The 70581-nt window shown below is 50.6% G+C and overlaps 1 protein-coding gene across 1 annotated transcript; it reads left to right on the forward strand.

Moving 5' to 3' along the window:
* Positions 1-17778: 17778 nt before the first annotated feature.
* Jdp2 (Jun dimerization protein 2) lies at positions 17779-60454 on the forward strand. Its single transcript, XM_036205976.1, has 4 exons — positions 17779-18471; positions 27646-27869; positions 52721-52825; positions 59112-60454. Exons 1-4 carry the CDS (start codon positions 18174-18176, stop codon positions 59295-59297), a joined length of 813 nt encoding a protein of 270 aa, XP_036061869.1. The 5' UTR covers positions 17779-18173; the 3' UTR covers positions 59298-60454.
* Positions 60455-70581: the final 10127 nt, after the last annotated feature.

Genomic DNA, 70581 nt, shown 5'->3' on the forward strand with positions numbered 1-70581 from the left:
TTCTTGGTAAAGAGTATTACTCATCTCATGCCCTGAAATCAGTTCTCTGGAGCTTTTGATGGCACCCCTGTTTCCTAGGATTTCAGAAGTTCCACTATTAGGGCATTTATTCCTGGCTGGGCATGATGGCATGAACATTTAATCCTAGCACTTGGGAGGCAGAGGCAGGTGGATCTTTGTGAGTTCTAGGCCAGCCTGGTCTACAGAGGGAGTTCCAGGAAAGCCAAGGCTACATACACAGAGAAACCCTGTCTCAGAGAGAGAGAGAGAGAGAGAGAGAGAGAGAGAGAGAGAGAGAGAGAGAGAGAGATTTTTTCTTGCCCAGGATCTCTAGGCTTCAGCCTTCCTTGTGAACCACCAATTCTGATTTTAGCATTTCAATTTAGGGAAAGGATACACTAGGATTTAAATTTTCTGGAAGGTTAAAGCCCATGTCTTTACCTGGAAACACCTACATGAAGTAAACAGAGGAGTCCTGAGAGAGGACACTCCAAGGTGGGTGAGAAAGAGACAGCATGAAGGTCCTTCATTCCGAAGGCCTTTCCCCTGGTGCTTTATAGAGCCCGGACTTAGCTTCCTGCCTGACTCTCAGAGGCCCTAAGGGGATCATTTCCAGCTAGCTATTTTGGGAGGGCAATTACCTCCTGCACTGCACAGAAGCCTTCTGGGGAGCCATAAGAGGGAATGGGCAAGCCGCATGCTCTCTCTCCTACCCAGGGGACCCCAAAGGCTGCCATTGCCAGAGACAGGCTCTTTACCAGATAAGTCCGAGTGTGTGGTGAGTGAGTGGGGGTAGAGGGGGCTTCACATCCTATCAGCCACTGGCTCCTGGTTGTTATGGTGACCTCTCCTGCACACACTCTCACATTGATTTGAGTGTTTCCAAAGACAAGTAACTTCCTGGCAGACTATTGATTTCAGTTGGGTGGAAAGAGCCCCATGAAGGGGCCACACTACCACCCAGCTTGGACACTGCAGCCTTTGGGATTCACTCTTGTTATTCCTGGCGTGGTGCAGAAGTCTCTCAGACTCACAGGAACAAACCTGCCCCTCCACATTCCGGGGCTTCTGTACTGCAAAGTTGTCCGGAATCACAGCTGGAAGGAACGTGCGTGGTGATGGTTCCCTGCCTGCAGGACCATTCCAGATCCCCCCACCTCGCCTCCCTCCCTCCCTGTCTTGGAAATGGATCTGAATTGACTGCTCTGTCTTTTCTGCCTATGTTCCAGGAGGGAGGAGGATGCTAGGTAGTTATGATAACCAAGGAACAGACCTTCAACACGGCAGGCATGGTAATAAGTGCTTGGCACGCCCCATTTCCCTCTGATATGATCACATCCCATAGAGTAGGACTCATTTTACACCTGAGGGCTCTGATGTGTAAGGAAATAAGTGGCTTGCCCAGGGTCACTGAGCGAGGCTGTGATGGAACTTGGATGGGAGCCCAGGTTGTCTGAGGGTTGAGCCTGCGCTAGAATTAGACACCGTCTCTCCAGCTGGTCCCCACGGTGGAGCTGCCTAGATCTCAAGAGGTGCATACACTGAACTGTAGGGAACAGAAAGGTGGCCAAGGACAGAGGGCCTGCCCCTTCACTGGCACTTTTGCACTAAATGCCCCAGGGAGAAAACCAGCCCGTCTAAATGTGAAGAGGAGCCCCTTCTGGGGTTTAATGAACTGGAATAAATAGTAGCCTGCCTCCTAGAAGGTTTGCATTGTATTTAAAATAGAAACGGGTGATTTCCAGAATGTGATGGACTGTCTTTCTTGTTTGTTTTTGCAATATCTCCTTTGTGAAAGGACATCTATCTGTGATGTAAAATTCAGTGCAAGAAATGTTAGTCTCCGGCGGGACTCTGGGGATGTTTAAATGTGCCCCCCATTCATTTTAATAACATTGGTACCCAGAAGAAATGTAGCACACCCCCAGAAGTTGTTGGTGATGTTTGTGTCCCCTCTCCTCACCATCCACACATCCAAATCCTCACGCTGTGTAGCGTTAGGAGATGGAAATTGTGGTGAGGTGTTCTCATGAACAATTTGGGCTCTCTGCTTTGGAAAAGGCAAGTGTATGGACTGCAGGGCCCTCACCAGACACCCAGTCTGCTGACTCCTTGGCCATGGGTTTCCTAGCCACCAGCTATTTCTCTGTGAGAAATAACCCTGTTGTTTATCAGCCTGCAATCTATGGTAATCTTTATTACAGCGGGAAGGAACTTACACACCAGGGGTTTTACTCTGTGAGGAGCTGTTGGGCAGTACAATGCATATTTGTGCACTTTTTTGTTACTATGTTATATCGATAAAAATGTCACCTGAAAGCCAGGCCAGTCAGGCCTGGTGGTGCACTCCTGTAATCCCAGTACTTGGGAGAAAGATCAGCATAAGTTCGAGACCAGCCTGGTCTATATACCAAGCCAGGAATCAATAGTAAAGTCTTGTCTCAGAAAGAAAAAAAGGCGGGGGAGGGAAATGGTGAGGAAGAGAGGGAGAGAGAGAAGAGAGAAAGAGGGAGAGGAGGAGAGGGAGAGAGAGAGACAGAGAGAGAGGAAGAGAGAGAAAGAGACAGAGAGAGGGAGAGAGAGAGGGAGAGAGAGAGGGAGAATAAAACAAAAGAGATCAAAATCCACCCCACGTTTCCTGTAGTTCCAGTCACTCAGAAGATGAGGCTGGGGCATTGCTCAAGCCTGGGTGCTGGAGGCCAGCTGAGCTATCTCTGCGTGGTGTTTACATTAGAACAAGGGGCAAGGGGGCCTGATTGCTTCTGTCTGCTTTTGGGTGGAACCGTTCTGACTCTGGCCTTCCAGCTGATCTGTCAGCACCCCTCAGGAACCACCACCTCCCACCCCTCCTCCCCCACCGTGGGCAAACCTCTCTGGTAAGCTTTACTTTCTTATGGTTGGCTTCTGGGGGTCTGGTGCTTCCTGCTGGCAGCTTCTAGGGGCTTACCAAATATGGTTTGCATAGGCTGGCAGAAGGACTTCACTGTGGGGCTGGGGGTGTGCTCAGGGGTAGAAAGCTGGCCTAGCACGCATGAGGCCCTGGGTGTAATCCTCTGCACTATGAAATGTAAAGCAAAATCAAATACATTGTGTGCACAGAAAAGAGGGAAAGGGAGCAAGAGATGCTCTTGGTGTATAGATGTGTGTGCTCACCCATGTACAGGCCTCAGGCCGGCCAACTGATCAGAAAGCCATCAAACTGTCTTCAACGGCATCTTGCCTCTGCCACACACTAGCTATGTGACCCTGAGGGCCTTCCTTAACCTTTCTGAGCTCTGCTTTGTCACTTGCAGAGTGAGGGTGGTAGCCAGGGTCAGGTACACAGCAAACACAAACACAAATTCAATGCCCGGGGATAGGCTCTGGCATCTGGTGGGTGATGTAGTATAGAGCCAAGGCCTAAGAATTATGGTCTGACTTGGCGTCTGCCCTGATGATTGCACCAGGGAGGAGATCTGGAATGTTAATTCCCTTCTTTTCCTCTGCTACAGAGAGGAGAAGAGGCCAGAGGGCAGCTCTCTGGAAAGGTACAGAAATGTCAGAGGAAGACCATTCCTTCTCCTGACCACAGACCTCCACGGATCCCATGCTGAACACTGTGTGGTACACGACAGGGGGTCAGGTGTGACTTCTATCCATGGGAGCCAATTGCCCCCAAAGGAAACGGGCTAATGGGACGCCCTCTGATGGAGAGCACAGGACTCTGCTCCATTTGGCTGTGTACTCTTTCACATGCACAAAATGGGGGGACTTGAAGCCTTCCCATTCCCGATGCTTTGAAGGCCCATGGTGTCTCTTCACAGTGATAGAAGCCCTGACTAAGACAGATGTGTACAGCTGTCACTCATAATCGCCCAATCTCACAAGCAACACAGAGATTAAAGAAATAAATTGTTGTGTGTTCAGATGCTGGACTTTAATTCCGTGATGAAAGGGAAGAGGCTACCAAGCCAAAAGACATGGGGACCCTTGAAGTCACGAGTCAGTGCCCAAAGTCATTCTGAATCATTCCAATCGCCATCTGAAGCCCCGCAGCAGGCAACGTCACATGATAGTAAAGGGACCAGTGTTTGCCAGATGATGGAGGGGGGAAGACAGAGCTGGCAAAGAGGGTGTTCAGGGCAGATAATTATTTGAGACGATGCTCTAATAGTGGCTATGTGCCATTAGATACAGCTCAAAGCTTGGAGCAACTTCGTGTGTCAATGCAGGCGCCCCCACCATGGGTCATTCATACCATCGTGCTTGGAGGTATTGATCAGGGGTGGAGTTTCAGCTGGCTTTACAAGTTAAGTCTGTTGAAAACAAAACCAAATAATAACAGCAACAAAGCTTCCTGTGCCAAGTGTGGTCAAGAGCGTGGGTTTGGGCTGTAGAATCTGAGTTGGAATCGTGGCTCTGTCCCCAAGGCAGCTGTGCCTGTCACAATCTAGCTACTCACTCCACACTCCCGAGTCCTCGTGGGTACAATGGGCATGGGAGGAGTGCCTACTTTGCAGGTTTCTGTGTGGATTGGGAGAATTAATGGATCTAAAATGTCTAGTGAAGTGCTTGGCACCTGTAGGAGCTCAATCAATATTAGCTACTCTCTAAAAACAAATGTTTTAAAGAGCTGATCCCCACCGATTGGCTGGCTCTACCTTTTAGCCCTGCCATCCCTTGCTGCCAAGATACGCAATAGCATGCATGAAAAGAGTGACTTTTCCCCGCCGTGACAGAGTGGACGATCTCAAGGCGGGGTCCTCAAGTCCACACATGCTCTGAGGCCCAGAGAAAATGCTCTTGACAGGACCGTTCCAACATTCCCAGCCACAAAAACGAGACACACTCTACACTTGAGCATCTTTTACCTGACTGACCTGGCAGATACCCAGCATCCTGCCCTTCATCGGCCAAGCATTGTTCTGTGTCTGCTGTGGCCCTGGGGAGAAAAGTTGGGTGATGGATTGAGTTAGGTTCATGGTCTATCACAAGGCCATTTAGTCTTCTCCTGACCAGAACAGCCACCTTGAACCCTGAGTCAGTCCAGAGCTCTGGGGGTGTAGACTCCTCAAGGATTTTTAGTCCTTATGAGGTGCACTTTAGACCCAACTGGCAGACTTCAAAGCCACCTTCAATTTATAACCTTTTTTGCTGTTGTTGTTGGTTTTTTGGGACAGGGTTTCTCTATGTAACAGCCCTAGCTGTCCTGGAACTCACTTTGTAGACCAGGCTGGCTTTGAACTCAGCTAGATTTGCCTGCCTTTGCCTCCTGTGTGCTGGGATTAAAGGTGTGTACTACTATTTCCTGGTTAGTCTGTGACTTTTTTTTTGTTTTTTTTTGTTTTGTTTTGTTTTTCAAGACAGAGTTTCTCTGTGTAGTTTTGGTGCCTGTCCTTGATCTTGCTCTGTAGACCAGGCTAGCCTTGAACTCACAGAGATCTGCCTGGCTCTGCCTCCCAAGTGCTAGGATTAAAGGTGTGCACCACCAGTCCCGGCTAGTCTGTGACTTTAATGTTCTCCCATTGCAAACAAAAATGAGTCCTTGGGGCCAAGGGTAGCCTGTTGCATTGCTAAGAGCCCACTCTCTCCTACCCCACTGCACACTCCTCAAGTGTCTAGGAGGTTAAGGGATTCAGCTTCCATTAGGTGACTAGGGTCTAAACCAATTAGTCCGGAAGTGTGCATACAACGCAGTGCTGGCAAATGAGAGGTGACGGCAGGTCCAAGGAAGATGATTTTCCAGACTGTAAACAGAGATAAAGAAGAAACTGTCTCCTTCTACTTAATGCTCCACTATCTCTTAAACGTCACCCTGCTCATTTCCTTGACTCTGGGTCTGGCATCTCAGGATGATGGCACAATTGAATCTGGGCTTAGATGCCCTTGGATGCATCTCCACCTTGGCTTGAGACAGGGAGAGGGTACCACTGTCCCTGTTACATGGCCTGAGGTCCAGACCAGCAGTGGCACTTGTGGATGCAACCACATTTGCTTTCAGAGAAGACAGAGCCAAGCTGTAGGCCCAGGCATGTGCCTCACCTTAACAATGCAACCTCACAGTAGAAGTATGTTGGCAGAGAGACTTCCCATGGGAAACTGTGCCCTGGAGACCATGCTGCTAGGCAGGGGCTTGGGAAAGGCTTTTCTTCTCTGAGAAGCCCTGTCCCAAGTGCCATCAAGAATCAGAAACTAAAAATTCATACCTGAGCATTAACTCTTTAGCTCCCGGTATCCTGACTAGCTTCCTAAATGGGTTTAGTGGATCTCAACTGGGCCGTTAATATTAATGGCACTGAAGGATCATTTGGTAGTTCTGCCTTTAGAGCCCTGTTGCTGCTTAAATTTCTTTTCTTTTTTATTTTATGTGTGTGGGTATTTTGCCTGCATGCATGTCTGTGCCCTGTGTGTGTGTGTGCAGTGCCCATACAGGCCAAAAGAGGGTGTTGTATCTCCTGGAACTGGAATTACAGAGGATTGTGAGCCACCAACTGGGTGCTAGGAACCAAACCCTGGTTCTCTGAAGATAGAAATTGCTCTAAACTCCTAAGCCATCTCTCTGGCCCTTTCCCTGCTTCTTTCTCACATTACCTAGTGAGGAAGGGCACCAGGAAATGTCCTCACTGGGCACTCATACAACTAGATGCAGGCCTTGGGTCAGGTGCATAACACATGTGGTCAGCCTGGTCCTCAAGATGACCTGGTGAGTATGGATTACTTAAAAAAAAAAAAAAACAAAAACAAAAGCAAAAACAAAAACTGGAGAAGTAGCCTAGTCTTGGAGCCAGGTTGGGTTGTGAGCCTAGGGTCTGACTCTGACCCTTTCCCATGTTCCCACCACCCCATCCTGCCTGTGGATACATGGCTTTCCTGAGTCTTAGTTCCCTTAGAGGGGAAATTAGGAAGAGTGCAACACAGAGTCCCTAAGGACAATATAGTCCAGTGCCACTATCCTGAGAATACTCTCCTCCATCATTGAAGAACAGAACGAAGCACAGAAAATGATTATCACCGAGAGTCACATAAGAAGTGATGGACAGCTGAGCCCTGCTCACAAGCCCCGTGCCTCTTTCTCACTGTCTGAGCAATGAATGGACAGTTGGAGTGACTGCTGGTCTCAGAGAACTACCTTCCTTCGGTGTCTCTTTACCTCTGGAGCATCCTCCATTTCTGTCAGTGACTGGTCCCTTTGATACATGTCCCAGCCCCTTCTCCAAGACTAGCAGCATCCTGAGACTTGGCTGATTCTGAGCGGTTATATACTACATTGCTGTGGAGGTCCAAACAGAACATCTAGCAGCTGCCTCCAGCCCTTACTACACAATGAGCATTGTCCTGAGTGGGTAGTAACTCCTCGCAGCTTTATAATACATCTGTGGGTTGGGCATTATTGAATAGGCCCTATTAATGGTGGTGGGAGCCGAACACAGGGTGCTTATGACTTGTCAAAGGCCACACAACTTGCATGCATCCAGGAGTCATGCAAATGGGCAGCCTGGCTTTCCACCATGCCCTACTGTTCTGCATTATGTACTAATCTTAAAAGACGAGGTTGTTCGTTAGTGGTCTGAGACACTAAGGTGGCCAGCACATCTGGAAGAATCATGACTGGGCCATAGCGTCTGTAGAGATGTTCTGTAGCATGGACACTTGAACTGTGGGAGGAAGGAAAAGGAGGAAGCTCCCAGAGAAGGCTTTTGTAAAGGTTCTTAGCTGTGCCCAGTGAGTGATAGTCCTGGGGCACCATACTGCTCTCAGTAAGAATTTCTGTTTTTTTTTTTTTTTTTTTTTTTTTTTTTAGCTAAGATCTCCTTACTTAGCCCAGGGTGTGGTGGAGCTTACTTTAGTGTCCAGGCTGGCCTCAAATTCATGATGCTCCTGTTTGGCTCCTCGAGTTCTAGGGTTTAAGGTGTGTGCTACCAAGCACGGCTGGCTAACAACGTCTGATAAATGGGAGAAGTTGGTCACCGTGGCTTTTCTGTCTTGTGACACTTCTTAACTCTCCCGTTCACTCTTGTAATTATTTAGTTAATTGGCTAATTATTCATTCATCTAACATCTGGGCTAGCCTTGTTCATGGGTTTCTGACAATAATGACCTTGCCCGTGCACCTAATCAAATATTTGCAGAATGAATGGCCACTCAGAGAAGGGATGGATAAAACTGGAGGCTGGCGTCTGAAGGCCGCCTTCAGCCAGAGCTCCCTGGGGAAAACCTAGAAGGGATAAGCACAAAAACAAGAAGCCCCGATTTGAGGAAGTATTTGAAAGGAAAGGCAGGCTTTTAAAAGGAGGAAGGGAGGATTAAGGAGGTGTGTTCAGGAGATAGAGAAGACTGGCAAGAGGCCAGGTAGACGGACAGAGGAATTGTGGGCGTGAAACCTGAAAAGGAGCCTGTGAACCAGCCTGGGGTACCAAAGAGCCCCTTGTGCCCAGGCCTCCCTAAGGGGGTCGGGGCCTCTCTTGTATGAGGTCCTGGAGGCCTGCCAGAGAGGTGCCGTCTTGCCGTCTTGCTGGAGGGGTCTTATAGGAGGTGTGCTCATTCCATTCCCACCGGTGGATGATGACCGCAGATACCCCAGATCACCCGTATAGGAAGTTTCTCTTGTCTCTGAGGGTGCATTTCCATCCCTGCCCCCAATGTGGGGACTCCCTCCGTTGAGCTGGAGGAGTGTTGGTCTGGCAAGCACACACTGGCTGACTTGGGGCAGGGTGCTTAGAAAACTCAGGTGTCACTCAAACCTGGCTCCCTTGCCTGGAGCGGAAGAGCCTTCCTCCAAGTGGCAGCCCCACCCCTCCCCCACCGGAGCCCACACACACTAGCCCAGTCACTGCCCCTGGAGCGCCTTCCCACACTTCTCTCCACCACACCAAGACTGATGAGTGTTGGAGGAAACGCCACCTCACACAGAAAACCTGGAGAACGTTCCCCCCCCCCTTCCATAAACATTTACTGAAATAACTTCTTATTGATGGTTGTTTTAAGACTTGCAGCAGAAAAAGAGGCCTGAGAATTATTCCCACCATAACGTTTGTGCAGCTAGATCTGTGTCATCGGTGTGGGTCTTAATTTCCTCCTCGATGAAATACAGCAATTTTCTCACAGGCTCAGTGTTGTGCTCTGTGAGGTCTGACTGATAATTCTGTTTCTGCTCCACACCTGCCCGGTGAAGATTCTTAAATGCCAGAACCCAGACTGCTTTCTGCCTCTGCAAGGATTCCAAATAAATTACTTCCTAGGCCCTGCCCACTGTTTATTTAAATGTCCATTAAGTGCCATTCACAAGCTCAGCATATGGTTGGTGTTATAGAGGTTTAAAAAATTTAGCTGGGTGGTGGCTAAGAGACAGAGGCAGGTGGATCTCTGAGTTCAAGGCTAGCCTGTTCTACAGAGTGAGTTCCAGGACAGCCAGGGCTGCACAGAGAAACCCTGTCTCAAAAACAAAAACAAACAACTAACAAAAAAAATTTAAGATATTGTCCCCACCTCTAGAAGAGGTCTAAACAGACGGGAGTGGTAATGTTTATTGTTAGGTTCAAACCCTGGTCAAACGGCTGAGGTGCCTATTTAACATATCAAAGTGGCCACTGGCTCCAGGTTTTCCCTGCATAGCTCAGTCCCTACTTGTTATAGGGACCTCCTGGCTGGCATGGCCCGTCCTTACCCTGAACCCTCCAGCCCAGGGGGCAGGGCTGCTCTTCTCTATATAATTCAGCCATTTTGGTTACCCACTTTCTTTGTGCCTTTGTGCCCCCTGGCTGCTGCACCTGGCTCTCCTCCCTCTCTTCCCGCCCCCTCCCCAAAAGGCCTGGCTGAGGGTCATGTCCACTCTGGGCTCTCCCAGATGCCTTGCCCTCTGGTTATGCTCTCCCACATGTCTACAACAAACCTCCTCTATTCTACCTAGGAGCAGTTCTGTTCTCTCCTCCTTTTTATTTATTTATTTTTCATTCACATATAGAATAAGGAGCAGAGTTTAAAATCAAAGATGATCTGATGCTGGAGGGAAGGAGCTGAGGCTACTCAGCTCAGGAGAGGGAGGAATCACCCTGAGCCTGACTGATCTGAGAAGGTCCCATTGCAACAAGGTCTGAATTGGATGAGACATCATGTTGATGGTTATAATCAGGATGATGATTGTGATGCTTCTCAACTGTCAACTTGAGATGTACAATAGACTGGGAGATGGACCTTTTAGACAGGCCTGTAGCAGAGTATCCGATTAGGTTGAGGTCAGAAGACTCACCCACAGTGGGCGGCACCATTCCCCGGGCTGTGTAAAAAGGAAAAGGTGAGCCGAGAATCAGCGTTCATTACTCTCTTCTTCCTGACTGTGGGTGTCATGTGACCAGACGCTGCAAGTTCCTGCTGCCTTGACTTCCCCGCCATGACGGACTGTACCCTTGATCTGTGATCAGAATTAATCTGTCTCTCTATAATTGCTCTTGTCAGGGTATATCATCATGTAACAAGAAAAGACAGCAATAGTGTTCAGGAAAACAGCAGGTTTTATTGAGCTCTTAGTATATGGTGTATATATTGATGTGGTTCTATATCCTCATTTGTAAATGTAACTCTTTCTTTCTTTTTCTTTCTCTCTCTCTCTCTTTCTTTCTTTCTTCCTTCCTTTCTTTCTTTTTTTTTAAAAGGGTCTCAGGTGGCCCAGGTTGGCCTCTAACTCAATAAGTATGTAGCTGAAGCTGACCTTGAACTTCTTATCCTCTTGACTCCGTTGCCTAGGAGCTGGGATTACAGGTATGAACCACCGTGTCCAGTACTAGGTCCAGACTGCTTATGTTAAAGTCTGCAGCAGCACTTCCTTGGAGTGGGAAGCAGGGATAAATAAGGAAGATATAGGAGAGTCTTTAGTGCCTCTAGAAGCAGCATTGTGTGGGGCTAAGACAAAACATCATTAAACCCCCTCTTGTAAAAATAACTGGTGTTTCTTTACTGTACATCTCTAAGATTATAATGTGGCTCCCAGATCTAGGCAAAGGCACCAAGACCATTTCAGATCTTATTTCTGTGTTAAACTCAGTTGTGGTGTTTCCTCCCTCCCTCCCTCCCTCCCTCCCTCCCTCCCTCCCTCCCTTCCTTCTTTTGTTTTGCTTGTTTGTTTTTGAGTCAAGGTCTTAGTCTGTAGCCTATGCTGGCTTTGAATTCAACACATTTTCCGGGCTGATTTCAAGCTCCTCCTGTCTCAGCCTCCTGAGAGCTAGGATTGCAGGGATGTGCCACTGTTCTCAACCTGAATGCCTTTTCTTATTTACCTCACGCTGAAAGATCATTGTGTCCTATCCAAACTCTGTTAATTCATTCACTTCTTTAGTCAGTATGTACTTGTTACTAACTTCTGGTTTGAAATTTAATGTGACCGAAACATCGTTTTGATCTAACAGAGTTCAGTGAGTCTGCATACAATCCTAGCATTGCCTTCAGGGACCACGTCCATTCTGGGAGCAGAATGGATCAGGTTTTCTCTGGGTCCCAGCCATTCATTGCCTCAATTCCATAAATATCACTCGTCTTCCTGGACCTTGAGGCTGCTTTTTGTTTGTTTTTATTTGTTTTGTTTGTTTTATTAATTCGAGACAGTGTCCCCTATAGGCCAGGTTGACCTCCAACTTGCTATGTGGCTGAGAATGACTTTGAATTCCTTATCCTCCTACCTCCAACTCTTGAGTGTTGGAATTACAGGTAGGCCAACGGATCTGGTTTCTGTGATGCTGGGGATCAAATCCAGGGTTTTGTGCGTGGTAGGTAAGAATTACACCACCTGTCCTATACTCCTAGTCTACAGGCTGCCATTCTTAGGGGAAGAAGTAATGATATTTTCTTTTTACTTTGCTTCCTTTATAAGGATGGTACCAGTGCTGAGCAGATATTCAAATGAGGCTGTCTGACTAAATCATTTAAATGACTAACTCAACTGTGAACCATGAGAAAGCAGTTTCTACAGTTCCGTATTTAGTATCTTAGAGGTTGAGTGGCATTTGATGGATGAGCAATAATAGAAACAGATAAAATTCCATGGAGCCAATTCAGCATTCCTTTGAAAGTTTGACTTTGGGTATCTTCTGCATGTATTCTTCAGCATTTTTTCAGTGGCAAGTGTCAGAAAACCTGACTCAAGGCATCTTATCAACAAGAAAGGAGGAGGGAGATGACTCCATCACTACAGTGTCCAAAGACTGACCAGCATGTTTATGTCACATGTTAGATTCAGTGATCCAAATGGTGAACTCATGGCTAGTTCTTTCTCTCTCTCTCTCTCTCTCTCTCTCTCTCTCTCTCTCTCTCTTTTGTTTTATTTTTTATTTTTGGGTTTTTTGGAGACAGGGTTTCTCTGTGTAACTTTGTGTCTTTCCTGGAACTCACTTGGTAGCCCAGGCTGGCCTCGAACTCACAGAGATCCGCCTGGCTCTGCCTCCCGAGTGCTGGGATTAAAGGCGTGTGCCACCACCTCCGGGCTAGTTCTCTTTTTATATGTCTGAACTTTCTTTTCCTCTACGCATCGGTTCCTGTCTAGGTCAGACTCCAGTCACATGATAGGAGAATGACCACCAACAGCTGCAATCTATATGCCCCCAATGACATTTTAATAATTTATTTATTTTATGTGTGTTGGTGTTTTACCTACATGTATGTCTGTGTAAAGGTGCTGAATCCCCTGGAACTGGAGTTATAGACAGCCGTGAGCTGCCATGTGGGTGCTAGGAATTGAACCTGAGTCCTCTGAAAGAGCAGCTCCCAAATAACCGACTTTAGAGACTTAATATTAATTGTAAATGCTCGGCTGATAGTTCAGGCTTGTTACTAGCTAACTCTTCCACTTAAATTAACCCATACTTCTTATCTATGTATTTGCCACATGGCCTGGTACCTTTTTTCCATCTTGCTTCTCCGAGTCTGCCCACGACTCTTTGACTCCACCTTTCTTCCTCCCAGCATCCTCAGTTTGATTGCCCCACCTATACTTTTTGCCTGGCTATCCGCCAGTCAGCATCTATTAAACAAACTGAAGTGACAAATCTGTACAGTGTACAAAAGGATGATTCCATAGCAATCCTCAATGACTTCCTGCAGCTAGGCCCCACCTCCCAAATTAACACTACCAGCGGAAGACCAAGACTTCAAACCACGAGCCTGTGGGAGGAAATGATGATAACTCCATGGCTCATTAGGGATAGATGATAGTCTGATACTGAGATTGGCTTTGCCTATACCAGGACTTGTAAAAACAAGCATCCTGGGAGTCCAGACAGGTGGTGTAAATGACTGAAGGGGATGGAACTGTGTCAAACTAGGGTGTTCACATGCCACATCGAAGGAACAGTTTCTAGTGGTGTGGTGATATTTTGCTTGTGCTCTAACAAATAAAGCTTGCCTAGAGATCAGAGTGTAGAGCTAGCCACTAGTTAACCATAGAGGCCAGGCAGTGGGGGCTCCCAACTTTAATCTCAGACTTGGCATCTCATGCCTTTGATCCCAGCACTAGGGAGGTGGAGACAGGAAGTGATATGGCTGGACAGAGAGAGGAATATAAGGCAGGAGGAGACAGGAGCTCAGCCCCCTTTTCAAGCTGAGGAGGTAAGAGGTGACTGTGGCTGCTTTACATCTCTGATATTTCGGCATTTACCCCAATATCTGACTCTGAGTTTTTATTATTAAGACGAAATAGAATTTGGGGCTGTAGAAATGGCTCAGAGGTTAAGAGCACAGACTGCTCTTCCAGAGGTCCTGAGTTCAATTCCCAGCAACCACATGGTGGCTCATCAACCATCTGTAATGAGATCTGGTGCCCTCTTCTGTGTACATAATAAATAAATAAATCTTAAAAAAAAAAAAAAAGACTAAATAGAATCCGAGCTACATAGTGGGTTTCAGTCTATCACTGTCATAAGAAAGTACATGCTGTGGTAGACATTGATTGTTCGCTAATTCCTGGTTCTCTTCTCTGTGGATCTTGACTCAAGAGCCACCTTATTCTGGCCAATGAACTGAAGCTAAAGTGACACACTCCAAGAGGGACAACTGGAATGCTGGTGCTTGGTTCTCTCGTCTCTCTTTGCCACGGTGGCCTTGCTGACAGGAAGGTACAATTCCAAGCCCTCACCTACAGGATGGCTGCCCTGGCCAATCACCAAGATTCGTAGTTGTCTTTTGTGAGGGTTGTGTAACAGGTTCTTCCAAGACAGAAACATTACACTTAGTAGGGAAGCTCCTTGAGCACAAAGGTAAACAACTCAAAGAAACTGCGGAAGTCCCTGAAACTGACCAGATTCACTAGGCCCCTCCCTGCCAGAGTAAACAATAAAAGCTGAGAGTCCCTCTAACATTAGCAGAAAAGAGCTGCAAAGAAGACCCAGTGCAGACCAGCTTCCCGGAAGGAACAGAAACCAGCGGAGCTGCCTGGAAGAGGTGGAGATCAACTGAGGCACCTGGAAAGGAGGCTCTCCAGCCTGCAGGCTGTGATATGTGCTCAGGTTCCCATGTGTTGAGTTGTCATCCATGTTGGGGTGGGCTTTGGTGAAAAGCTGTCTTTGAGTCATTTCTGATCCTGCAGGTAACCTCAATAAAACTCATGGTTCACCAAATTGGACTTTATTTTGGTATCCGTGTGGTGGGCTCCCTATCTGGGGTGAGTAGGTGTGTATTGCTTTTCCCAGGAAAGGTTTTGTCACACAACAGTGAGAAATAACCTTTCTTGTGTTAAGTCAATGGACTGGGGGATGTTTACTACTTCCGTAAAGCCTACCCTGCTTTCACTCCTGGATGTACACACAAAGTTGCCTGGCTTTGAGTTTTCTGGTTGTGAACTTCAGTCTTTAATGGCTGAGCCATCTCTCCAGCCCTGGGCTTTGCTTTTTTAAGAGAGGGTAGCAATATAGATTTTGAGTGAAATATTTGGTACATAGAGAAAAGAAGGCAGAGGAATAAAAGGAGGCACTGAAGGAGAGGTTTAACTCAAGGGAGGTTTAACCAAGGGAACAATACCTACCCGGATGTGGGTGGCACCATCCCATGCCTAGGGTTCTGGGCAAACTAAAAATGAGAACAGGAGAAAGCAGGTGCAGCATGGCTCCCATCTCTGCTCCTGATGTGCACAGGTCTGACCAAGATGTGGCTGCCACCGTGCCTTCCGCTAGGCATTTGATCACAGAAATAAAAAAGGTAATATGAAGGCTGGTGCAGAAGCCTATCAGCTTGCCGCATGATCCCTGACTTCCGGGTGATTGAAAATACCATCTTTCAACTTTACGGCGGTGTTAGCACGCCTTCATACAGCCATTCTGCTTTTCCTTTTCAGTCCGGCAGTCGGTAAATTGCATGAAACATGCACACATGGCATAAGCTGTGTGTTAGAAGACTTGGTCCAAGGGTAGGCTAACACATGTGTTTTGAGCAAAGCTGAAGGTAGGTTGGGCTAAGCCCTGGTATTTTGTAAGTTAGATGAATTAAATGCATCTTTTGGCTTACAGAATCTTCAGCGTATGGTGGGTTTGCCACAGCATAACCCCGTCATGTATGAAGAAGCATCAGCAGTTTATAATCGTGGTGGACTGGAGATGGAAGTGGGAATCCTGCCTGGATTCCTGCAGTGCCTAAGTCATTACCTCTCAACTGCACTTGACGTTGCTGCTTAGCTCTTTGTTGTTTGCTTGAACTCATTTTTCCTAACTAGATGGGAGGTGGGGAAAGGTGAGGAAGTACATCTTCATGTGCGTCACAGGGCACAGGCATCTAACAGATTTTCAGTAAATACTGAGTGTACCGGTGAGCCGATCGGTTGGTTCTTCAGAACTATCGCTTCCCCTTTTGATGTTGAGGGACAGTTTTAGGGGACTGTTTTACCTCATCAATTCATTTTTTTTCCCTCGGCAAAAAACTTGGGATGTTTCAATGTCCATTAACCTTTAAAACAGGATAGTCCAAATAAGAGATACGACAGCCAATGCATATTTATTTATTTAGCGTGGGTTTCACATATTCCAGGCTGGCCTGACACTCACTATGTGGCTGAGGATGAACTTGAACTCCAGATCTTCGTGCCCCTACCACCCAAACACTGAGTTTATGGGTATGCTTTGCTATGCCAAATGTATGCTGGTGCCAGGGACTATGTGTGCTAGGAGAACACTCTACTAGCCGGGTTTTATCCCCACCCTGACACACGCTCCATTGATGAGCAAATACTAGGAAATCTAAACGCAAGCTTCATCAGACAAGCTGCAGTTTGCAGATTCCTAAATGAAATCTCCAATGGTAGGGAGGAAAGCAGGCCTGGCTGGCTGTAGGGCCTGGGTGTTATCAGCATCCCCTGTCTCTCCTTGGTGGCTTGGCGTCCCTCTACGGTTCTTTGCATTCATAGTATTCCCAGGAAACTCCTTTGCTGAGGTGGCAACTACTAATTTCAGATCAGCTTCTCGAAACCTCTCTTCCCAGTGACTGGGGGGTGGGGGAGGAATACCTAGTCTCAACAATTTGGTCTGGGGTATGTGATTATCTTTGAATCAGCCCACCGGCCATGGCTGTATATCTTCATCAGGACTTGCAAGAGACAGGCCACCTAAATTCAGATTGCTTTAGGCTAGACCATTGTTTCTCTAAGTGCCTGAGGTAGATCAGTTACGTGAGGAGACAGCAAGTCTGCACATAGGAGCCAGCCTAGCCTTTCCCTAGCCTCTCCCAGAGGCAAAGTCTACACAAAGGGGTCTGGTAGGGAACAGTGTGGCTAGGAGACCGGTCTTGAGCTGTGTTTGTATAGAAAACTGGAGAACATCTATATCAAAAAGAGGAAACCTAATGGATATTATGGGAGATGAGAGGGAATAAAGGCTCCTTAGTGCCCCCCCCCCCCCAGTGCCTTCCCTATAGCGTATTTAGGGTAGGAAGCAAAGTCCCAGTAGGACTACCAGTCACCCCAGCCACGATCCAAAGTGCGCCCTGGAGAGGACCAGCTTTAACCACACATGTTAATTATTAGTCCCTGCACAGAGATCAGTTTAGCTTTTTCAAAGTCCCAACAGAGGATGCATAAAGCAATGCTTCCCGTGGTCAGTGTTTTCTTTCACATAAATGCCCAGACCCCTCATCCTGGGGGAGAAACATCATGTAAGGCAGTTTCTCAGTCTCCAGCTTTGATCCTCGTGCCGTGGTGAAGGTGTTGCTGGCTTTTCTGGGATGGGGAGTCGTGTTCTTGTACAGGACTATCATGTGACTACTGGGTTGGTAGAGTGTGTTCTTTTGGAGTTCTTAGTTTCTTTTTTTCTTGCATCAGTGTTGTGAGGGAAGCTGCTGAGGGTGACTGTGAAGACAGACAGGTGATGTCACTGGGATCTGGTCTGTCTCTTTCTAGTCCACCTGTTCTCCCCTGCAGAAAGATTTAAGAGGAACATGGAGAATGATGCCTCCCTGCAGGTAGGCACATGGAGATGGGATGTCTGGCTTGCCTCTGGACTTCCTTCCCTCCGTGTTGAAGGCATGAACCTTTTCTTTCACTTCCTTTCTTCTATGGGTGATGACCTGCCATCTCTCTGAGAAGGAGTCTGAAGGCCACTGAGTGTCAACATTGCCACCCCTCCCTGGCTTAAGCAGAAAGGAGGTGGGGAGGGAGCACGCTGGCTGGCCACCCAAGGGTTTGGAGATCTGGGATGACAACAACAGTTCTCAGGTGTCACATGTGTTTCTGCCTGAGTGCTCTGTGTACCAGCCTCCGAAGGACTGTCATTTTCTCTGGAGTGTCCTTTTATCTACCTCGGTGGGAGGTTGGGAGGAGGGTGTGGAAGCCAGCCCTGGGAGTCCTTGAGGAAGAAGGCTGTTGGAGGTCTTGCAGAAGTCAAGTCCGCTCACTGCTGCGTCCTGTCAAAGGGAGGCAAAAGCCTGCGGGAGTTGGGCCAAGAGCCCTGGGTCAAACTGGGCCAGCCACCGACAACGGTGGCCTCAAGCTGCAGCTCCAGTCTGGGTCTCGGTGCACTCACAGCGTGGCTTTAGGACCTCATGGCGCTTTGGTGGACAGCGGGTGGGGACAGAGGCTTCCAAACGCCTTAATCTCCCCGCCCATGCTCCGCCGCCACGGATAAAACAAAACAGGCTTGCGAGATCCCGCAGCGTCCGAAGACATCACTGCGCCGCCGAACGTCACCCTCGCTCTGGGTTTGGGGGCGGGGGGAGAGCGCACCGGACAGAGGAGGATGGTTCAGCGCGGGCTGAGCTGGAAGGGGTTCTCCGCTCGTCCGGCCGCCGCCTTCGCGTCCCTGCCTCCCTGGCTGCTCAGCGCCTCGGGGGTGGCGGCCGCGCGACCGAGCAGAGGATGCGCTTACATAACCGCTCGCCGGGTCCTGCTGCCTCGCGCTCTCGGGAGGCGCGGGCGGGGCGCGCCGCGGGACCGCGATGCTACCGGGACCAGCGCGACAGGGCCCCGGCCGGCCGGGCAGGCGGAGGAGCGCGAGCAGCCGCGGGAGGAGGGCGCCGGCGGCGGGGGAGGTGAAGGTCAGTGGGTGTGAAGCGCGCGATCCACACCCCCCCTCCTCCTCCCCGTCCCCTCCTTCTCTTCCTCTCCGTCCCCCTCTGACGTGTGGAGCTGGCAGCTGGGTCGGTTCCGCATTCCCGACCCCTCCCCGCCGCGACTCGGGGCCCGCTATATAGCCGGGGCTGATGCAACCCGTCCCGCCGCCCGCCACAGCCTGCGGGAGGGACGCTCGGCGGCCGCGACGGGGGGCGCTGGCGGCGGCAGAGGCTGCAGCGGCGGCGGCGGCGGGGCTGGCGCCGCGGCGGCTCCCGGGCCGGGCCGGGCCTGGGCAGCGGGCGGCAGCGGCGCGGAGTGGGCACGGCGCCTGCAGCCGGGTTCTGGGCCCGGGGGCGCCGCCTCCACCAGCGGCTTCTGCACGGTGGGTGCCCGGGAGTGGGGGAGTGTTGGGGGGGTGTAGGCGGGGCGCGCGGCCTCGGGCACCTGGGGCGGCCACCGTCGTAGTAGCTACCGCTGGGGGCTCCCACCCGAACCGGGGCCCCGAGCTCTGGACGGGAGAGCTGCAGCCGCTGCCCACCCGTGGCTTGCCCAGGCTGGGCCGGCCAGTCCTGTCTGCGGCCGGGACAGCGGGGCGCTCTCTTTTTGCTCTCCTCCCCTAGTGTGCGTGCTGGGAGGTGCTGTGCACGGACGGAGGAGAGGGCGGGGTGAGCGGGAGAAAACTGTCGCGGGGACTGCGGGGAACTCGAGGGGTATGCACGCCCCAGACCTGCTGACAGGTCGCGCCCCTGTCTCTTCCTCAGCTCCGCAGGACCGGGAGGAGGGTATTGGGAAAGGTATCTGACCAACAGGGCTTTCTTTGCTCAGGACCATTGCTACAGGCACTGGCTGGGTTAGGAGGGAACCACGGTGTAGTTCCCGGGTCCCCTTGGGATCCTATCTCGCACATCAGGTTACATAAGAAGGTAAGCAGGCTTCTTTAGGTCACCTGCCCAGTTTAGAAGGCACACTTCTGTCCCTCTTCTCCAAGAAGTCTAGGCCTTCCATCTGGACTCCTGGACCCTGGAGTGGCAGGGACAGGCTTTGCCTGGGTCTCTGGGGGAGCTGGCAAGCTTTGGAAACCTTGGCTCATTTGCAGAAATTGGATGGGCTGTTTGGGAATAGAAGTGGAAGGAGAGAATCAGTCGACTGTTGGAGACAGCTCCCAGCCCTCGCGTGATGGAGTGGCCGGTCACTCCTCCGTATCATTCAGGGTAGGGGGGCTGTGGCATAGCTCTGTGTCTGAGAAGGGCTTGCACTGTGGGTACTGTTAAATCTTGGTCCACGCTACCCAGGATCTTAGTTCAATGAGCATGAGAGAGCAGGATCTGTACCACAATAGGGTGGGTACCTGCTTGTCCTAAGGACTGTTAGCAACTGTCTTCATTGCCCGCCCTCATCCCCCAAGATCTCTTCCCCCTAGGGGTTTAAAAATCACCTCCCGCTGCGTTCACTGCTTTTCCACAAATCTGGCTGCAGCTTGGATGGCAGGCTTATCTTCCTGTGCAGGTTTCTAGGGGAGAGTTGAACCAGGGATCAGGTGTGAGCCGGACTCTGGGTTTTGCAGAAACCTGAGGTTCAGGGGAATAGAAACAAGCACTATTCTTATACCTCTGGGTGCTCAGGGTTTCGCTTTGCTTCAAGTAGGGAGGATGGATTTCTCAAAGGATCTTCTGTTTCCCCTTCATTGTTGGCTTGAGTTCAGAGGAGCAGGCAGCCCCAGAATCTTCCTGAAGAGCTGGGGGTGTGATGTGCAGTTTGAAGGACTGCTGGGGGTGGGGTGGGGAGGGGAGAACAAGGCCTCTTATTTTATTATTATTATTATTATTATTATTATTATTATTATTATTATTTGTCAATAAATTGGTTGCAGTCACCTCTAAGGAGGTATGTCTATCATGTGACGATGTTACTTAGGAAAAGCTTTGGTACGCGTCTCCCTCACTCATCCACTGCCTACTTTAGCAGCCGCCAAGGAACGCCTCCTCCCCCCACCCAAGCTCTGTTCTTTTCTCTCACCTGTTTGCAGGGACGTCCTCTCTCCCACCTTTTTCAACCTGCAGAGCTAGGCCCTCTGGGCCTCGCCTGTTAAGGAGTTACTACTGGTGTGGCATGCAGTCCTTATCCCCCCCCCCCCCTGCTCTCTCTCCCGTCCCGCCCTCTCTCTCCACTCTGGGAAGGAAGGAGTCAGCACAGACTCTAGGCTGGCCTGGCCTGTATTCATTCAGCGCTAACTCTCCCCGGCCCCTCTAGCCCTCCAGGGCGAGGACAACTTGTATTCTTTTCTGCGGCAGAATGCAGTGGATTTTTCTTTCCATGGGAATGAGTTGGGTTTGAAGCCCCAAACCGGAGGAAGCAATAAAGAGTGAGTGTGCAGGGCTCTGTGTGCGAAAACCTCTATAGGCACGGGGAGGGCAACATGCACGCTGTTTTTCCATTTTCCTTTAATTAAGGCTCTGTGGAGGTGTGTTTGGAAACAGAGGGTCTCCTATGCCTTTGAGGAGGGTGAGAACACTGTTTTGGCTTCGTCCCGGGCCATATGCAATGTATGGTGGCCAATGAAACTTGGTCTGGCTCATTCAAGTGCTTGTTTTGGCAGTCAGTTCCATGGCTTGTGTTACCAGCGCTTGGAGCTCCGGGGCTGCCAAGCTCAGTGTGCCTGTGTGTGTGTGTGTGTGTGTGTGTGTGTGTGTGTGTGTGTGTGTGGTTTGTTGAGACTCAGCAGAGACAAATGCCTTAATGACCCAGGCTTGGAATTTCCAGTCTTTCTCTGCACTCACAGGCGGTGGGAGGGCTGGCCAGAGCCCACCGTTAAGTCTTATTTCTGCATGCAGCCCATGGGGTTTGGTGTTTCTAAAACTTCAGCTGGCCAATGTCTTTTTTTCCCTTTTCTGTTCTTTTCTTTTTTAGGACCAAAGCCATCCTACACCATGGTCTATCCCCTGCATTGTGCTATTTAGTCTTGCCACTAAGGGACAGACCTGAGGGAAGGCTGAGGAGAGAGACTGTCTAGTGGTAGGACCTTCTCGGTTCCCTACAGTCCTCCCCAGTATGGGTTCTGGCAGAAATAATTTGGTGCCATTTATTGATCATCTACATTGAGCAGAGGACAGAGCTATGTTTTCAGGCAGAGCTTTGTGAACGATTTTTCTGGCCTCCAGGGAAGGGCAGGAGTCTGCTGGGGGACAGTTCCGGCTTCTTCCATGGCCGGGACAGCTCTGCAGAAGTCATTCCTGCCTGCATGCTGTGGCTTCTCCTGACCCCAGCTGCCCCACTTCATCTTCCCATGACAGCCCATGAATAATCCCTAGTGACCAGCCAAAGAGGTAAAAGATACCGGCACTCTGTTTTTCTGGAGCAGGGCCAGAGCCCTAGCCCATCTAGTGGTGGAGAATGCATGCCACTGGACTTTAGGCCTGTGAATTTCAGGACACTTTAGGAGAAACTGAGGCAAGCTGAAGGTGCCAGGCCTCATTTCTGTCCCTTGGTACCCAGCCCTGACTCAGCACCTTCTCTCTCTATGCTGTAGTTCGCTGTCAGGATGCACTATGGCCCTGCCTTCTTGGGACTTAGAGTTGGGAAGAAGGGGAGCAGAGCAGGGAGAGGAGTGAGGAGAATCCTCTTCATGACTATGGGAAGAGAGAACATTGATAGATGTTCTAGATGAACATGGGGCGATCTAGATGTGGTCTGGAGGGGAATACGGTGCTGGTGCCTCCACAGACAGGAATACGGTGCCACCCTGACCACACAGCTCATCAAGTGAAGGGCTGTCCCAGGTTCTTCGCAAATGCTAAGTAATCTAATTTTCTCTACTGCCTTACGAGGCAAATGATGTCATTACCACTTTATAGTGGGGAAAGCGGTGCCCAGAGAGGTCATAGAATTGCCTTAGGTCACATAGCAAGGTTTTACATTCAACCATCTGGCTCCATGGATTCCCTTTCACCCCTCTGTAGACTTCAGGCCAGCTTTTGCAAGAGGAGCACCTTGTTGTCACCCAGGTGCTTTGCCCATTCCTTCGCTCCTTGCCCTCTGGGTCTCTTTGGGTTTTGGAGGCTGCCAGGCAGTACCATTCAGAGTATTGGAAATAAATCATCGCCTGATTGTATAGCTCTGAGAAGACGCTGGGGCTTGCTTCCTTGCTGTGAAACTTTGACCAAATTCCCTAACCCTACCATGTCTCACTTCCCCTGGGATTCCTAACCATCGGTCCTGCACCCTGTGGTCACTGGCCTGCCACCTCTCTGCCCTCTTCCGTGGACATCTCCTACCCTCCTGGGAACCTCCCAGAGTCCAGCTCCCAAGTCTTCCTGCTTTTTTATCATGGCTCCCCGCCTCTGACTTGGGCTCCATTCTTGGGGTTACACCTGCAGTGTGGCCCCTTCCCTGCTCTCTTCTTCCTGTTCTGCTTTCTCTCAGCCCAGAGCCTCAAACCTGAGGCCATCTTGTACCTGTTTGCACACCAGTCCCTATGCCAGCCCAGGCTGGCTGCTCATGTGGCGAAGGACTTTTGGTGTTCATATCTGCTGCTGGCTATTTTTGGCCTGGAAAAACTTTGTGGCTTTTTATTCTGTGCATCCAACGCAGCACCCTACTGTGCCCTTCCAAGTCTCCAAGGAAGTCAGCACAGACGTGTAAGTACTAGATATTTCCTCCGGTTCTTTCCCGTTGAGCCCATCTGCCCCATTTTCTCTAAGCTGGCTTTCAGAGGGCCGCGCCAGTTCTTCCTTATCTTAGGGTCTCTGTGACCTTTGACCCTTTTCTAGAAGTCTTATTTGTACTGGGCTTGTCATCTTGGCTTTGGTCATTTCCCAGATTTTCTTTTCTTTTCTTTTTTTTTTTTTTTTTAAATTATTTTGTTTTTGCATGGGAAGTAGCAGGTGATACTTTGATACATACCTAGCTTGGGTTTCCTTCATTGGCTAGCTTCCAACTTATCCCTGGTCAGTGTCCCAAATCTCCATAGTCACTTTGGATTCTCTTCTGCATTTTTAGGCAAAACACCCAAATGGGGAATATTGGGAGCTTGGTCTGTACTCATCATCATCCTAGTTACTCTTGGAGACATGGAGGGTGTCTGTCTGTACTGCAGACCTCCGAGTCCCGGAAGGGAAGAAAAACCAGGTCTTCTTCTAGGGCATCCAGTGTGCACTTCTCATTTCCCACTAGATGGTTTCTGTCTGGAACAAGGACTGTGGCGGAAGACTTCGCCTCTTCTCATCTTTCCCGCGTCTTCCTTGAAGCTGGAAGCTCCTCTTGGCTGTTGAGAGTTCCTTCCGTCTCCTACCCTCCTGCTTTTACAGATTCTCTAAATTACATGGAACTGTTTTGTTTTCCGAAACACCAAAGCTGCCTTTTGGCCTTGGATAGTCAACCGGTGGCTTTGCAATCAACGGGCTTCCATTTTGCTGCAGCTCCTCCCTGGTGAGTGTCAGTGCTGTGGCTGTCTCCTAGGAATGGCATGTGTTAAGGACTCTGTGGTTTCCATCTGAGCAGTTAGGGCTCCCAAGCCGGCGAAGGAGAGGGTGACTCTTTGGCTTCTACAAAAGGAAGCCTATTGCCTGGTTCCCTGTTCAAGATTTGTCTTTGGGATGGATTCACAGGGGGACAGGGATGGCAAGAATTTGGGGAGCAACTATTCCCAGGGAAGGGGAGTTCCTCAGTAGCAGGAAATTCATTATTTGTTGGGAGTGTTTGTTAGTGTCTTGTGTATACCATCTGTACGAACGTAAACAGAAGCTGCAAACAGAGCCTGCCGTTCCGGGAACAGAGTGAGGTCTGGCTTCCATCTTGAAGGGATGCCTGAGATGAGAAACCGGCCAAAGCCCTTGGGGGATTTCTCTTGGGCTCTTCTATGGGAACAAATGGCCTGGAGGAAAAAGTGTGGCTTAGCAGAGAGCCTGTAAGATTCCAGAGAGATCTGTACCCTACATACTAAAGTTTGCGGCCATGAATTTGCTGCTGTTCCTTTCTTCACATGCTCACTCATTCAACGAGTCTTTCTTCATCATGCTGTTGTGCCGGAAATGATAGCAGGCAGTGGGATCACCCGAGTAACAACCAGCATGACCTGCTCTCGGGTGGTAGAACAGCTGGGCCCTGGCAAAGCTTTGCTACACAGGAGAAGGAATTGGCGGCTGCACCACAGACCCCACTCAGTCACTGACCCTGGGTACCAACCACCTTGGGGTTAAGGTATGTCCATGTGGGAAGGGCCTCGTGGCTGTTTTACATGGGATCTTCCTACTCAAGCTGTTCTGGAGCTATTAGGGGGAACTTCCTAGAACAGGGTCTCCATAGGAAATGGAGGGTCCTATTCTATGGCTCTTAGGTCAAAGTTTGTCAGTGGGAGACACTGCCTTCTACTGAAGGCATTAACACCTCTTAAACCTCCTGAAGGGAAATGAAAAGGGGGGGGCAGGGTCCCGAACTAGCGACCAGAGTCTAGTCTCGGATCTCTTCTTATCTAGCTGGGTGACCTTGGGCAAGTCATCTTATTTCTCTGAGCTCCAGTCTCTTCGTGCAAACTGAGGATGTGGTTCCGATGAGTCCAGAGCCTTCTCCAGCTGTGAGACTGTCACCCAATGTGAACGAGTCTCAGGTCCTTTTCTGAGGTGACGGGGGGTGGGGCTGGGACTGGGGGCACATTGGTGCTCAGGATGTTGGAAGAGGGTGTTAAGAGCAGGGAGAACCAGACGTTGAGGGTATAGTAGGTGGAGCTCTGATGGAAGATCCCTACAAGACAAGGACTCTGTGGGCCATGTGATGGACAGAGGCCATGTGGTACTGCGGCAGAAGCCAGCTCACCATCCAGGTGTGCCTTTCTTTAGACAAAATGACATCCAATGACGTTTTTCATTTGAGAGTGCAAATCACCCATGTGTTTTTAAGAGACAGGTCCAGGGACTTGTAAGGTGTCTCGGAAGTTAAGAGCACTGACTTCTCTTCCAAAGGCTCTGGGTTTGAGTCCTAGTATTCACATGGTAGCTCACCAACTGTTGTGGAATGTTAGCTGAAGATGTGTTACATTCGTTTATGCTGTGGAGTATTTGTTTAGTGATGCAAAGGTGTGTTGCGTTCTTTTATGTTGCATTTGTTTAGCTCTGTGAAGCTGTGTTACTTTGCCTGCCTAAAACACCTGATTGGTCTAATAAAGAGCTGAACGGTCAATAGAGAGGCAGGAGGAAGGATAGGTGGGACTGGCAGGCAGAGAAGATAGATAGGAGAGAAAAAAGAAGAGGGAAGAATGAGAAAAGGAGAAGGAGAGGAGGAAGCCAGGGGCCAGCCACCCAGCCACAGAACCAGCCACGGAGTAAAAAGTAAAGAAAGGTATATAGAATAGAGAAAGGCAAAAGCCCAGAGGCAAAAGATAGACAGGACAATTTAAGTTCAGAAAAACTGGCTAGAGACAAGCTAAGCTAAGGCTGGGCATTCATAAGTAAGAATAAGCCTCCATGTATTTATTTGGGAGCTGGGTGTTGGGCCTCCCAAAAGTAAAACAAAACAAAACAAAAAAAACCAACTACACAAAATTGTCTGTAACTCCAGTCCCAGGGGATCTGACACTTTCTTCTGGCCTTCAAGGACACTGCATCCACATGTCAGTGCACAGACATACATGCAGTCAAAGCATCTTTACACACCAAATTAAAAAAATAAATAAATAAGTAGGCTCAAGACTTAGATAGGGAAGCAGAGTTCACTCTCAGAGGTGAAATGGAGACTGTGTCTTGTATTCATGGATAAAGTGGGCTCCAGGTGCATCCTTCTCTTGATTCTAGATCCGAGAAATTGAATGAGGACAGGTGGTGAGGATCACTCTCCAGGGTCACTTATATATGAGGACAGATAGCCCCAAACATCACAGCCTTAGGAGTTACCTGAAGTGTGACAGCAGAGAAGCCTGGCCCAGCAGATGTCCATCTCCACTGCCCTGACCTGTGTGTCCTTCTTCACAAAGAGACGGATGAAGTAGAAGGATGGAACACATGTTCATTGCCTGCCATCTACCTGGGATTTCCAAGACTGTAAAGATTGGATTTTATGGACCTGGGCAGAGAAGAGGGGAAAGGGTGAACTTACTTCCCTTATAGCACTGGAATGTGTGGATGGTTTTTGTTGTAGATTGTTCTGTACAAGGCTGCTTCGAGGCTGTGAACCTCTGACCTCCATGTTGTGGTACCTGCTGGCTCATAATAGCTGGTGTTGTATAGCGATTGGATGGACGGATGGAGGATGAGTGGATGGATAGATAGATGGGTGGGCTGGAGGACTAGGTGTGTCTAGATGTTTAGATACATTTATTGGCAGACAGACTTTCTTCCCTTGTATCTGTGCCTGGAAATGACTGTCCTACCTGAGATTCCCTCAGTAGAGGGAAGGAAGATATAAGAATCCCCTGGCTGTTCATCTCCCTTTTATGTCCTTTGAAGTTGGCTTCTGTCTTTCCTTGTATGGGGCTCTGAGAGCAGAGAGCTGTTGGAGGAATTTTCTGGTGGAGCACAGAGAAAGTACATGCAGATTAATTCCATCTTCTTTCCCCCAGTCTCTTCCTTGGGCATTGGACACGTACACAGTCACCTTTAACTTTGCTTAAAGGTTCATCTTGTATTCATGGTGTCTTAACAAGTGTGCCGAGTAGGATGTGTGATTTGAGGGGAGGCACCATGCCAGGCCAAAAATAGCTGCCTCTTGAACAGGTGTGAAGGTGCCTGTAATTCCACTGCTGTCTGTGCTCAGTCTCTTCAGAAGCTGCTGCTGCTGTTCACCCCCAGGCCACAGCTTCAGTGCAGAGCCCCGAGGAGTTATCTTTCTGCCCTTTGCAAGGGACTCTGGCCGGGTCTGGTGTGGTGAGTGGGAAGAAGACTATGGGCAGCCTGGTGCCATCCAGTGCCAGATAAACGTTGCCCACAGTTGGGCTAAGCATCGCCTTTTAAAAAGGGCCAACTCTTCCCTGTGTGCCGGAGATGGATGGCCTTAGCGTGAGTCAGTTGGCTGAGTTTCCCTGTATCACCAGGACTTGGGGCTTACAGGCAGGAAGAACACCCGGGAGGAGAAAGGATTCAGGGGAACCCTCGTGAGGAAAGGATGGGCTCCTGCCGTCCACAGAGCCTCTTCTCAAGCTAACCTACCCACCCGGTTTTCTCCAACCCCTCCAGGCCAGCCTACCACTCCTCCTGCTATGATGCCTGGGCAGATCCCGGACCCTTCGGTGACCGCAGGCTCTCTGCCAGGGCTCGGCCCCCTCACCGGACTTCCCAGCTCTGCTCTGACCACAGAGGAGCTGAAATACGCTGACATCCGCAACATCGGGGCCATGATTGCGCCCTTACACTTCCTGGAGGTGAAACTGGGCAAGAGGCCCCAACCTGTGAAGAGTGAGGTGAGACCCTTGTTCTCCAGACAAAGCCCAGGCTTCCAGCTTTGGCTCTAAACACACCTTGGAACCTCAGCCACGTTCTTTGACGCATGGTCTGAGAACCGGTAGGGGGAATGGGGACTCTTCACCCCAGACCTGCTGAGTCAGAACCTGTATTTTTACCAAGCTCTGGGGGATTCTTGCATGCATTCAAGTTTGAAATGCACTGGGTTAGGGCAGGAGGCTTACCCTGCCTGTGGGTCTAGGAGGTGATGATGATAATACAGAGCTCCAATACTACCTTAGCAGTCTCTCTGGTGTGATGGGAGGATAGACAGAAGTCATGGAAGTGTGGGCTTGTTTTGAAAAGCATAGAGGGCATTGAATTCTTTTTAAAAGTCAGTGTTGATGGTCTCTGGCCTCTTTGGCTCCCATCTGGAGCTGAACAAGGGAAATTAGGAAAAAGGAGAAGGTAGCCTTCCTCTTTCCGCTCCTGCAATGATGGGCGTGGTTTCAGTCCCCAGCACCACCTGCCTGAGATGGGGTTTGCAGAGGGCTGACTCATGGAAGCACCCGCTTCTGAGGTCTCCTGCACCTGCTGCTCTCAGGACCTCACAGTGTCAGGACAGCTGTTCCCCAATGACTAGTGAGAGGCATCAGTCCCCAGCGTGGGTACCGGTGTACCATTGGAGTGCATGCCTCGTGCATTTGCCCAGAGCTGGTGATTTGGTTTGTCCAAAGGAATACTTGGTGAGGGTTCCTGCAGGGCTGTTTCTTCCAAAAATCCACCACCTGGAAGGAGCCAGGGCTAGGAGGTCCTGGTAGCTGGGGTGGGCTGGGAGCAGGCAGTGGCCAAGCATCGCGTGCGCGCGTGTGTGTGCGTGCGTGCATGCGTGCGTGTGCGTGTGCGTGTGCGTGTGCGTGTGCGTGTGTGTGTGTGTGTGTGTGTGTGTGTGTGTGTGTGTTCCTTCCTGCCTGAAGGAAGTGTTCACATGCAAAGGTGAGCCTCAATGGAGACTCAGAGTTTGGAAGCTGGAAGCTGTGGAGAGAAGGGCTTTGGGATGGAGAAAGGTGTCAGGATGCGCACTGTGGGCATTTACTGGGTTTTTGTTCTCATCCCTTCTCTCCATGTGAGTATCGTGAAAGCTGCAGAGAAGGGCTTCTGGGGGCTTGCCCTGAGTGGCAAGCTCGCTCTTTGCAGGCTGGAGTTGGCTTTCAGATGTGTTTGGTTTGGCCTGTTCAGGATTTTCAGAGCAACCCAGCCCAATATTTCACTTAAAATTTTCAGCAAAAAATTTGGAAAATCCAGTTGCACACTACTCCTCTGGTCAGGCCTCACAAAGGCTAAATGGATGGCGGGAGTTGTCTTACCATAGACCCTGATGCCTCCCTTGAACCTTGGCTCTGCCTTTTCTGTTGGCTTGACCTATCTTGCCACTTTTGCCCTCCTTTGCACGGTCCCTCCTGGAGTCTCCTGGCTTGAGACACCTGGATGAAGGATATCATTGGTGTCTACTAAAGACCACTGATTCCAAGATGGGAACTGACCGAGCTTACTGTCGAGGGACAATGGGCTATGGGTAGCAATTCTGTCACAGAAGACCTTTGTCTTTGGCCCTCTGCTTTTCCTCTTCCTGGGCCCATGACCTGAAAGTGGCCCTTTCTGGGTTTTTCTGTTATGAGAGACGCTAACTTTGAGGCTGCAAGTGGCTTGATGAAACCAGCAACTTCGGGTAAGCGTTGGCCCAGCTGTGACCTTCCTGGGGGTACAGCGCTTTCCACTTCTCACCTCCCCCAAAGACCTTGGAGGAGCTTCCTTTTTTTGGAGGAAAAAAAGACCATTTTGGGGTTGGGTATTTTTATATTTCACAGCCACCCCCAGACTGGTGGCATATGCCCTGTACTTTGTAGTGACGCTCTGTCCTCACAGGCACCCACAGACATGTACCATCCAGGCCGTGAAGATGACAGGCTGTTTTTAGGGTGTATTTGCATGTCCTTTCGCTCACTGTCAGGCTGCAGCACTGTGGGGGCAGAGGCAGTTGGAGCAGCTGACTTGCGCCTCCCAGGGGGAGGCCAGCCCTGCCCCTAGAACTGACTTCCCAGTGTTCCCTAGGTCAGACAGAGGGGTCAGAAGCTCTTTCTGGGAGCTGGTGGAGAACCTTGCAGCTGATGGAGCGATGGGGAAGGCCTATTTGTATATGGCCAGCCTTTGTGGCTTTTCCCGTTGGTATTTTAGGCTCGTACAACTTTGTGCAATGATGCTGAGGTGCCATTGAGGAACCATTCCAGGCTCTGTGCGGAGTCCTTAGCACACTTGATCTTTCACTCCTCGCCTGGTCCTGGTGACCACACCTTCCCTGTGGCAGAGAACAGGGATTTGAGGTCTAGGAAGCCGGGGAAGTGACCGAGTTCATGCTGCTGAGCAGTGGCTTGCCAGGTCCTGGAAAGCGGTAGCTAGTGGCTATCCTCACAACTCTATCTATCTCCCTTGCCAAAAGTCAGGCAGCAGGTGTAGTGCTAGTCACTCTGTGAGGCTCCTGGTTTGTCTCACAGGCCTCTGTGAGGTCCCTCTCTGTCTCCCTCTCCCCTCTCCTCTCTTTGTGTGTGAATATGGCCGATTCCATGTCACGCACGGCTTGCGTGCAGAGGTTAGAGGACAGACAACCCTGGGTGTCAGGCCCTCACACTGCATCTTGAAGCAGGGTCTCTGGTGTTCTTTCACTGTGTATGCCAGGCTAGCGGGCTCCAAAGCTTTGGAAGGTTCTCTGGGCTCCATTTCTCGTCTCCCCACAGGAGCAGTAGGATGATCAACACTCAGGCTACATGTCCAGATTTTACAAGAGTTCTGGGGATCCCAGGTCAGGTCCTCACACCTGCCTGTACAAAGCGCTTTTACCTGCTGAGCCATCTCACCATCCCTGAAGTCACGATTGCTATTATATAGTTGTTACAGGTGAGGTCTTCAAGGCCAAGTGAGGTCCAAGGTCACCCGCTAGGAGAACCACAAAGCAGTGTGACTTTGAGCCAATGGATTTAATCTTAGGCAGCGCTGTTCCCATGCCCCATGTTTCTGATTGGGCTCCTTTGGCCTGGGGATGCCAGATGCACTGAGCCCTAATACACTCATCCGTTCAAAGATATGACAGTTCAGCAGTGGGCAGCGTTTCAGGATCCCAAGGGAGCAAGGGCCAAGCTGCTGTGCAGACAGCTCTGTTGGAGTTGGCTCTTGGGCGGTCCATCTTGTAAAGACCAGTGGTCTCCTGGGCCACATCCAAACACACACAGCAGTTCAGCTGGAGAAAGTCAGAGGAATTGGGCAACAGCTTGTGAGTTACAAAGTGCTTTGTGCTGAGGTTGCTCCTATTAATGGCTGACATGATATTAAAATGGTTTAGGGCCAATTACTTGTCTGCGGTCCATCCACTAAGTACCTACTACTCGCCAAAGCCTTGTGCTGTGCCCTGAGGCTGGAACTATCAACAAAGGAGATAGGCACCTCCCCTCACTGGGAGCCAAAAAGGAAGGCAATTAATTTGTAGTTTTAAAGGCCAGGTAGTGGTTAAGTCAGTCCTGTCTGATGAGATGGCATGGTGTTCATTCTAGTGACTGGCCAGAGCCTCTGTGGACATTCCGTCCTGTGGAGGATTTAGGGTGTGTGTGTGTGTGTGTGTGTTAAAAGCCAATGCTTCTTTCTTGTCTCCCCCTTCTTTTCAAGGAGGCATTGCTTTCTAGAAGACTCCAGGCTTTTCCTCCCCTTCTTTTATGCCCTGCATCCCCTGATGATGGTACCCCTTGGCCAGCTAGTTCCTTCTGACCTGGAGATCTCAACCCTGCTACAGTGGGCGGCTATGGCCTGGTGGCCTGGAATTCATTTTTAGTTGGGAGGAGGGAAGGAGGCCAGAAGCTTCACCCTGGTGGACCCCCGCCCCTCCACTGCACTGCAATGTTTGGAGGAAGCTGAAGGGTTCCTAAGGGGACTGGTCTGGGTGACCCTCCAGTCAGAGGCTGTAAACTATCCAGCTGGGCTGGGTGTCACCGTGCATGCTGAGTCTTATAGGTACTCCCAAAACAGTCAATGGTCTCCCTCTCTCCTCTGCCCTTCCCTCCCCTCCTCTCCCTCCTTTTTTTTTGTTATTATTATTATTTTTCTAAGCTGGGGTCTCCCCTAAGTAGCCCAGGTTTGAACTCATGAACCTCCTGTCTCAGCCTCCTGAGCCTCTCCCTTCTCAGCCGTGTGTGTGTGTGTGTGTGTGTGTGTGTGTGTGTCTGTGTGTGTGTATGTGTGAGTGAGTGTGTGTGAGTGTGTGTGAGTGAGTGAGTGTGTGTGTGTGCGAGTGAGTGTGTGCAAGTGAGCGTGTGAGAGTATGTGTGATGAGTGTGTGTGTGTGTGAGTGAGTGTGTGTATGTGAGTGAGTGTGAGTGAGTGAGTGTGTGTGAGTGTGGTGAGTGTGTGTGAGTGTGTTTGTGAGTGTGTGTGTTTGTGGGTGTGTGTGATGTGTGTGAGTGTGTGATGAGTGTGTGTGTATGTGGTGAGTGTGTGAGTGTGTGTGTGTGTGTTTTCTCCCTGGCTGCCACAGGCCTACACCTTTCTATGTACTGGCGCTCTCCACATTGCTGGGTCACACTCACACTGCTCTCTTGGTTGTCTTGCACTGACCCACTTCTCACAAAGATGCTCACTAGTGGATTTTCCAGTCTGTGCTCTCCTGGGTTCAGGCACGGGGGAGTGGGGGTGGTGGGGGGGGGGTGGGGGTGGTGGTGTCGGGTCTTACATTCTTACATTCCATTTCACTCCTTCTGTCCGGTCCGATAGCTCCTTGTGTGGGTGGTGTGTTCCACACCTGCTTATTGGGCTGCTCATTATTGACTGTGTCAGCTTGGCAAGGTACTTAAATCTCTCCTCCCATCGTCTCTAGTTTTCCTATTTCTGAATTTAAATGAGGGGGGGGGGGGGGGGGAGGGAGGAAGGGGGAGAGGAGAGAGAGAAAGCGAAAATGAATCAAAACCACCTTGGTGGATCATCCACATAGCTTGGGAAGCTTTTTTAAGGTTCAGCTTTCTATTCCCCCTGCCCTGTCCCCCCTGCCCTGCCCGCCCCTGCTCCACCCCTGCAGCCCCCCCCCCCCCGCCCCCCCCCCCTGCCACCCGGAATGCCCTGGATGTAGTAGATTTAGGGACACTTCACACTAAGCAGGCTCTGTATGCACTCGGATCTCTTGGGGAGTGTGACTCTCAAGCATCTATACCTCCGACATGCATATCCTTCGCCACTTTCAGAGCAAGAGAGGAAATCTACTCCTGGCAGATCTCATCCTGGTGACTTCCTGCCTTCTCCAGGCCCCTATGGGACATTTCAAAGCTTTCACCCACTGGATGAAGGTGAATTGGAATCTGTGGGCCCAGGGTGACCTCAAAAGACAGTTTACTCCCCAGCACAAGTGGTGTGTCCAGGGTGTTTTCACAAAAGGGACCAAGACATACATCCTTGTTTTAGCCTGAGCATATGAAGTTGCATCAAACTAGCGCTGTGCTGGGTAAACATTGGCTCAAGCTTACTTGTGTTTTTAGAGACTTGAAACGTAAAGGCAGTCCGCTGACATTTTTAGCAAGCCTTGCATAATTGGTTTTTAATTTGTGGCTCTTTGGAATAGGCTTGGCCTCTTCCCCTGGCTCAGATGCTTTTTTTTTTTTTTTTTTTTTTTTTTTTTTTGGTCTCATACTTGGTTGGCAGAGAAATCCAGTCTGTCCTTTCTGGAACAGACTTTCCCAACTCATCTTTGAAATCTTGAATTTCTACTTAGGCTCTAATGCTTTGTGAGCATGTTTTGGAAAGTGGTTTACTATTTAAAATGTGAGTGTGTATGCTCATGTGTATACAGGTACACATGCACACGTGTGTTTGTGGAAGCCAGAGGATGACCTCAGATGTCATACTTTCTCAGTCATGATCTACTTTGATTTTTGAGAGTAAGTCTCTTATTGGGCTAACGCTCCTCAACTGTGGCTAGGCTGGCCGGCCAGTGAGCTCCACAGATTCTCCTTTGCCTCATGACACTGGAAATATGAGCATGTGCCACTGTGCCCAGATTTTTATGTAGGCTCTGGGGGTCGAACTCAGGTCCTCGTGTTTGCATGGCAAAGGCTTTATTGTCAGAGCTTTCCCCACAGCTCTGGGTTTTTGTTTTTAAGCAATTAAGTTGAAGGAGTGAGTGATAGTGACCGGCAGTGATGAGTATGTTTGGTGTTGGCCCCTGTGGTCCTGAGTCTAAGTTGATACCAAACTCTGAGCATGTCCAGGGCTTCAGGAATTTTTACTGAAAATGATGTTGGGGGGGGGGGGTCAAGATGTAGCTCAATGGCAGAGTGCATGCCTAGCATACTCAGGGTCCTAGGTTCAATCCTTAGCACAAACATACAGGTCATAGCTGTTGTCCTGACACAGGATCCCTTGGAGAGATGATGGTAGACATATGTGTCTTCATGGACACATCTATACTTTCTTGGTGGAAACTGAACACTTTTGAAAATTCTTGGGAGTCTTGGGGCTTCTTCATGCTCCAGCCAAAAGAAGGGCATGGTGCCAGTACCTCCTTCTTAGTGTCGATATGATACAGTGAGTTAATGTAGGTAACGATTTCCCAGGATGCCCAGACTATAATAGAACATGTACGGCCAGAGTGTTGCTTGTGCACATTCATTTCTGTGATTGATTAAGGAGCTAGATCCTTGGGCTCTCATTTCCTAGAAGGTCCTTTGTCCCTGAAAGTGCTGAATAGTCTGAGTGTTTAGAGGTGCCCAAGAGTAGGACCTGCTTCCGAACCATGGGAGCCACTTCTGGGATCTGGGAAGCGCACAGGGCTTGAGGTTATGCTTCTGGGTTTAAAACAGAATGCTACTCATTCCCAGTGTGACTTTGGGCAAGTCATTGGCCACGCTGAGCCACAGAACAGGGAAATTCAGACTCAGAAATTTTAATGGGAAGGTTAAGGGAGACGTTGTGGACAATGACGACCTTGACCAAACAGAGCACACCGTGCTGGGGAATCACCTCTCCTGGGAATGAATGTGTTTGCTGTGACTCAACTGTCCTGGCAGTGCTGGTCTCATGATGTGCAGAGCTTGTGACTTGGGCTCAGGGAAGCAGTGGACCTTCCTGTTTCTGGTTGTTCCTGCAGTAGGGAAGCGGTTGGAGTCTGCTGTTTTCAGAGCCTGTGGGTGGGGAGGTGTTCTAGCCATTTGCTGCCTTATGTGACCTCTCATCTTGTCTCCTGTGGTGTTCAGGATGCCCACTGGCCACCATTTGTTGTTGTTTTTCAGCAGCCCTGTAAAGTGGCCTCTTCAGGTAGTGCTGGCCATCCCCTTTGCTGTCCCCAGACCCCTGTCAACATGGACAGTAGGTCAGGAGATTGATATCTTTCCCAGGTAAATGTATCTGATTGAGCAATGGGGAGCCATTTAAGGCTCTCTCTTCCCTCTACTGTCCCAAAAGGCATAGAACAACTTGGCTTGAGGTTGAGCAGAAAGCTCTGGGAAGATATGTAGATGGATTGAGGCAGGATGTGTGGGTGGTGGGAGTGAGTTCCGAGTCTCCTCTGAGTTTAGCTACCCTGGATGGTTGCTATGCTCTGCAGCATTTGTGTTCCACTTTATTGAGGCGAGTGTGTGTGTGTGTGTGTGTGTGTGCGCGTGCGTGCACTATGGGCAACAGAACCTCTACAGCCTTCTTCTTCTATGCTACCCCCACCCAGCCTCAGTGAGCACCCCAGTTCTGTGGTAATGGTGCAGCGAGGCCCATGCTTCTGTTGCTCAAGGGGCTGGGCTCTAGCGAAGCCATGACACACCTTTGTAAAAGTTGGGGGGAAATGTAAAACACGGTGAAAAGCAAAGAGTCAGCAAGGGCTAAAGAAGCCACTGTTCTGCTTGGTGCCACCTGGGAAGAGGGAGGTGTCGGCAGCCTGAGTGCAGATTTGTCATGGTCACGGGGGTCTGCATCTGTAAGTCTGATGTCTTACTCACCAACCTGGTCTTGTTTGATACTCCAGTACCAACAAGATTATTTTTTTTTCAAAAAGGAAAAAAAAATTATATTGTTAGAAGAAACAAAATTTTGATGTCCTTGGATTAGGCAGTGGTTACCCAGATACACACACACACACACACACACACACACACACACACACACACACACCACTAGCAGTAAAATAAGAGAAAAATTAGACATCTCATTTACAGATGAGACCTTTGCAAATCATAGATCCGATAGTGCACTGGTGTCCAGTGAATGAAGAATGGCCATATAGCTGAGGAGATGGCCCAGTTAGTAAACTGCTTATTGTGCAAGCTTGGGGACCTGAGCTGGATCCTGAGCCAGGCACCATGACATGCACCTGTAATCCCAACACTGGGGGCTGAGAGATCATGTCTCAAAGAGAAAAAAAAAAGTGGAGAGTGATTAAGGAAGACACATGATGTCAACCTCTGCCCTCTGCATGTACACATACATGCATGTGCACTCCTACACAAGAGAATGATTACACCTCAATATTAAAAAGATAAATAACCCAACTTAAAAAATGGGCAAGGATTTCTTCCAAGAACATTTTTATTCTTAGTTTTTAAAATCTTTTTAATTGAAGTACAGCAACAATCAGTTCCATTATGACATTTCTCCACATTCACATCATTTTCCTGGCTCCCACTCACCCCTCCATGCTGCTCCCTTTTGTTGGCTCCCTCCTTCCCCTCTGTCCCCCTTTACCTTTATACTGTATTTATGTATAAATCTAGACTTTACATAGAAAAGGAAATATGTGATATTGGTCAAAGGAAAAAATCAAATGGCTAATACATCCACGGAGAATCTCAACAATCCAAACTGCACATGTGACCGCAGAAGGGCTGGTCTTAAAAAGAACACAAAGCCTGGAAGGAGGCCGAGCAGTGGCCATCACCGGAAGCTGCTGGTGGGAGTAGGTATAAATGTTCTCTTTGGAGAACAGTCTGGCACTTTTCGACAGACTTGAAACAGTTAATGTAAAACCCAGCGATCCCACTCCCATATCCAATAGAAAGGAAACCCTGTGGGCGTGGGGAGACCCCTAGATGGGTAAAATGGAATTCCCAGGCAGGGTGGAGGCTGTTTGTAATCCCAGCACTCTGGAGGCAGAGACTGAGTGTTATTCAAGCATGCAAAGGGTGAGGTACTGATACACGTTACACTGAAATCAGTGTCCTGAGGAGAAGCAGCCAGTCAGTCACACAGGATCAGATATCCCAGAACTCCATATACAGGAGATGCTCAGAATAGGCAAGTAGTCTTAGGGAGACTGAAGGAACAGAGAATGTGGCAGGGCTAGGGGAAGGCGTTGTGGAGAGGGAGTATACACTGTTTTAAAGGTGGTTATGGTTATACAAGTTCCCTGACTCAATATACATAGTTCACTGGGTGAGCTGTATATGTGCATTTTATCTCAGTAATACTTAGGAGTTGGAGAGCATGATATCTGCCTCACAGGGGTCTGAAGAGGTTCAATATAACAGTTCTCCCAGCATGCAGCAGTGTTCCAGAATTTGTGTCTATGCTCTTCAATCCCTCTTTGGTGCTGGGGAGAGCTAAGCGGTTAAGAGCACTTGCTGCATTACAGGGACCCAAGTTCAATTCCCAGTATCCACATGGTGGCTCACGGCCATCTACGGTCCCAGTTCCAGGCGATCCAGCAGGTGCGCATATATTGGTACGCAGACACAACATTCGTACACATAAATGTAGAATACATAAATCTAAAAGACAATTAAATAAACCCCCCTTTGGTGCCAACAGCTGTACAAAATCCCGGAGCTGGTGAGGGCAGCTTTTCCCACTTCCTGTAATTTTCTCTGGTCCTACCCAGCCCCCAGTTCCCACAGCCACTTATAAAATAATCATTCAGAGGCTTATATTAATATTAATTACCAGTTGTATGACCCATGGCCGGCTTCTTATAACTTAACACATTCTATTAATCTGTAAGTTGCCATGTTGTCATGACATTACCAATCTGCTGGCATCTTGCTGCTCCTTTGGTGGTGGCTGGCATCTCTCTCTCTCTCTCTCTCTCTCTCTCTCTCTCTCTCTCTCCCCTCCCCCTTTCTTCTCTCTGTCCCTCCACTTGGATTTCCCGCCTGGCTGTAAGCTTTTTTGCCATAGGCCAAAACAGCTTCATTTACTAACCAATGGGAACAGCATGTATTCACAGCGTACAGAAAGACACCCTACAGCAACTTTCTTTCTGTTGCTAGTGGCCATCTGGGTGCAGACGGCATGGGCAGGAGTTTGTGCAGAACTCTAGGAAATAGGGTATACCGAAATGACCACTAACTCTGCCTACACATCTGGATCCCCAGTTCTGATTCATTCCGTCTGCATGTGACTGGCAGGCAGCAATAACATAGGTCTATTGGTTGAAACCCTCAACTCAATAGAAAGCAGCCAGGGTCTTCTAAGGAGTGACGGCGGCTGTGTTAAGGGCAGGAGGCTTATCTGAATACTGCCCTGGATGATCAGCAAGCTGCTTTTGCAGATGTCAGCTCTCATCTGCTCCAACCTCCATGTGAGGTGGGTGGGAAGACCATTAGCTGCCAGAGAATGGAGACTCAGCCAGACCAAGCCACCAGCCAGGCCTCACTTGTAAACATGCCTTTCTTCTATTTGAAAGAAAGCTGTCTTTTGGTATGAGATATGCCCAGACAGATCTTAGTTACCTAATCTAGTGACTCCTGGTGCCAAGATGATCTATTTTGCATAGATTTCAGAAGAGGGGCTTCCCTGCGTCTTCACTTTAATTGAAAAGCAGCCAAGGCATCATCTTCTGTCTATTCCTCTACTTAGCTTTCTAGCCTGACCTACTGTTGTAAGTAAATTTGGATGCTGGGGCTCTGTGAGCCTTGTGACTGTTCCAGCTGATTCTGAGTTTAAATTTTGCATCAACCGAAGTATACCTGGTCATTGACTGTTAAGTATTGATACAGCTATAGGCCTTTGAATGAATCCTGCTGTTTTCTAGATTTAACTTTCATGGTATCAAATGGACAGAGGCTTTGGTTGCTAAAGCTAGCCTGCAATCTATGGGTTCATACTGATGGTCTTCACTCTGGGGCCCAAAGGCTGATAATGCTGGCAGCCAGGAGTATGCTATAAGTGCCAACCTGGGTTTTGCCCAAGCTGATTCTGTGAAGGATGGGGTGCAGGACTCCTTTGTCCATAAAGCCCTCTGGGAATTTGGATGCTGTGAGCTGTGAGGTGACTGGGCCTTCCAGGCCTGCCTGGCAAGCTCCTGTCTTGAGAATGACTGACAAGGATCTAAAACCACATTTTTCTTCAGTCTTAACTCCTGCTTCTTGCATGGATCCACCTGCCCCTGGGTATTTATTATAGCATGTGAAACCTGGATCTGCTCAACCAGAGCTTGGTCTGAGTCAGCATCCAAACCCCTTATTTCCATGTCCTGAGATCCCTGGCCCTACATCAGCAGTGTCCACGCCCTGGAGGACTTTACTCAATTCATTAAGCTGGCTCCTCTGTTGTTATGGGCAGGACAATCAAATAAGCTGTTCCCATGCCCCAGGAGCCTGCATTTTCTGTGGCTGTCTTAATTGTTCTGGTTTAAGGACTAGGTAGGGAGGGGGACAGCTGTCTGCCTACTTCATCTGCCTTAGCATGGCCAAGCTTTTCTTCACCCATCTGAACTTTCATCTGCATGGTAAAAATCCTCCTTCCATCCTCCTTCCATCCTCCAGGCCGGGCATCCCCGGCTGTGACCTTATTTGACCTTGTCACAAGTGCAGGATTTTTATTAGCCGGCATTCAGTTCCCTCGATGGAGAGGTGGCCGTTCTGCTGAGTGATTTGTCAGTTATCTGTTTCTTGCGCCCGAAAGAAATTGGCTGAAATCTGTGGTTTGGCTGCACGGCCTGCATACAGATGAAACGGAGCTGCCTTGGCGGAGAATAATTAAGCCCCAGACCTTGTTTTTCACCTTCACAATGAAAGACAAAAGGCTTTACTGGGTTGGCACTTGAAAAGGGCGGCTCTGGCCAACTGGGGCTTTCAGAGCATCCCTGTTCATAAATATTCAGCGCAGCAGCGGCTGAACCTCTCTCCTTGTTGGTAGAGTCCATGTGCAGTAGCACGTCTCTCGTTTGTGGACAGAGTCTCCCAGGCACTTCACACCACGCATGTCCGTTTTGGAACTGGGGAGATAGTTCAGTTAATAAAGTGCTTGCTGCATAAGTGTGAGGACCTGAGTTTGATCCCCGGCACCGATGGAAAAGCCAGATGTGGTGGCACATGTCTGTAACCCCACTGCTGAGGAGATAGAGACCAGACCACCTCAGTAGTCAGCCAGTCTGGTAAATCGGCAAGCTTCAAGTTTGGTGAGAGGCTCAGTCTCAAAAATAAAATGAAATAAAATAAAATGTAAATAAGGTGAGGAGCTGTCGAGGAAGATACCCAGTGTGCCAGCCTCTGGTCTAGGCATGAACACACACCAAAAAATCAGTTTCAACTGGGTTATTAACGTTTTGGGGAGACAATGGGTTTCCCTCTGCCATTTGTTTTCTGCGTCATGCCTGCCTTTTGGGGGGACATTGCGAGTTCTTTCTCATCTTTTGAAGTAATTGTCAACTGGACAAGAAAAAGATTGATGGCCTAGCGGTGGGAAACCAGACCCCACTAAACTGAAAGTGTGGGCCAAGTCTGAAATAGACACATTTCAATCAAAGTCATCACTCTGCAAACAGCTCTTTCCTGACTGGCGGCTTTCCTGGCCAGTGTCCAGTGTGGTCCTCGTCGGCCCGATCCCTGCCTGTGTCTCCTCCAGTCTCCTTTCACGGTGGCGAGCTGTCTGCTCTTTCTCCAGCAGGCCTGCCAGAGAATGGGTGTCACCCTGCTCAGCCTGGTTTTGGAGGCTTTGTTCCAAACACAATGCTGTCTTTTCTTAGCCTTGGAAACAGGCTGTTCTGCGTGGCTTTTTGCGAAAATGGCCCTTCCCTATGTGTGCTGTAAATCAGCCCACGCCTAGCAGCAGCCTTTTGTTTTATAGGTTCTCTTGACCCAGAAGATTTTTTTCCCCGCTGTGGACTAGGCGGGTGGAAGGCCAATGTCAGATACAGGCATCACTTCTTGGTAAGGGGCAGTGGGGAGACAGAAGTTGGTTTAATGCGCGAGGCTGCAGCGCTGGCCTGACAATTCCTAAAGGACTATCAGTTTGTAGAAAATGGTATCTGTGCCTCTTCCCAGAAGACAGTGGCCTTCTGCTTGGGCTGCCAGTATCTGGCCCAGGGACCTGGGCATGCCCACTCCCCTCTGCGAGCTTTTGGCCTCACGGATGCACAGGGATATAGAATCTTAGGGTCTTGTCTGTCCTGGAACCTCAGGCTGGGTTTAGTTTCCAGCCCCATATTCTGCCTACCAGGTGCTGGTAGAGAGCTCTGCAGCTCCTGCAGCTGCTGGAACTGTCCTCATCAACCGCTGAGCCTAGGAGCTGAGGCATCCCTGCAGTACCTCTCTCAGTGCTCCCGATGGAGCCTTCTCCCGGGATTTACCAAGTGGCCTCTAGGGAGCAGGGCCTGATACTTGCAGTTGTCATGGTTACATGCTGGCCCTGCGGTACAGTAGCAAAGCACTGGACTGGGATCAGAAATCTTGGGTTCTCGTACTGGAGCCATAGGGCTGGTCCCCAGCACCGTAAAGGGAAAAAGAAAGTCCCAGGTTCTTGTCTAGATGGAACGTTCTTTCCTCTTAGCAAACGTTTAGCAATCTACTGGGTACACGAGGAGCCAACAAGACACAGGCTTTGTTTTCATGGCACTCCCAGTATGATGGAGGCAGCAGCAGAGGGAGGAAACAGTACAGTGGGGGCAAGGATAAACTCGGAGTTGAGTAGGAGCTCAGCGCAGAAGGATGGTTCTCAGCTTGAAGGCTTCCAGTCAAGGAGGACTTCCTGGTGGAGGCGCTATTCCCACTAAGAATCCAGGAGACCTGAAAAGTGAGTGGCCTCTTAGCTGCTGCACAATGGTGCAGAGGTAGGGAGGCTTGAGGCAGACAGACACCAGGTGCTTCAGGTAGAGTTGGTATGAACAGCAGGTGAGACCACAGGCAGGTGTGGCCAGGTCACAGGAACCTGGTGTGATAGAGTCAGCAGCTTGGCATTTAGAGCAAAGAAAGCCACTACCACCATCAAAGGGCCGCCACTGGTTGTGTTTACATTTCAGAAGGACCCGGTGGTTGGGAGGATGGTGAAGGGTGGTCCCTGCAGGACCAGGAATCCTCCCGGGAGGTTGTCGCAGTGTTCCAGCTGTGACTTGGGTTCAGGAAAACCCCGGTGGAGAGGTAAGAGAGAAACCCAATCTGAAAGCCACGCAGCGGGGCACGTCCCACCTATGTTGCATGGGCCACATGCATCTCAGGTTAGCTCTGAATGCCGCTCAACACGTGTCGACGACAATGCCATGTTACAACTGCAGAAGGTTGCAGACTCCTGGTGTAGGACATGGAATTGGGTGTCTGGGAAGATCAAAATTGGAGATAATGAGGAAGATGGAGGAGGGTAAGCCAGAGCTTGTAGGGGAACGGTGTGCTCCAGCCAGGGTGGGGCACAGAGATGAAGGAGCCTGAAGGGAGTGTGATCTTTGGGGGCGGAAGCACATTGCAGTGAGTGTCCAGAAATCCGCTGGGTGTGGAAGTAAAGATTTGGTTAGTAGTTGTGTACAGGAGGAGTGGATGACATGGGGCCCGCGGGTGGTGCTGGGGAAATGACAAGATGGGAAGCCAAGGGTAGGCTAGAGCGTGGCGTGGAAAGGCCAGGAAGAGGCTCCCATGTGGAGTGACAGGATCGGAGGACGGGCGGGTGATAAAGTGGCTTGGATCGAGGTGGAGAGAATTCAGTAACACAGATGACACAGTCTAGTAGCCCAAGAGGATGAACCCAAGTGTCCTTTGAACTTGTCCTCTGGGACCCAGTCCCTGCCCCCAACTGTCAACCTGGAGCCAGCCTCCGTTTCCCATCTGTAGAATCTAGGGATGGGTCCTGGTGTTGGCCATTTAGCCTGCGAATACAGAAACTCCTTAAAAGGGATCTGGGGAATGCCACAGTCTATCCTGTATCTCACACTCGCTCCATTACTGCCATGAGGACAGGATGGATGAATCCGGGGAAGTGAGATGCTAGAGTCAGGGGAGAGGAGGGGCTGGTCCAGGCAGCCATGTCGGAGGCAGCCTGTTATCCCAGAATCCAGCTGTTTCCCTGCCTGTGGAGCTATGGGCTGACCTTCACCTTTCCAAACTACAGTTTGTTCACTGGTAAACCAAGAACACCAGCCCCTCAGCTTCCCTTTTGGAGGAGCCAGAAGGTCAGACAGAAGTGCGATCTATTGTATTGTTAAAGTGTTTAGATGGTCCAGAGGTAAGCTGAGCGGCTCAAGGTCTTAGTATAGGACGCGGGTGGTTGATGAATGAGACCCAGACTTAGGTGACCAACTCCACTGGAGTCAGATGCGAGCCAGGAGGCCGTGCCACCCTCAGATGTGGGTTTTTTGTTTGCCTGTTTGTTCGTTATCTAGGCTCAAGCAGTGCTCACTTCAAAGTGGAATTAGTTGGCAATGTTAAGAATTGAGAGGTCTTGCTTTAAAAAAATCCATGTCTTCGGCTAGTCCTGAAAAGTTGGAAGATTGGGCAGGATTGAGACTACTTTGCTGGTGTGAACCTGGGTGTCCCCTCTGCAGACACAGCCTGACCCAGCCCTCCTCTTTTATTGACCATTAACTGAGCTAGCTCTCCAAGGTGGCTTGGTATGCCGCCCCAGCCATTTGTGTGAATTTGCTCATAAAGCCCTGTCCGGGAGGAGCGGATCTTCAGCTCTCGGCCACTTGCATCAGAAGTCTTGGCTGGGGAAGAGGAGAGGCCAAGGGCAGCTGGTTTTGAGCGGCTCAGCCTTTGGAAGCGCTTTTGAGGGCCAGAGGTGGCCCCCCCCCTCAAGGCTCAGGGAGACATTGGGGTTTCCTCATCCCTGCAGGAGAGGCGGTGGGCCCAGCCCAGCTGGCCAAGAACTCACCTCTGAACTGTCCTACTTTGTTGATGGGGGGCAGGGGAACCCCTAGCTCAGTGCAGCCTGTTTATGTGGGGGAATGTCTGGTATGTTTGGCATTTGGGTGTTTACTTCCCAGGGTGCTCATGGGTCCCTGGTGTTGAAATGTGGCTTCTTTGTATTGGTGGGGGCTCTTGTGGGCCTGGCTAGTGGCGTTAAGCCCAGCGCTGCTGCTGCTGCTGCTGCTGCTGCTGCTGCTTTTGGATGCTGCAAGCCTGTTCCACCCTTTCCGTCTCTCTCCCCTCTCCATGCCAAGGAGGGAGGCTGACTGGGCCTCCGGGCAACTGGGAGTATTAGTATTGCTGCATACAGAGAAGGACATTTGCAGAGCGAAGCCTGTGCTCCAGGCTCAGGGCTGGGCCTGTGTCCTTCAGGATCCACTCCATCCATGAGCATTGAGGGATGGAGACTCAAAAGAGCCCACAGTCCTCCTAACAGAGCGTCTTAGGAACCTGTAAAGAGCAGTACAGCTTATGCCATTGCCCACATGCCCAAGCCCGGCTCTCTGTGAGCATGCTTCAGTTCGGGGCCCTTCAGATGTCCACTCCAACAATACTGTTTGTTTCTGTTTTCACTGTCTACCTGCCTGTTTGCTCTGTGTTCCTTCATTGCTTTGTCCTTGTGACCATGTGAGAGAGGATTTCTGTATTTCCTATACCTGGGGTTAAACGTGTCTTTTTTCTTTCTTGTTCTGTCTTGGTGGTCTCACAAAAAAAACCTTTTTTTTCCCTGAGACAGAGTTTTGTGTAGCCCATGCTGGCCTTGACCTAGATAACATAGCCATGCTGACTTCGAACTTCTGATTTTCCTGCCTCCACCTCCCAGGTGTGCGCCACCACACCCAGTGTATGCAGGGCTGACGATGGAATCCAGGGCCTTCTGCACAGTAGACAAACACTGAGTCATATCCCCAGCCTTCAAAAGACATGATTTTGAAACTGCCTTTGAAATGTCAGATGGCATCCAGCAGTCTCTGGTGAACTTCTCTAGCCACTGAGGTGAAGCTGTGTGGCCTGAGGAACCTGAGCCTGAAGAGAACAGACGAGGTCCCTCCATTCGCTCTGTAGACACCGCTTGTTCCTGTTTGTTGTGCAGTCAATATTTTTTAAAATGAACATTGCTATGTGAACCAGAAGTTCTGCTGTGGGTATGTGTTCCCTTTGCGAGCGCGTAGATGAAAAGGCTGAGGTGGTGGAGGTGTAATATGCATGTGGAATACATGTAGACCATGTGACTTTTCAAAAAGGCAGGAGTGCTTGGACCCTGGGGGCCGAAAGACCTGGATTAGAACCCTGAGTTGTCACCAATCATACTAACAGCCTTATCTGTAATGGTGGTGGTGGTGGGGGGTAGGGGAGCTAAGAGAGAGAGAGAGAGAGAGGGCTGTAGTAGATCCCTAGCCAGATGGAAAAGTAAATATTCTTGATTTAATTCATAAATATCTATTGAAGGCCCTTTCCTTCCTTGCCTGTTCGGCCCTAGTGGCTGGGTGATGGCGGTAGAGAAAGGCGTAGATAGACTAACTATAGGTTAATAACCTCAGGGGAAACTGACGAGTAGCAGGCAGATGTCCACATGGAAAAGGTAAAGGCAATTCCTGAAAAGCCCCTGGAAAGAAATAGACAGGGGCGGGGGTGGGGTGGGGTGGATAAAAAGCAAGGCACCTTGTAGCATGAAACTTAAAAGTTCTTATTAATAAAATCAAACCCAGGGCCAGGTATTGGGGTGAATACTGGAAGATCAGAGAAGCAGAACAAGCCACAGCTATCTGACCTTGCCAGTTCCTCAGGTGATCCTGTTTCCTCAGACTGGAAACCTCTGAGTCTTATCCAAATGAACCTCAGCTGAACTGTTGCTCAAAAGCCTGAATGCTTAACCAGCCAAATGCTTCTAGTTCCTGGTTTTCATGCCTTGTGTACCTTTCTGCTTTCTGCCATCACTTCCTGGGATTAAAGTTTCCAGTGTGGCCTTGAACTCACAGAGATCCAGATGGATTTCTGCCTCTGGAATGCTAGGATTAAAGGCATGAGTGCCACCATGTTATAGCCTCTATATCTAGTGGCTGTTCCATTCTCTGACCCTAGATGAGTTTATTAGGGTGCACAAAATTTTGGGGAACACAGTACCATCACAGCACCTTCCACTGAGGTGGCGGTAAAATCTAGAACAAGAAATCTCAGCAGAAGGGACAGCATGTGTAGAGCCCAGGGATGGGGAAGAACTTGGTGTTCCGAGGATGACACGGGAGGCCCTGTTGCTGGCGTTGAGCAGGTGATAGAAGAAGCCGTCAGGGCCCAGGTCTCCTCCCACTGGGCCCTGCCTGACAGACAGTGATGGAGGCTGTGGAGAGTTGAAAGCAGTGGAGATGACTGACATTTTAGCCAGGACAGCCCCTGGGGAGCCGTTGCGGTGTGGGGCTCAGCAGTGTGAGTTTGGGGAGGCTGGAGTGATGCTAATGGTACACTCTGAGGCGCTTGCGAGCGGGATCCTCACAGGCTGTTACATGGGCCGTTGTGAGGGGGGACAGGACTAAGGTGATTCCGGCCTGTTTCTGGCTGAACTGTCAGATGGTGGTATTTAAGAAGAGAGCACTTCATGCCCTCCTGAGCAAACTCCTGTGCACACGAGTCCCTTGGGAACTAGATTATAGACACGTTCCAGTCCTGAAGGTCTGGGGTGAGGTTCAGGAAGGAAGCTGAGAGGCAGACGACTGTCCATAGACCTTCACTCAGAGTCTCAGGGTGCTGGAGCCCCCACCCTTACCCCAGCCCCAAAATGCCTGATGGCAATTGCCCAGAAAGAGCTGACTGTGACCCCAACCCCTGTCATTGTGCCCTGCTTGAGAGCTGGGGCTGGGGCTGCTATTGCCAGTGGGCTTTATGGGGTATTTCCACTCATCCAGCAGATCCATGTATATCTTGCCTGCTGTGTGCCTCTTGTGGCCTATCCTAGCAAGTTCCATTACCCAGCATCCCTTGGGTTGAGCTTGGCCAGTGGGAGGCACCAGCAGGGAGAGAGAGGGGAAATATATATATATATATATAAAACCTAATTTTTGGTGTATTTTTACTTTTTTTTTTTGAGGGGGAGAGTATTTAATACATGCATCCGGTGTGTTTTGATCAAGCTAATCCTCATTCCCTCCACTCAATCCCTCTCCCATCTCCCCGCAACCATTTCCTCCCAGCTCCATGTGTTTATTGTTTACCGGCTGAGTGAACTGAGGGCCGCCAGAATGAGTATGGGCGTAGGGCTATCTCCTGGAGTAAGGATGCCTCTTAAGGGCTGCACCCTTGAAGAACACTGACCCTTTTCTGAGCAGCCATCAGTTGCTCATATCTCCTCGGCTGGGATGGAACTTCATGTCCACCTCCCCTCTCCGTGCTGGGGTCCTGTCTGTCTCGAGCTCGCCGAGGTTTTGCGCATGCTGTCATGACTGTTCTGGGTTCATATGCACAGCTGCCCAGATGTGTCCTGCAAGCAGCTTCGCTGTAGTCACCCACCACCTCTGGCACTTACATGTGTTCCATTCTGTCTTCTGCAACGATCCCTGAGCCTCGGGAGGGGAGGGGTGAGGTAGACGCCCATTTAGGACCGGGAGTTCCACACGCTCTCGTTCTCTGCATGTTGACCAGTTGTGAGTCTCTGTCAACCATTGACTACTACACACGGAAGCCTCTCCGACGAGGGTTGAAAGAGGCATTAATCCATGAGTCAAACCTTAAGGTGTTTGGAGTCAGCTTAATACCATGTCCATTTAGCAGAATAGCAGGAGTAGAGAGGGAGAGGGAGTTTTAGAAGTTAATCTTCCCAAGGCTGGCACACGGTTAGCTTGCTTTCTATAGATGCTCGTCTGCCGACCCTCTGCAGACCCTCTGCATCCATGCTCTGCCACTCTTCTGTGGCTGAGTCTAGAGCCATGATTGCTGGTTAGTTCTTCCTAAGGTCACTGGGGACCACCTTCTACTCCTTCCGTATCACCTGGCACCCCTGACTACATGAGCGGGGAACCTAATGTCCCAGGTGTCTTTCAGTAGCAAGTGGTAGAAACCTCAGACTCACTCCATGCCAAAGGAAAAATAGTCTCAGGATTCGTGGGTCCTACGTGAACCCCAAAGACAAGCTGCATAATCAGGCCCTACTGGGTGGAACCAAGAGGACCAAGTTTTTTTTTTTTTTTTTTGTCTGTGTGCCTCTGCTTGCCCTTGTCTGTCTGTCTGTGTCTCCCATTTGTCTCCACAAGCCCCACCTCTCTTCATCCATCTTTGCCTCTTCATTCTGTGTGTATCTGTGTCTGCCTGGGACTGTCTCTCAGGGCCATCACCAAGGAGAGCAGGTGAAGGGCCTAGATGTGACATTGAAGGGTGTACTCCCTCCCTGGGGCCCACTGTGTCCTTACAGGGGCCCTGGGGTGAGGGCTTCTTCCAGTGTGCCTTGGGTATCTTGCTCACCCACCTCGGTCCACACCTTCCTCTCTGTCCCTGTGACTCCCGCCCGCAGCCGACTGCTTCCCTCAGATTTCTTTTTATTCCTTATGCTTCAACTGGCTGGCCTTTCTGCCTCCGGCAGTGATGGACGTTGGTGACTCTGCACATCTCTTGTGTCTAGCATTCAGAATCCTCACATCGAAACACAGCTCGGCTCATATCAGCCATCCTCACCTTGTCCCTCAGGGTCCTCCCTGTCCCTCAGCAGGGACCTGAGAGCAGAGATGGGATGAGGTGAGGAGGGACCTGAAGAGTCTTTTCCTTCAAGGCACGGTACCGTGCAGAAATACTTCTCACTGACATTGTAGACTCCTTTGCCCTTGGGGCTTCTGGCAATTAGGGAGAACACAGATAGAGAGAAAGGTGATGGCTGGGAAGGATGGGCTCCCCAGCCCCCAGCTCCATCGCACCATTCTCAAAATGCCTTCTGCCGTAAACTGCCTCCTCCTCACACACCCCAGTTCTTCCCGATGTGTTGTAAAGAGCTCTGCCACCCCACCCCACCCCTTTGGAGTTCTGGTGCTGCGCTGTGTGTGGTGAGAACATTCTGTCAGATGCCTTGGAGAACTCAGGAGGTATCAGGGAGAGGGAGGTCCAGCTTCCTTCCTGGGGATGCCAGAGGAGGCTGGGGGAGGGCAGAGAGAGTAGTCTCTGTCTAGTGGGGGCCACAGACAGTTGAGGAATGATATAGTGGGAGGAGCCCAGTGGCTGTGGAGATGGAGAAGGCAGAGCCCCCATGAGCCCCTGGCCAGTTTCTGGAAGGGCCTTGTCAGCCATATCTTTCCTAGGCAGCTCCAAAGCAGCAGATGCGGGGAGGGGGGGGGGGGCGGAGGCGGAGGCATGCATTCCTATTCTAATGGGGAAGACGTGATACGCGACATCCTGGGCTACATCTCGATTTCATGAGCTGTCATTTAGTGGGAAAGGTTGCTCAGGGTGGGCATAGGTGGAGGAATGGCCTGGGGTGGGTATATGCAGTGGGGACTGCAGAACAGGGGTCTCTAGCTTTGAATTCACACCCCAAGTCCTGCCAGGACTGTGTAGGACTTGCACAGATTTGTCCCTCTGCTCGAATCTAGATTCTACTTCCAGTCACTATGCTACTGGGGGAGACAGGTACCACACTTCAAACACCTCCAGACAGGCAAGAGGCAGCCCTGTGGAACAGGTTTCCTTCTGAGTGCTGGGCAAAGGTCACATGGACGTCAACTCAGCCACCCAAGTCTGTACAGTTAGAATCTAGCCAGCTGCACTGTTCTTTACAGTTGGGTATTCCACTCATTCAGCTGAGCCCATTATCATTGACTGAGGGCCATGCTTAGGTGCCCATCCTCCAGAATAGCAGGGAAGGCAGGTGTCCACTTTAACTGGGGCTGGGGTGGAATTCTGTAGTAGTCCAGGAGTTCTGTCAGAGGCATCCAAGGGACCTTCCTAGAGAAGATGACATTTACTCTTGTTTGTTTGTTTTTGTTTTTGTTTTTGTTTTTTGAGACAGGGTTTCTCTGTGTAGCTTTGCGCCTTTTCCTGGAACTCACTCGGTAGACCAGGCTGGCCTTGAACTCACAGAGATCCTCCTGCCTCTGCCTCCCGAGTGCTGGGATTAAAGGCGTGCGCCACCAACACCCGGCTGACATTTACTCTTGAAGGAGTTTGCCAAGTAAGAAAGGGAAGTCCCCTTGGCTGGGATGGATAGCCGGCTTGGCCCAGAGGAGGGCATGGTGTCCAGAGTAAAAAGTATTGACAGAAGGATTTGATGAGCTCAGAGGGTAGACAGCATGGTCCACTGATCTGGTGTCAAACTGACCCAGGCAACCTGTTTAACCTGCAGCCACAGCCCCTGAATTTGTTGCTCCCAGCTCTGCACCCAGGCCTTGTGCAGGGGTAGGGGTTGGGATCCAGGTTCTGGGGACAGGGACTATGTCTCCTCGGGCTGCTTAGGGAAAGGCTTGAGGCCCTGGAGCCCGGCAGGGGCAGGCTGCACCCATCACCATGGCAGTTTGTGGGCAAAGCCTCTTGGCAGAGGGGAGATTGCACCGCCAGCCACTTCCTCCAGTTCCTTCCCTTTGCCTGATGTCACAGTTACCTCGGCCTGCTCTGGGGTGAGGCTGAGGTTGGGCGGAATCACTTTCAGCCAGGTTTCTGGATCCTAGATGCAGGCCAGCCAGAGGAGCTGTCCCTTCTGGTTCCGTTTCAAAGGAGGCCAGGGGCCTGGGAGGTGTCGGGTGTGGTAGCATTGATGAGGCACCTCTCCAGCAGCCTCCTGGGGGGTGGAGGGGGTGCAGTATGGCTTAAAGAGGAATCTTGAGCTGGTGATGGAGGAGGAAGTAGATGGCTCTGCCAGAGTCTGTTTCGTGGGCCAGAGCGCTGGTCTGGGTCCTCTCCCCGTGCTCTTGACTCTGCCAGAAGGGCATGGAGAGAGGATGCTTATTTTCCTGGCCGATGTCCCTTTGGACTGAGGCCTGGTCACAGGCTGTGGACTGCCAGAGTCACCCCTCACCTTATCCCACTCAAGCAGTGACAGAGTTGACAAGCCCAGAGCGACACCACAGCTTGTGGCCTCTGACTTGGAGTTGTCCCCAGTCCAGCTGGCCCTCTGAGGCCTCCAGATTTCCCTGGTTGACAAGGACAGCACAAGCCACCCCAACAGAAGACCCCCGGAGGAACGCGGCTCATGTGTCAGAGTGTTTGCCTAGCATGCACAGGCCCTACGATCAGTCCCCGATGTCCAGTAAATGGTGGTAGCGAATACATTTGTGATAGCCCCCAGCTACAATCTTAGCACCCAGGAAGTGGAGACAGGACAGTGATAAATCCAAGGTCATCTTTGACTACATAGTGAGCTGGGAAACAGCCTTGGCTACATGAGACTCGGCCTCAGTGGTTTTTTTTTTGTTTTTAATTAAGATTTATTTATTTATTATGTATACAGCATGTATGACTGCAGGCCAGAAGAGGGCACCAGATCTCATTACAGATGGCTGTGAGCCACCATGTGGTTGCTGGGAATTGAACTCAGGACCTCTGGAAGAGCAGTCAGTGCTCTTAACTTCTGAGCCATATCTGCAGCCCCCCCCCCTTTTTTTTTTTTTTTTTTTTTTTTTTTTTTTTTGCGAGACAGGGTTTCTCTGTGCAGCTTTGCACCTTTCCTGGATCTCGCTCGGTAGACCAGGCTGGCCTCGAACTCACAAAGATCCACCTGGCTCTGCCTCCCGAGTGCCACCACCGCCCGGCCTTTTTTATTTATTTATTTTTTTTTTAAGAGCAGAAAGGTTGAAACTGATAAAACTCGAGTTCAAGATCTGGCTCTGCCATGTCTTTGTTGAATGGCCTTGCATAAAGTGACTTTTAAAGCCTCAGACTTACTGTCTACAAAATGGGACAGTAACAGCACCTTCCCAGTGTTTCACTTGATCTTGAGGATAGAGGGGTCTGAGTTGAAAGCATTTGCCAAAGAAGGCAAGAAGCAACTCCTGTTATCGGTAGTGAACCCCTAGCACCTGCCCGGCAGGGTGGGTGAGTGGGTGGTGAGGTTTTTACCCCTCCTGGGTTATGGGCCTTACTTCATGCAATCCTGAATTCCTTAGGGGAGACAAGCTAGCTTGTCATCTCAGGGGACTCTGGGATGTGTCCTGGCACCTCCTGGTTGTCTCACAGCTGGAGTCTTGGGGGAGTACTGGAAGGGGAAGAGAAGCCAAGTGAGGGGACAGAGTCATTGTGACAGCCTGGGGAAATAGACCAGAAGTTTGGGGGACTAAGGAGAGGAGCCACATTGATAGGAATGGGTAGGGGAGGGTTTGAAATGCCAACAGAAGAGGTGGGGTGAAGATAGTCTGGGAGGGGTGTGGGTGCAGAAGGGAGCCTGGTCTCTGCCCAAGGTGTTTTTAAAGGAAGTGCCTGGGAGCTGCTGGCCTGGAAAAAAAAAATCACACCCAGAGGGCTTGAGCTAGGCAGAACAGGTTGCCCCACTCCCTTGTGGGGAGCTGCCTGCCTCCGATGAGTGGACTGGCCAGGCTCCCAGCCCCAGAAACTCTTACTGAGCCAGGTAGCCCTGCCCTTAGAGGACACTGGCTCCTCCCCAGGATACCCACCTGCTCCGAGGAGTAGCCTCCCATGACCAGGAGACCTATTCACCTCAGCAGCCGGAGGTGTTTGCTGAGATGTGGGTGCGTAAGGGGGATCTGTCCCCCTGTCTGTCGGCGTGTCAGGTGGGAAGCTGTGCCCAGGGCCGCCCGTGGTGTCTAATCCGTGGCTCTGTGCCCTCACAGCTAGATGAGGAAGAAGAGAGAAGGAAAAGACGCAGAGAGAAGAACAAAGTCGCTGCCGCCAGATGCCGGAACAAGAAGAAGGAACGGACAGAGTTTCTGCAGAGGGTGAGCAGGGCAGCTGTGGTGGGAAGGCACCTTGTCCTTTGTCCTTTGCAGGGGCTGATGTGCCCCGCAGCTGGGGACATCATTGGGCATGTCAACCCAGAGAAGGTAGAGGGATCCATGCTTTTCTCCACTGAGCTGAGATCCTGGGTACAATTGACCTGGCACTATCCATTTTGGCCCCTTTTGGCTACCCCAGTATTCTAGGGTACGTGCTAATGAAGTAGGATGTTGGGTGCCAATGTTGTGTCCTTGGGCAGTGGATGTAGCTCCTGGACTGGCTACCAGGAAAAACTCCATTTATTGCAATTGCATCCACCCTGCATCCCCAATGGCTAGCGCTTAGCCCCACTGAAGATGACCTCTGAACTCTTCATTGCTGCCTCCAGGGACCAGAGGACTGGTCTGCATGTGGGTTGGAGGTCAGCCTCTAGGTGCTCCCCTTTGTCTCCTGCTACATCTGCCTTTGTTTTTTTTTTTTTTTTTTTCTCCCCAGAGCTGAGGACTGAACCCAGGGCCTTGGGCTTGCTAGGCAATCGCTCTACCACTGAGCTAAATCCCCAACCCCAACCCCCCATCTGCCTTTTTACTTGTGATTTGCTTAGCAGGGTGTTTGCTCTTTCTTCCCCTGGGCCCTGCCTCTCAGTCCCCACCTTTGTCTCAAAAAATGGTGGCACAGAAGGGAAGTGAGTGGAAAGCTGAATAGTCCGTCCCCTGGTAATCAGCAGTGTCCCACCCAGCACTGGTGTTACTGAACAGTAACAGCAATGCTGTATACTAACCTGACCGGCAGGCATTGCTATTCTATGAGACACCACAGTGATGAGCAGTAGCCGTGGACACTTGCAAAGCCAGGCACGGTGCTAAGTGCTGCATGTGTGATCTCATTGTGTTGGCAGAGCAGCCATGAAAATAGGGAGCTGCGTGGTTCGCTTTCTGCAGGTGAGGAAGGCACAGCGCCGATGGTGACCCGCCCAGGTCTCTCAGCCACCAAAGGGTGAGACTGAGGTCCGGGCCTGCTGCTGTCCTCAGAGCCTCTGGTCTTCATGTTCCCATTGCCGCCATGATTCTCAGTGCCTTGGCTGGTTCATTCATTCACTCACTGATTAATTCAACCGGTGCAGAAAGTGTCCAGAGGTGCACTAGGGCACACTGTTAGGGGGACAGGGCAAGAGTGGACGCTGTCCTTCTTGTGTTTCCTCTCACTCCTGCCAGAAGCTGAGAGCTGTTCTGGGGTCACAGGTCGTGTGTAGACCTCTCTAGCTGTGGGCACCCTGGGCAGGCCAGTGCTTATCAACAGGACTGAATCTCCCACTGCTGGGTGGTCTTAAAAGTGAGGGTATGCAACACGAGGCTTGGGATTGTTCAGCAAGTTCTAAGACATGGGCCTTAAAGCTGAGGGGTGTGTTCCATGTTTTATGCCCGTCACTGAGTATCTGACGGACAGAGCCGGGAGGTGCAGGCAGGCTTCTTAGGAGAAGGTGCCCATGCGACTCCAGCTTCCTGGAGCTTGTCAGCAGTTAGCAGGCAAGATGTGCCCACACCAGAGGTTCTCAATGACACACCAGTACACCAGAGAGCCAGTACCACATGAAAAGCTCTTCATTCTACTAATACTTGCTAAGCACCTACTGTGTGCCTAGATAGTTGGTGCCAGGTGAACCTGTCAAACACTTATTGTGTGCCGGGCATTTTACCGTGTGTGGGGCATTTCACGTGGTTACAACGTTTCAATAAGGTAACATCAATTTTTCCCATTTTAGAAATTGGTCTGTAGTTTGGAGAGATCAAGGTGCTTGCCCAGGGCAACAGATGGAGGGCAGGGACTCACCCATCTTTCTGTCTAGCAGGTGATAACCATGGGCCTGCTGCACTGTAGCTCAGTGGACCCCGTTCTCAGTGGATAGCAGGGGGCAAATGGGGAACAGTAGCTGGTGAGGAATGTTGTTTCAGAAGCCTGGAGTGCTGTGGGGATGTACAGTGCTGCTGCAGGGGGCCCCACCTGAGGATGAACGGAGGAAACAGTTCCCGTTGTGAGATAAAACCGGGGAAGGCCGTACGAAGATGAGGAATGTGGGACCGAGGGGCCACCAGCAGCAGCAGCACATACAAAGGCAGGCAGTGCTGTTTTAGAATGTGTCCAGGGTGTGCAAAAGAACATTATTAGTTAGATGCTGGGGGGTTAGATGCCCACATGGAAGAACAGAGGGGCAGGCAGGCCCAGAGTCTCGTTTGTAAAGGGATCCTACATGCTGGCTTGTCTGAAATAGACCGGTGTATCCCTCTTGTCCTGGCCCAGTTATTAAGACACCTTCTTCCCCTCATGAGTGTCCCCATTACACGATAATCTCTGTGGTCGTGGGGAGCCATGACAGGATTCAGGAGGAGAAAGGTGCCAGCCAGTCAGAGGGGTCCACTGGCTGCGGAGCAGTCCCACTGGGTTGGGGCAGCTGAAGTAGTTCTGTGTTGTCCCAGTGAGAGATAGGGCTGCCTAGATGGAGAACACTATATGACCTTGGGTCTAGGAAGCAAGACCATGTGGGCTCCAGCCCAGTCCCCTCTTCCCTAGACACCCCCCTACCTGTGGCCTTGGAAGCAGCAGACTGCACGTGAAGGCAGACCACTGTGTGGGCGGTGCCTGTAGACCGTAAGCCTCACCCCCACCCTGACCTCTGGACACTCACATGCAACCCAAAGAGAGACAACCCCTCAGAGAGTTCGCCTCTCTAGATCAGCCAAGGCCTGAATTTGGGTGGTCACAAGCCTTTGGATGGTTTAGTTCACACCCCACAGATCTTGGGCCTACCCTAAATCCCCCATCTGCAGCCCGAGGTGTCTCTCTGCTATGACGCTGGCTTCTGCTGGGCCATTGCACCCAACGCAAGAGTCTCTGGGTCCTGGAGGCAATGAGACATTTTACTTTCCCAAGACACTCTGTGCTCTCTCTAGGCACCCTCCTCCTGGTGGTCACATTGGCCCTGGGAGGGTGAGAAGGGTCCCCTCCGTTGGCAGGTTTCCGAGGGGTGAGTGGTTAGGCCTCCTCCACTGCCCAACTCTCTATTCAGATTGCCCACGCTCCAAGAAATGGGGAGAGCTGTTCACAGTGCCATAGCTAGCAGACAGCCAGCATTCGGCCCAGACACAAGCTGCTTCCCAACCCTTAGGAAAAGTTGATGGAACTCGGTTTTATGTCCCCTAGGGCATTTTAAAATATAAAGTCCGGGCTGGACATGGTGGCGCACACCTTTAGTCCCAGTACTCAGAAGGCAGAGGCAGGTGGATCTCTGTGAGTTCAAGGCCAGCCTGGTCTACAGAATGAGTTCCAGGATAGCCAGGGCTACACCGAGAAACCCTGTCTCTGGAAAACAAAACCAAAAAAGAAGGGGTTAGTGACGCTGTGACAGTGAGGTCAAGTTGCCCAAACCTTCTCTGTCTGTGACACAGATGTCTACAGATGTGACGCTCCCCTGCTGGTTGGGAGGAGGAAGATCTGTGTGGTGTTGAGTGCTGTGTTCTGTTCTTCCCTTAGGTTTTATTTTATTACTATTTTGGCTTTGGGAGACAGCCTCATATACACCAAGCCGGCGTCAAGCTCACTGTGTAGCCAAGGCTGACCTTGAAACTCCTAACTTCCCGCCTCCGACGTCTGAGGGCTTGAATTGCAAGCTAATGCCACTACGTTCAGCTGGCCACGTCCAGCTTGAACTTCAGGCACAGCACACTGTAACCAAGGCCAGACTCCTTCCAGACCCCAGTTAGCACTCTCCAGCCCAGCTCCCCTCTCAGGCTCCATTCTAGTGCCCATGCAGCTGGCCTCTCTGCCCTGCCGCCTCCATTTTCCAAACCCAGGCGGAGCTCAAGTGCTGAGCTGTCCGTGAAGCATCTTTCTTTGTCCCTACTCTTCCTGCTCAGAGGGTACAGGAAGGCTCCCTTAAGCCCCTCTAGCCCTTCAGTGTGCACAAAAAGTGCTTTCCCCGCTGGAACTCTTCCAACCCCAGGGATCATCACCTCTGGACGGACAAGATGACTTGCTCTAGACTCCGATGCTAAACCTACAGTATTTGTATAGCTCTCTCCACTCTGTTTCCTACTGGTCCTAGAGAGCTGAGCCCAGTGGTCCCAGCTTATCTCTTCACACGTGTCACCTTGCCCCTGCCTCTCCTCTTCCCTGAGGGCTCTTACGAAGACTTCCTTCCCTCCCGGACCCTACCATCTGAGGTCAGCTCCGCACCTCGCTGTTAGCCCTCCTTGCCGGTCTGCACTAGAATGGCTGGGTTGGGGGGGGGGGGCTTGCTGTGTGCTGAGTGGACCCTCCTCGGGAGCCATGGGAGGAGCAAGCAGGTTCATAGGCTCTGGATTCCCCAAAGTATTCATCGCCACGGCAGGCTGAGGCACATCCTCAGAGGTGGGTAGATGGCCCCGAGGCTTCTCAGTACAAAGGCTGAGGACAATCTGAAGATTGTGTTAGCAGCTTGGGCTGGGGGAGGTAGGGAGGATGGAGGGAACACTAGCCATCTCTCCGATTTCTGAGAAGTGTGGACCAGGCCAACATTCCAGTCTTGTCTCAGCCTGTCCCATTAAAAGCCACCATAGAACTTTTTTTTTTTCTTCTGTAGCTTCCTCTTAACAGTTCTTTTCTACTTTTTGAAGCTATTGCTTTGGGTGTCTGGTTCTTTTTTTAAAAGAGTTATTTATTTATTATGTACACATTGTTCTTCCTGCATGCCAGAAGAGGGTGCCAGATCTCATTACAGATGGTTGTGAGCCACCATGTGGGTGCTGGGAATTGAACTCTGGACCTCTGGAAGAGCAGCCAGTGCTCTTCACCGCTGAGCCATCTCTCCAGCCTGGATGTCTGGTTCTAAAGCCTGCCTTCCTTGGCCATTCTGAGCTCTTTGGGATATGCTCCATGTGGCCACCTCAGAGATATGCACAAGGAACAATCCGGCAGTGTGAGGAAGATGGCCCCTCACGGGAGGCCCCAGAGTCTCAGAGGGAGGTTGCCCCAGCTGCACCCCCCTGAGCAGAAGGACCTGTCACACAGCCTCTGTGACTAACACAGGCCCCTCAGCATCTGCACCATTGGCGTTCTGGACTGGAAGGTCCTTGTGAGGGTCGCCTTGTGGTACAGTCATAGCATCATATTCTCCACACTCCATCTGCCAGTCATGCTGACGTAGCCATGAGATCCAAACACTTCTCCACAGCCGGGGACAAGGTCATGCCCAGTGAAGAACTCGCTGGCCCGAGGCGCCTCAGTTCACACATGAGGAGAGCTTTCAGGTACAGGCTGTAACTGAAAAGCAGGAAGACCCATTGCTGTGACCCTTGGTCCTGCTGTTGGAGACCCAGGCCTTGACCAGGCATGCTTGTCACCTGTCCCCACTGTGAACACACAGCCCCACACCCCATCACACCCTCAGCATCCCTTCCTCTCCTCAGGGCTGGGAGTGTGTAGGAAGTCATCTCATCTGGGATCAGTTTGAAACCTCATTTTGGGTCTAACAGGTTGCTCGTTGATTGTGGACGAAACTCATAGATTGTGAGGGTTATCAAAGAAAGTAGGGAAAGGTCTAAGTAATTACAGGCTAATGGCCAGGAGGCACCCGTTTTAGGAGGAACGGCCCTCGCTGGGTTTAACAATCCCAGTGTCAAGACTATCCCATCAAACATTTGACTTGTAGCAAAGCACTTGGTCCTGTGGGCCACCATGGACTGCTTGTCATGGACCTGCTCCAGATGCACCTGGCCTCCTGGCCTCCATTCTTGGCCTGTCTCCCCACTTTTTTGGCCCCAAACTCTTGTTGCAGGGGAGCCTTTGGGTGTGTTGTTTAGGGAACAGCAAGGAGGCCATGAGGCTAGAGTTGGTAGAAGGAAGGGAGAGAGAAGGGATATGAATTGGACTATTCCCCACATATCATTTAGACCCATCCCACCATGGCAGAGGTCATTACTGTGTGACAGGGCACCGCCTGCAGAAAGTCACTCACCCCAGAGGCTCAGCCTTCAGTGGAAGGCTGAAAAGCCACGCTAACAGTACAGGTGCCAGCCATAGTGCCTGTCTTAATTCCTTCCTTCCTTCCTTCCTTCCTTCCTTCCTTCCTTCCTTCCTTCCTTCCTTCCTTTTTTCCCTCCCTCCCTCCCTTCCTCTCTCTCTCTGTCTCTCTTTCCCTCCCTCCCTCCTTCCTTTCCTTCCTTCCTTCCTTCTTCCTTCCTTCCCTCCTTCCTTCCTTTTGTGTGGTGACTACTTCAGTGACAGCTGACGGGTGTGTTGTCTCTGTCCGCCCAGGAGTCAGAGCGGCTGGAGCTCATGAACGCAGAGCTGAAGACCCAGATAGAGGAGCTGAAGCTGGAGAGGCAACAGCTCATCCTGATGCTCAACCGCCACCGCCCCACCTGCATCGTGCGCACAGACAGTGTCAGGACACCCGAGTCTGAAGGCAACCCGCTGCTTGAGCAGCTGGACAAGAAGTGACTGAAGGCCTGGAGGAGGCGTCAGAGGAAGAGGGGAGGAGGCGGAGCAAAAGGAGAAGAGGAGCAAGGTGACGGAGGCTCCCTCCCGGGTGCATGACAAACTCTATGACGAGGCTTAGCATAACTGGCCTCCAGCTGGCCCTTTTCTGAAACTCAGCCCAGACACGCAAGAGCAAGAGTGGACTGAAGAAGCCAGAGGGACCAAGCGACGAGACCAAAGTTGACCCGCAGGTAAGGGCTGTCCCACTCCAAGGCCCAGCTTGATGGCCACCTCAGCCAGAGAGATGCCCAACCAGGTAGCCTCCTCAGGCACCCCTCTGGCCTCTCTGCCAAGACTCCCACCCAAGGGACTACCGAGCAGCCAAGAAAAGCCATGCGTCACAAACACAGTGTGGCCGAGGATGGAACTCAGCGTGGACTCCAATCCATCTTCCCCAGTCCTGCCCAAGGCCGACGGAAAGGGGCGCACTGTGTGGGCTGTGATGGCCCTGCCCAGGTGGCACAGCCTGGCGGCCCTGCTGGAGTTTGCTGTGGCACTGAGGCGCGGGCGCCCTTCCCAAGCACACACTCAGTCGATGAATGTTTACAGACTGGCTGTCCTGGCGGGGCTTCCAACTGCACATGTTTTTTTATACTTTCTTTTTTTTTTTAATATTTTTTACAGAAAAAAAAGATTTTATACGAGCAATATATATATGGATTTCTATAATCACTCGATGTGACACAGTACATATATGCTATGGTCTGTTGTTATGGACATCCACCCACCAGTTACAGCTATTGTAATTCCTAAGTACTGTAGGCTCTGGGTGGTGGTGGGGTGGTGGCCAGGCGGCTGGGGTGCATTTCCATCCTTGTAAACCCTTCCTAATACTCAGTCCTGTATCGCTCAGTAAACATTGCTCTTAATTACCCAGCTGCCTCAAGTGGTGTCTGCCCAGGGAGAGGGCATGCCCAGGGCAGGAGGTGTTTGGAGTAGTTTCCATAGCTGCCCTCCCAGGTAAGCCTGAATATGCCCATTTCACAGATGAGGAGGCCAAGGCCTAGAGATGCTAAAGAACTCTGTACAATACCATTTTGAGAGTACTTGCTTCATTTATTTAGGCCAAAGGTTTTTTTTTTTTAATATTTATTTTTATTATTTTTAAGTGTGGTGTGTGTGTGTGTGTGTGTGTGTGTGTGTGTGTGTGTGTGTGTGTGTATCTTTGTGTAGATATGTGCAGAGTGGAGTTATAGGCTCTTGTGAGTCACCTGATGTGGATGCTGGGGATCAAACTTGGGTCCTCAGAAAGAGCAGTGTGTGCTCTTAACTGCTGAACCATCTCTTTCCAGCTTCCACAGATGTTTTTTGAGTGTGCCCTTGAGTGTGCCAGATGCTGCAATGAACTGAACCTTTGCTGGGGAATAAACAAACCTTGGTCTTGCCCCATGGAGACCACAATAGGTTCATCTTGTCCTTGTTTGCTTGCTTCAAACCCCTCTCCCTCCATCTGTATGGCAGCTCTTGTCAAGGGACAGCCATTGGCCCTGTTCATGGATGGGGATTTGGGGGACCCAGGGTGACAGAAATGAAGCCACCCTTTGTTGACGTCATAACGGCATGATGAATGTAAGGTCCCATGTACTAACTACAACAGCACAGAGCAGAGGCTCTTCTCATACAGATAGCTTAACTAAGGCTCAGAGAGAACACACGACTTACCCCAAGGTCACTCAGCTAGCGAGAAACAGAGCTGGTATTGGAACTCCACTTCCAGAGACATCACCAGCTGTCTCTGATTGTCCTTATGGATGAATGCTGCACCCCAGGGAACAGGAAGTTTAGAGGCCACCATTATAGACATAATTTGGGAGAAAGCTGTAGACTCCAGAGAGTTCTAGGTTGGCCCATGGTGGTGTAGTGACCCAGCTCTCCCAGCAAAGGTGTACATGACCTAAGGGACTCATATCTCTCATCTCCACAGTCAAATTTCCTGTCCTGCAGAGCTGGAGCAGCTCAGTGCTATTCATACAGCAACAGCCATTTACTTAGTAGTTTTCAAAGCACAGTTAGATGTGTTAACTGTTTCTGTTAGGGTTCTGGGAGGCAGGCAAAGTGTTTGTCACTAGCTCCCTTCTACCTGGAGGCTTACCAAGCTTAGAGTTCACCCAGCTACAGAGAAGTGGGATGGGAGCAGACTCCATAATGCTTCTTCCTGGGAATGGGTTTCTTCTGGGGCTGGGTGACTTCATGATGTTGAATCTTTGTGCCAGTGGTCTTGAGTGACCTCTCAATCATAGATAAGGCCGCTGGGAGGGATGGAAATGGCAAATAGGTCACTAATAAACAGTTGGTCCCTCTCTCCCTCGTCCCCCGTGTTTCCTCCATCCAACTTGCCTGGTGTGGTCTGTCTACCCAGAGCCTCAACCTGGAGACAGAGCCTGGCCAGTTCACTGTCTGCCATGGCAGCACAGAATGGTAACCTGTCACCTGTATTTCCTTAAAACTGTCCAACCAGGAGAAAGAGGAGAGTGAGAATTTGTAAGAGCCTTCAAGAGGCCTGTAGATACCCCTGCAGGGTTACCGTCCACCCCAGGCTGCGGCTTCTTTGGTTTCCTGCTGGGATGCCAAGACTTTCATAGATAGGCTATGTGGATGGCTGCCTCCCCAGACCAGTTGCCTAAACTACTGTTTCTGCCATGGCAGCTTTCTCCTCGAGGTTACACTCACTGGCTTCACCATCAGAACCAGCTCTCAGGTGTTTCCTGTGTGTCACACACGGCGTTGTGATGCCCCTGGTTCACGCAGCCTTTCTGAGAGGTCCGTGCTACAGTCTCAGCTAGGACAAGGCAGAGAGAGGAGGGACCTTGCCCAAGGTCACAGACCTGTTAGGTAGCAGTGCTGAGATGCTATTCTAGGCAACTCTGGCGGCTAACAGCTGGCTCTGCGCCTCTCTGGGGGAAGGAAATGATCTGATGAGACCTCAGCTGCCAGAGGATCATGGCAGGGGACAGAAGCGATGGCATAGAACCTCGTGTGTTCACAGCACATATAGAGTCCCCAGCTCAATGCCCATCCACAAATCGGAGCTTTGTATTCTTTTTTTAATCTGTAAAGTGGGGCAGTAGGATCCTAGTCTTTCTAATGGGGATGTTATCAGGCTCAAAGAAGGAATACAGGCAAATGAGCATTATCCTGCCCTCTGTTATGCTAGCTGGTATTTATCGCATCACATGATTTGAGTATCTTTTAGTCTCTAAAGGCAGGCTGCAGAGTTTGCATCTGGCCATGTCTTGACATGTGACGTGATAGAGGCCTGGGACCCAAGACTCCTGGGCTCCCACAGCTGTGTAGGGTCTACCATTCCCTCCCTGGATGTCCAGGATGCAGCAATTGCGTTGTGTGCAGTCACAGTCTGAGAGAGACAAGTGAGACACACTCACCTTCACCAGATAGGCAGGAGCCAGAATGGGATGGTCAGGATGGCTAAGGGACGCTTCCATCCTCCACTAGTGGGACTCTGGGAAGAGTCATGTCTATAGCGGTGAGGTGACCTGTGGTGGCAGAGCCATCCTCTGAGAGCAGTTTCCTACCTGAGGCTGCACTTGGGAGGAGCTCTGTCACTGGCTCCCCAAATGCCCAAGGATCACCGCCGCCGCCACCGCCGCCGCCGCTGCCGTGTGCGCTAAAGGAAAACTGGAGGTAACCTGACAGCCTGTGGGTGTAAGGCTGGACAAACAAAGGATGGTGTTTCACAAAATCGAGTATTAGCCCTTAGAAATGAGCCTCAGTTATGTGGACAAGAGAGCAAGGTACAGAGGATGTTATGTATGGAATGTTTCTCAACACGTAAATCAATGCGTTATTAAGGACACACAGAGATCCAGGGAACAGACAGAACAGTGCATGCAAGCATCCTATAAATACCAAAACCAGTGGCTGGGATTGACACTGGGGGTGGGCAGGGACCAGCAGTGGCTTCTCTAAGGGTAAGTAGGACACTGGGTTTCAACTGTATGTATGACTGTTTTGTTACTTTTAAGCCTGGTCATCAAATGTAGAGTAACTCCAGACTGGTCGGAGGTGGCGTGTGGGCTCAAAGGCACAGTTTATATTCCTTTCCTCCTTTGTCTGGTTTAAGTTTCCAGAAAAATAGAGCAAGTCCCAATTCAAAGAGAAGGCTTGGGTTTTTCTGGGTTTTGTTTTTCCCTCCTCCTATTATTTCCGTAGCAAACTCAGGAAATAAAAGTCACCCTGAAATTACAACGGATTGCAACACTTGGCTCTGACTTTGTGCAAGTTCAGTTGCATGCCTAGAGGAAAAGCGAAACATTTCAGAGTGTGAATCCAGTTGGCCTTGCCCTGGGGAGGACGCTCTGCGGCTGTTACCCTGGAGAGCGAGCGGCCCGCCACTCTGCTCTGGCTCAGCAGCTCCTGGTGCCTGAGCGCTGGGGTGGGCAGCTAAGGTGCATTCCAAGTTAATTCCTGCTCCCTGGACTCTCTCCTACCCTGATTTTGCAGCCCCCGCCCCTCCCCCATGCCCCCTGTGCAAAGACTCCGCCCGACCCCTTCAGTGGAGAAAGCAGAGGGTGGGGGCAACCTTTGAAAGACAAGGACGGGGGGGGGGGGGCAGGGGGGGCGGTGCACAGCTTCCTGTGGCTGCTGTGACATTACAGTGGGTAATGTGGCTTCAGGCAACACAGAATTTATTATCTTACAGCTCTGGATTAGAAAGGTGTAAAATGCTTCTTACTGGGCTGATGCCGAGGCGTTGACAGGACCGGCCCTTCCGAAGACTAGGGGAGACTCTGCGTTCTTGGTTTTCCAGAATCACAGTCCTCAATTCTCACCCTCTTCCGTCTCCAAAGCCAGCAGCAATCATAGCTACCCAAGCCCTTTCATGCCCTAATGCCCTAACATTGACTCTTGTGTGTGTGTGCATGTTCATGTGTATGTACATGTTCATGCGTGTGTACATAAGGAGGCCAGAGGTCTACACGGGATGTCTTCCTCACCCACTTTCCACCTTACTCTTCGAGACTGGCTCTCTCACGGACCCTGAATCTCACCAATTCTGCCAGAGTGACTGGCCTGCAAACCCCAAGGAGTCTCCTGTCTCCGCCTCCCAGTGCTGGTATTACAGGCATGTGCCTGTCTTTTTGTGTGGGTGCTAAGGATTGAACTCAGGTCCTCATGAGTGCACAGCCATCAGTTCACAGACTGAGCCATCTCCCTGGGCCCCTTCTACTGTCTTTTGAGGACCCTTGTGATAACACTGTTCCCACCCACATAATCTAGGATAAGCTCTTCAATTTTAAGGCTGATTAGCAACCTTACCTTCAGCAGGGAGGTGGTGCTTGTTGTTTTAAAAATATAAGCGGCGCTGTTACTGGGTGGGAAGGTCATGAGACAAAAGCCCGTATCAGAGCTTTATTGGGGGGGGGGCAGAAGAAAGCGTGGCCAGGCCTGGGGGAGACACACGTGCAGGAGGGAGAGTGGGGGGAGGAGAGAGCAGGGAGAGGAGAGGAGTCTGTGACTGGCGTTTTAAGGATTCCCCTGCACATGCACAGGTGGGTTTGTGGAGGTATGCCACACATGCGCTGATTGGGTGACCACACTGTGTGCAAACGCTTAGCTACTGGACTGCACATGTATAGTCATGCAGCTGGAGAAGTGACAGAATCCTAACAGTGGTGCATGCTTTTATTTCAATCCTAGCACTCAGGAGGCAGAGGCAGATGGATCCTTGTGTATTCAAGGCCAGCCTGGTCTACAGAATGAGTTCCAGGATAGCCAGGGCTACACAGAGAAACTCAATCTTGAAAAACCAAAAGCAAAACCAACCAAAATGAAAACCAACCAAACAAACAAACAAAAAAACCCCACCCCACCACCTCACCTTCATGTGCAACCTTAGTTCCCCCTGGTTCATGACAACAGGTTCCAAGGATTAGAATGTGGTCTTCTCTTGGCTGCCTAAGACCCAGGAAATGAAGACTTGGAGATCCTTAACTCTGACCCTTCCTGGTACCTGGAAAGATAGGCTACCTTTCCTGTGAGCACCACAAGATATGTGGTGGACCCCCCCCCCCCCCAGTGCCTGACACACAGATCTATGAAACAATAGAAACATGGGCATGACCCAACATAGATATCTCCACCTACAGACCACCCAGGCACCAACATTTATTCACAGAAATGCATAAACACATGCATGTTAAAGACAAAATAGTGAGTGTCTCCTCTTATTCATTTGTATTAAGTTCTGAAATTTCGAAATGAGCTTCTTTAACCATATTGGCATATCTTGGTCATTTAGGAATGCCCAAGTTTGGTTAAAGGGGAGGTTCCTTGAGCTGGATGTGCGGTTTTAGATTAAAATCTGTCAGGCAAGACGTGCACAAAACCAAGCCTTTCAACATTCCTGCATGGAGCAGGGACAGGCTCAGTTAACTCCCACCCCTAGCCAAGGGGCCGTGACAGCTGCTTCAAAGGAAGAAGGTCATTTTTATTTAGAAGTGCGACCCCTGGTAGGTTAACCAGGTTGCAGTGGATGCCCCACACCCATGTGTGTACGGGCAGCACAAACCAAATTCAATGGATTATTTTTTATAAAGGACTTGGGGTTGGGAGTGGGTGGGAAGTGGACCCAGGAGAAGTTAGAGGGAGGAGTAGGGGCTGCATATGGTCAAAATACATCATATGAATGTGTGAGACTCTCAAAGAGTAAATATAAATATTAACTGTTTTTGAGAGTCCGATTTCTTGCTAGGACTCTCAAAAAAACAACACACGCACGCCTCCACCGCTCTGAAGGACAGTGCACGCTGGGTGGTCTGTCCTGGACACCTGCTGTGTTCCTTTCCGGTCCTCTGACTCAGCTTTCTCATCACCTACTCTGAGCCGACCTCCACACAGGCACAACCAGGTGGCGCCTCCTCACAGGTGCAGGCCCTGAAAGTCCCACTTCCTCTCCTGGAATTCATCTGTGCTATACACGTCCAGCCTGGAAATTCAGGGCGTCGAAGCTGCTAGAGCCTTCTGGGGTTGCTAGCAGGGAGGAGAGTGTGGAGAATGCTTTTCCCTTTCATCCTCCAGATGCATGGTTCTGAGGCCTCTCTCCCACAGTCCCCGAGGCCTTACAGGGTTAGACAGCCTCGGAGGAGGGTGGGGGTGCGGGGAGGTGGGGAGCTGCGGAGGTGGCCTGTAGAAGAGATTTGGAATTTGGGGACACCTGTTGTGCTGGTTGTCTCTTTCTCTCTCCTGGTCCTACTGTGTCCTTGTGTCCTTCCTGCTTCCCCCCCCCCCCCACCCCCACCCCAACTAAGCACCTGAGCAACCTCCCCCCCCCCCACACACACACACTAAGCATCCAAGCATAAGGCTCTGCTTTACAGGAACCAGGCAAAGCCAGGTGCTGTCCGAAGTGGACGGTGGAGGATGCCGCCTGTGAGGAGCACAGTAGTCGCTCAGATGTTCTATGTGCATCGACATGTGTGTGATACTGTGGGAAAAGGACATCTGTGGCACCTGCGCGCTCCAGGGGCCAGTTACAGAGCTGGACTTATTGGTTACCTTTTGTCAACTGTGTTTGAAGTCAGCTGACTGTAAACTGCACAGGCACTGTGAAGGCCAGAATTCACCTTGGTAGTGTTTAAGGGACCCTTGTCTCTATAGCACCAGGACACACTGGGCTGAGAATTGGACCCGGAATCAGAAGGTAAAGACATCAGACCTATCTGTGAATGAATAGCCCGTGGTGAATTTCCTTTCTTAAAAACAAACAAACGTGTGTGTGTGTGTGTGTGTGTGTGTGTGTGTGTGTGTGTGTGTGTCTGTCTGTCTGTCTGTCTGTCTGTCTACATACTACAATATACCTGTGGAGGGCAGAGGATAGCCTGCAGGAACCTGTTCTCTCCTTCTATCATGTGGGTGCCAGAGATCACACCCAGGTAGTCAGCCTTGGCAACAAGCTCCCTCACTTACCAAGCCATCTCGCCAGCCTCCTTGATGAATTTTTTACATCAAATTCGGGGCCCTGAGAGAGAACACTTAGGACAACAGTCCGTAACACCTGAAACAGGGGGCGTTTGGGTGAGTGAGAATTAAGAGCCCCCAGAATCTGTTGAATATTGTGGAGAAGCAGAGATCAGGCCCCCTGCACGGACTACAAAAGCAGGCCCTGCCACGTGGTGTTTATCCTAAGGCCCACTCACCTCCAGGCAGACAAGCAAGGCCGCGTGTGTCCGCACAGGTCAGAGAAAAGGCAATTGCTCACTTGTTGGAGGAAGCCCAGACCCTGGCTGACGGGTATCTGTTGGATCTAGGAGAAGACATGGGAATGGCTGTATCTCGACAGTACTGAGCCACAGTCTGGAAAAGTGGGAGCGCTCACCCGTGACTCAAGCATCGGCATCCACCTCTGGGATGTATCTTGCTCCGCTGCCCGTGTTGCTGTTCAAAGCCTGCAGATGATGCTAGCCTGTACTGTTCAAAGCCTGCAGATGATGCTAGCCTATAAGTGAGGTGGAGACACGCTAGCAAGGTCTCCCCAGAGAGTTAGGAAAGAGCCCAGAAGGTCCAGGGAGAAGTTGACATGTGAGATGGAAAGATCATCATCTGACAATATCGCCTAGAGACCCAGAGGCATTCTCCCAGGGGAGAGGCATGTTCTGGTGAGGGACATGGGCATCTCGGAGAAGCTTGGCACTGGCCACTCTGTAGCAAGAGTTGTCCATGGGGAAAGCTGCCCTAGGACTGGAGCTGCCTGGCGTCAACAGTGATTGTGGAAATGCAGAATGGGAGAGGCCTGCTAGAGACATGAAGGGCATCGTGACTGTAGGCGTCAAAGTCTTCATCCGTGTCTGGATGGAAGTCAGCTCATGGACCCAGAATGTAGTAATGGAAGGGTACTAGGGACTCTGCTGAGGGAATTCCTCCATCCCCAGCACACTCTCCAGGAGGGAAATGGAGTTCTCAGCTCTTCTGAGGACGGTTGAATCCCACCATGCCCATTAATATAAAGGATGTGAGATGACAATAACACAGGGTACCTGTGCTGGCCAGATTTATGTCAATTTGACACAGCTAGAGTCATTTTGGAAGAGGGAACTTCAATTGAGAAAATGCCTCCACTAGATCGACCTGTGGGCAAGCCTATGGTGCATTTTCTTGATCAGTGATTGGATGTGGGAGGGCCCAGATCACTGTGGGGAGTGGCACTCATGGACTGGTGGTCCTGGGTATTATTATAATAAAGTGGGCTGAGCAAGCCACAGAGAGCAAGCCCATCAGCAGCACCCCTCCATGGCCTCTGCATCAGCCCCTGCCTCCAGGTTCCTGCCCTGTTTGAGTTCCTGCCCTGACTTCCCTCCATGATGGACAGCGCTAACTATAAGCTGAAATAAACCCTTTCCTCATCAAGTGGCTTTTGGTCATGGTGTTTCATCACAGAGATAGAAACTTAACCAAGATAGTGCCTGCAAGCTATCGCAGTCTGTGGATGGTGTCACGGAGGTGGGTGGTGACTGGCCCTAGTCTGCCCCACAGTGGCTCCAGTGGTGAGTTACACACCCTTCCTGTTGGTGTCTGCTTAACCAGAAAGTTGGGATGAAGATGCTTGGGGGCTGCAGGATCCTCACGTTCATTCTCGACATTCAGTGGCTTTTGATGGGGAAAGCAGGGTAGATGCATTTGAAATTGTCCCCCATGCCCACCCCTACCCCCCAAATCAGCAATGATAGCTCACCCTCTGAGCAATGCAGAGGGAAATCTCCTGCTGCAAGGGCTTAGAGGATGTAGGCTGGAGCAACTTGACCCCTGTGCAAGGTGGATTGCAGAGGGTGATGTAGACTACTGTGGACCTGGACTATTGCTGCCAGTGTGCTGGGTGTGTTATCATTAGAACAGATCATACCACTTGGTCACTCGGGCATCGCACTACTTCTCAGTTTCCATCAGCAGGGAGGATTAAAGTAGCTCACGTTGGTTGGTACCATGACTTGGATGTTGAAGGCCCCCTCCAAAGACCCATGCATTAGTGACCCGGGTCCTCAGCCGGTGGCGCTGTTAGGAGGTGGTTGGATTTAAAGAAGTGTGGCTGTATAAGAGGAAGTTAGGTCACTAGTGGGGTGCCCTAGAAGAGGATATTGGGACCCCAGGTCGTTCCTCTCTCTCTTTGGGTTTCCTGGCTGCTAGGAGGTGACTTCCTCTACCATGCATTTGGTGCCATGATTCTCTCTCTGCCTCGTCACAGGCCCAAGGCAACAGGGCGAAGCAATTGGACCTGAAGCCTCAGAAATAATGAACTAAGATTAATCCCCCTAATTGCATGATTACCCCAGATGTTCTGTTGCAGTGACAGAAAGCAGGTAATACAGATGGCAAAGCAGAATTGTTTGCAGTTCCACTAATTGGTAAATATATTCTTCTCAAGTTTTACCCACAGGGGAAAAGAGTCAAAATCAGCTCACTTTCACACAGGAAAGGCAGACGTGCCCATTCACTATCTAGCGTGAGGATTACTTGACTCTGTGTCCATCCTAGTACGATCCGTGGAAAGTTAGTCTCTTGACATTCCACTGTGTCCGAAGCTTCCACTGCATGGATGTCATTATGCTCATGAGACCCACAGAGCAAGAGGTGTCCATCACTAGATGCCTGGTAAGCCACAGAGGTGGTCGGCAATGGGAAAGAAACCCTAGGTGGGTTTGTAGACCTGCCACATTGATGGCATTCCCATTGGTCCATGGGTCTGAAGCGTCCTGAAGAATCTCCTTCAAAACGAAGCACAAGTTATTGGACGTTACACCTGCTGCAGAGAAAGGGGCATGGGGCCTTTGCAGACCTCTGGATTTGGAGACAATATGTATGTGTTAGGAATTGTGCTCTGACTAACCCGCATGTCAGTGACTTGGAAAGCTGCCAATTATAAGGCTCTGCCGCTGGTCCAGACTATAGCGGGAGCTGCTCTTTGCCATTACACTATGTAACTGGAGACACAGTAGAACAAAGGAGGCCAGATGTGCCATGGCTCCACTAAACAGAGCCCACGGTAGTCCACACTAACCTGCTCCTGGTACTGGGAAGTCCTATGCAGTCCCTTGCCCAGAGCCACTCAGGGTATATGGACTCCACTCAACCCAAGCATTGTTTGAAATGGTCTCCATCCCCTTCCTTTGGCTTGGAGGCTGGGGAGGAAAAAGCAGTCCCTCTCTCATGCTGGGGTATGAGAGGATGTGATCCCATGAGACTCTTATTTGCTCTTTGAAGCTAGCTCCATCTCTCCACGATTAGGTCCCAAGCC

Source organism: Onychomys torridus, chromosome 14, assembly GCF_903995425.1.
Source record: "Onychomys torridus chromosome 14, mOncTor1.1, whole genome shotgun sequence".
Taxonomy (NCBI): domain Eukaryota; kingdom Metazoa; phylum Chordata; class Mammalia; order Rodentia; family Cricetidae; genus Onychomys; species Onychomys torridus.

Bases quoted from the DNA above. Each gene is read 5' to 3' on its own strand.
- Jdp2 (XM_036205976.1), top strand. From the start codon at position 18,174: ATGGTTCAGCGCGGGCTGAGCTGGAAGGGGTTCTCCGCTCGTCCGGCC. The intron at 27,870-52,720 runs GTGAGACCCTTG...GTGCCCTCACAG, and splicing joins CCCAACCTGTGAAGAGTGAG to CTAGATGAGGAAGAAGAGAG. The intron at 52,826-59,111 runs GTGAGCAGGGCA...CTGTCCGCCCAG, and splicing joins GGACAGAGTTTCTGCAGAGG to GAGTCAGAGCGGCTGGAGCT.